This window comes from Primulina tabacum, chromosome 16 (assembly GCF_025594145.1).
Source record: "Primulina tabacum isolate GXHZ01 chromosome 16, ASM2559414v2, whole genome shotgun sequence".
Taxonomy (NCBI): domain Eukaryota; kingdom Viridiplantae; phylum Streptophyta; class Magnoliopsida; order Lamiales; family Gesneriaceae; genus Primulina; species Primulina tabacum.
Window position 1 is genome coordinate 8,932,369 of NC_134565.1, and position 67,817 is coordinate 9,000,185.

Sequence of the window (67,817 nt, forward strand, 5' to 3'; positions counted from 1 at the left end):
CGATTTTTCATCCCAGACCATAGCTATATTCACGACTGCTGCTAACTCGATATCATGCGTTGGATAATTTTACTCATGCGCCTTCAATTTTCTGGATGCATAAGATATGACTTGGTCGTGCTGCATGAGAACTACACCAAAATCTAGCTTCGAAGCATCAATATACAACACAAATTTCCCTTGTTAGGATGGCATAGCTAGAACTCGCGCCGTAGTGAGTGCTTGCGTCAACTAATCAAAACTGCTTTGACACTCTGGTCCCCATACCAATTTCGTATTCTTCTTCGTCAGAGATGTCAAGGGTACTGTAATGGACGAAAAACCCTTGATTAACTTGCGATAGTAGCCAACTAAGCCAAAGAAACTGCGGATTTCTGTTACACTTTTAGGCACCGAACATTCTTTTATTGTCTCGACCTTAGATAGGTCAACTTTTATTCCTTCTTCGAAACGATGTGGCCTAAGAACACCACCCTCTATAGCCAAAATTCTTACTTGATGAACCTTGCATATAATTTTCGGTATCGTAGTACCTATAAAGTCGTCCGCAAGTGTTGATCGTGCTCTTCTCTGCTCTTCGAATAGATCAATATGTCATCGATGAATACAATGATAAACTGATCTAAGTACGGCTAAAATATGCGATTCATGAGATCCATGAAGATCGCTGGGGCATTAGTCAGCCCGAAAGGCATAACTAAGAACTCGTAATGCACATAACACGTCGTTGTATGCACGTCTGCCTACTTCACTCTCAGCTGATGATATCTCGATCGAAGATCTATCTTTGAAAATACTAAAGCTCTTTGGAGCTGATCAAACAAATCCTCGATTCAGGGCAATGGATACTTTTTTTCACTGACACTCGATTCAGCTCTCGATAGTCAATGCAGAGTCTCATACTCCCATATTTTTTCTTCACAAATAGCACTGGAGCGCCCCATGGAGAGAAACTAGGGCGAATACATCATTTTTCCAACAACTCTTGAATTTGGTCCTTCAGCTCTTTCATCTCAGCAGGCGCTAAACGATATGTTGCCTTAGAGATCGGCACAGTACCCAGAATAAACTCAATAGCAAACTCCACCTTTCGCTTGGGTGGAATGCGAGAAACATCGTCATGGAACACATTCGGAAAGTCCTTGACAACTTCCACATCTTCCATCGAATGACTGCCAGCATCGGGTACGGATATAAGACTAGAAAGAAAGCCCTGGCAGCTTCTCCGGATAAGCTTCTTCGCACGAATACGGGAAATAATGTCCGACATCTGTTTTTTCTACACAGCCTCGAAGATGAATGATTTCTCGTTGGGCGGTCTAATAGATATGGAACTCTACTGGAAATCAATTGTAACCCCATTCAGTGTGAGCCAATCCATGCCAAAATAATATCGAACTCGGGCATCAGCAACACAATAAGATCTGCTCGAACGACATTCTTCTGTAACTTAAGCTCCATATCCTTCACTATGCTGTTAGACACCATTTGTTCGCCCGAAGGCACTATAACTGTGAATCCCGACTCCACATCCTCCGATAAGATTCACAATCTCTTTATGAATGATTCAGATACAAAAGAATGTGTAGCTCCAGAATATAGCAAGGCATAGGTGGCTACGCCTGCTATAAATATCCTCCTTATGTGAACAATCATACCAAATGCAAATCAAGCCATAAAAATTCAAAAATTCTCTATCATATAGGCCCTTCTAGTTTCAAAATTTCAATTCAGCCCCTCAAATTTGAATTTGCAAAAAGTCCCTTCATCTCACAAAAATTAAATTGAACCCCCATAAATTCTTAAAATTTACAATTTCGCCTCTAAATTCTAGGATTCAATTTCAGCCCTTAAAATTTCGAATTTATTGATATTAGGTCCCTAAACTTTCCAATTATAGCAATTATCCCCCAAATAATTTTCGAAAAATTACATTTTAGTCCCTAAGTTCATCAATTCTCTAAAATTCAACCCCTAACCATAAAATTCAAAACTTACCCTTCAAAATGATCTAAATTTGAGACATGCATCCCAAGACTATCAAATTCAATTCTCGTCATTTTAATCGTAGCATACATGCTTATTAATTCAGGAACAATGCAATATATAACGTTTAAATAGCATGATACCTGTAATGAGCGTCGAGTCTGGCTCTGCTTACTCAACATGCATCACGTAAGCCCTTGCAGTCACGGGCTGCTTCAGCTTCGAGCAATCAGTAGCCTTATGCTCGTCTCCTCCGCACTTGAAGCACGTGTAGGTGCCCCACATGCACTTGCCAAAGTGATGGTGATTGCATTCTTTACAGAGCGGCTTCTCGTCAGTCTTTGGGGCAACTGCTCTCTGTGGCTGCCCCTGTGGTTTCTGCTGTACTAGCCGCTTCGGTGGTCTCGAATACAACTTCTTGCTCTGTTGTTGCTGTTGCTGTGGAGGGGCTATTCCTATACATCTCCACTCAATATCTTTCAGTGATTGTGCAGATTTGAAGGCACTCGTAACATGATCATTATAATTCTTCAGGTCTCCCAACAGCACATCCTGACGTACAGTAGGCTTGAGACCGTCCAGAAAGTGTTTCAACTTCTTAGCAGCATCATTAGCGATTCGGGGCACAAAGTGACCAACCCTATCGAATTTCTTGACGAACTCCGCTTCTTGACGAACTCCGCAACAGACATGTCTCCCTGCCGGAGACTCATGAACTCCCGCTTCAGCCTTGATCTCAAATCAGCAGTGAAATACTTCTCGTAAAATATTCTTTTGAAATTCTCCCAGGTCAGGGTATTCAGATTAACCCCTCGTTCAACACCCTCCCACCATAGAGATGTGTCATCCTTTAGCAGGTAGATGGCGCATCGGACCCTGTCAGCGACCGCCATGTTTATAGAACAGAAGATCACCTCCAAAGATCTTATCCACCCTCAGCAATGAATGGATCAGTAATGCTAGAAAAATCTTTCGGATCCATTCTCTAAAACCCGAGCGGCATTCCCAGCATGCTGCTCCAATAAACGAGCCATCCCCTCGAGCACCCGTGTAGTAGCATCCGCAGGTGGTCGAGGCACCTCCTCATGCCTCTCCTCCTCAATATTCATGGGAATAAAACGTCTAGGAGGCACCACTGTACAAATTTTCCAAATCACGTAATCAGCATGCACTTAAATTTTAAAAAAAAATTTACGTCTAGCCTCCTAATTTCAATATCACAGAAGCATTTAAATTTCAGCATATAAAATCTAAAGCAGTAAAACTAAAAAACTTGAGGCTTGACTTCTTGAGCTTCTCGGAGTGGCAGTAACACAACCTTTTTGGGATTCTTGGCTCTGATATCAACTGAAACATCCTTTACTTTTAACTTTAAAATTTAAATAAACACTAGGAAATTTTTTTTTTAAAATTCGAAGCCATAACCACCTAAGTACTTTGACATTTAAAATATAACATGCATAAAAATCCTAAATCGTCAATCATAATACGTAACTCGACTTAAAATAATCCAACAATTTAAGCTTCAAAATTGACCATAAAATAATCCTCAAAATTTTCTTAAACTTTAAATACTAAGCTAATGCGGAAAAATAGATATTTGTCCCTCGGGAGTGTACTGCCTGGCCCGAGCCAGTCAAACGTCAGTGCCTCCCTCAATATCATCCTCACCTGCAACCATTCAAATCTAGTGAGTCTAATGACTCAGCATGTCCAAACCGTAAATAACAAATAATATGTATACATGCACATGCATTTACAAATCATACTTTTATTTAAAATAAACTGGCGTAAAACTTGTAAGCGTAAATAAATCATAAAATCTTTCATCATCGTATAATTTTGGGTGATGTTTGATCCTTGAAAGTGACTATATTTTATCTTTTATCTTTTATCATTCATCCTCTGGTCGAGTGATCAGTCTATATACACCAAGTACCTGGGGACGTGCGCGTCAGCAACTCTCGTCACCGGGCCGTGGACAAAAAATAATTTCACTGTTCCTTCTTAAAACGGATCCCCCCACATATCCTCTGTGCCACAGTCAATTCACATCTTTCAAAATATTTTTCCTTTTCCATTTAAAATATAATTTCTTCCAAAAATCGTTAAATAACACATTTCCAGGAAAATCATTCAGCCTTAGCATATATCATAAAAATATCATATCTCCATCAAAACATTTTAAAGTATCATTTTGCGTGTATTATGATTCTTTGGGACACTGTCAGACCTCTCGCACTACCCATGACGTAAAATGATCATTGTACCCCTAGACCTCGAACTTTATAATTTTGACTTTTTCATACTTTTATTGACTTGAACTTATCCCGAACCATCATATAAGCTTAAATTTGACTTCTAATATCTTTCTTGGACGTAAACCCAAGCCTTCCGATTTAATGACTTAATAGCTAAATCGTGAAGCGTTTTAAACTCGAATAGATTCTAAACTTAATATTTTCTTCTCAAATTTTAAAATTATAATTTTCATCTCTAAAATACCCCCGTGAACCACGATCCAACCCCTGTTGTCCACGGTTCTAGCCCCTTATCTTTTCCTAGCCACAACCGAACCCCCTTTTCCTTTTTCTCAAGCCACGCCTCGCTTCCTACCGAACCACCATCGGGCCATCATGGACCAGAGCCCCTCCGGCCCAAGCCTACCCTCCTGGACCCTCACCGGCCGACTTGGACCAGTCGCAGCAGCCTAACCAGCCACGCAATCGAGCCCTAAAATCCTTCCTAAGGTCGCGTCTACCTACTGTGTAACGCCTCGAAAATTTAAAAGTACACGCGAACCACATGCATGCTATTATTAAATTCCTTTGTATTTTTAATTAAATGTTTTAATTACATGAATTAATTATGTTGTGCTTATTGACATGTTTAAAATATATTTTTCTACATGATTGCATTAAAATGTATTTTTAAAGGTTATTCTAGTTGCGATCGAGGAACGGAGACCAAGGGCTGAAAAAAACGAAGAAATGTTTTTATTAAATAATTTTTTTAATTGTTTAAAATATGGTTGATGGTTTTTCATATTTTTGAAAATAAGGGGGTTTGAGGTGATTTTATACGCCGGGACGTAAATTTTATCGGTGTTGGTTTTTCAACAAAAATGCGAGCTTGTTGGCAACCCGGCTAATAAATTCACAAATTTATTTAAACAAAAACTTTGATAATAATTTATTAAATCCTAATTAAGACTAATGGGCCTAATTTAGTGGCTTAATAGGCCTAAGCCTAGTTAGTAATTTAATTAGCTATTTAAAATGTTAATCACCTAAAACCCTACTCATTATTCACGCCTCCCACTTTTAAAATTCAGAAACTCTCCCCAAAACTCACAGCACACACGGCAACACACACACCACAAAGTTGAAGGAATTTTCGAAGGGTCAAGGTAGAAGCTAGCCAAGGTTTTGCTCCGTTCTTCGACATCAACGTTTATTCGTGCGTTTAAAACGCAAAGGCATGCCATACATCTCATTTTCTCATCTATCACATCGTACTATCGTTTTTAATTACTTTGTATGAAAAACATGGGGTTCTTACTATTATTTTCGGATTTTTGCATGCACATGAGTTAAACTAATGGTTTTGTGTACCAAATCATGTTCTATATATGCTAAGGGCCTGCCATTACGTTAAGACATAATCGAGTTATGTTTTTACACGTTTTAAAGAGGTCCTAAACACCACAAAACTCTGCACACAAGCACACGTTGGAAAGCGTTTTTTTTGCTGTCATGGGTCTTCTGATCGGGTTTCTTGTTTAAGGGGCTGGGTGAGTCTTGGCTTGGGTCAGGGCTTAGCCAGGGTCTGTGAGGGGTCAAGGGTAGTGTAACGACCCATTACAGGCCCAGTGGATACGGGCTTTCCATAGGCGTCGTACGGGTTACTCATAGGACTCTCCACACAAGGATGGTGGAGTGATACCTCCCCAAGTCTCGAACCCATGACCTCCTCGCATAAGTACATAGTTCAAAGAGACTTGGTACCAGGTACCAAGTCTCTTTAAACTATGTACTTATGCCAGGAGGTCATGGGTTCGAGACTTGGGGAGGTATCACTCCACCATCCTGGTGTGGAGAGTCCTATGAGTAACCCGTACGACGCCTATGGAAATCCCGTGAGGGAAAAGGCCCCTTTGAGGGAGCCCAAGATCGGGATAGCCTTGGGTCGATCGGGGCAGTGGGTCGTATGGGCGGTCCAGTTGGCATGTAATGGGTCGTTACAATAAAAGGCAGCCCAACTGGTACCAAGTCTCTTTGAACTATGTACTTATGCCAGGAGGTCATGGGTTCGAGACTTGGGGAGATATCACTCCACCATCCTTGTGTGGAGAGTCCTATGAGTAACCGGTACGACGCTTATGGAAAGCCCGTGAGGGAAAAGGCCCCTTTGAGGGAGCCCAAGATCGGGATAGCCTTGGGTCGATCGGGGCAGTGGGTCGTATGGGCGGTCCAGTTGGCCTGTAATGTGTCGTTACAATAAAAGGCAGCCCAACTGGTACCAAGTCTCTTTGAACTATGTTCTTATGCCAGGAGGTCATGGGTTCGAGACTTGGGGAGGTATCACTCCACCATCCTGGTGTGGACAGTCCTATGAGTAACCCGTACGACGCCTAAGGAAAGCCCGTGAGGGAAAAGGCCCCTTTGAGGGAGCCCAAGATCGGGATAGCCTTGGGTCGATCGGGGCAGTGGGTCGTATGGGCGGTCCACTGGGCCTGTAATGGGTCGTTACAATAAAAGTACTAGCTCAACTGGTACCAAGTCTCTTTGAACTATGTACTTATGCCAGGAGGTCATGGGTTCGAGACTTGGGGAGGTATCACTCCACCATCCTGGTGTGGAGAGTCCTATGAGTAACCTGTACGACGCCTATGGAAAGCCCGTGAGGGAAAAGGCCCCTTTGAGGGAGCCCAAGATCGGGATAGCCTTGGGTCGATCGGGGCAGTGGGTCGTATGGGCGGTCCACTTGGCCTATAATGGGTCACTCTAAAATGTCACACCCTTACTCTATACTTAGCATAATTACCATAATCAAAATAAGGTTTGAATGTTATAACTATGGTATGAAGCAAATCAAACAAGAGGCATCACTTTGACGGTTTATAAAAATTTTGGCATGATGTCCCTACATTCTTGTAAAAGCCAAAAACTCAACTCAAGCAACAACATCAAGCAACAACATCAACACGTATATACAATCGTATTCTTACATACAAACATATTCTGTAGCATTATCCCCCTAGACATAAACTTTGTAAAACTTGTTTCAAACCCATACATTAAATTCATTATAATACATATGCGGAAGCTATATAATAAGAAGTCCCGGTTCTTGTCGAGGTGAGGCACGTCACTAGCATCCATTGGCGAACCGGCATCCTACATCTCTCCTGTACCTGATCCTGTAATACATGAGCTACATGAGTTTATAAAATTCAATAAGTTGGCACTTGTACGTATCAATATGTGTCGAAGGAACATACATATCAAGTCGTGACAGCAATGAATCTTTGAACAATGTCATACCATAGCATATATTCATGTTCATTTTTGTACTTGAGCCTCATTAGTTGACATGTACTACTGTGCTTGCTTTATTATATAGCTACTACTGTGTTGGACGTCAGGGAGCAACCTTTGGCAACCCCACGCCCCATGAACATATATTGGCCAATAGCTTTGGTGGACTTAAAACCACCCATGATGTCAACAAGCTCTATATCATGTAAAATCAGTCCTTTTCCTTTCATGTTCATGTTCATAACATAGCACCCATCATCAATATTCTTGAGTTTCTTACATATTTAATACATAACAATGGAATATGGTGCTATGTTTTCATCAATAAGATACTAACAATGTACATATAGCAATAATCAATGAGAAATATTTGAAATCATAATATTACTCATGTATTACTTCAAGAACATGCCAACTTACAGTCCAAGCGTACGAATACTTGTTTGAGACGATGTTTATCAGTCCTATGCTGTCAATAAACCAATAGTTCAGTTACTATTTCTATACAAGGTGAAAGTTACCCTTATACATGTAGAACAACTAAAGGAGAAGAAAACTTACACCCTTAGGAAGTTCTTGTGATGGAGAACTTAATTCTAACTTCAAAATGATGAAAGGAATGAAGAAGGAAGCTTTTGGGAGGAAGTTTTCTAGGTTTGCTTCGTGTTCTTGCTGAGGAAGAAGGTAAGAATGGTAAAATTGCTTACAAAAGTCGATCCTTATCTTTTTATAGACTGCTGGGTGCATATGCGCGACTTTCTGGGCGCATATGCGCGGCCTCTTCTGCCCCCTTGGCGCACATGCGCGAGTTCTGGCGCATATGCGCGCCACATTCTGCCACAAAACTCATTTTTAACTTCCGAATTAGCAAAAGTGGTCAACATGAAAGTTGTAGCCCTATGTGTTTTCTTGCATTTCCAATTGACCTCATGTCATTTGAAGGTCTGAATAAAAAGTTATGCTCATTCTCCCAACATGTGTCAGTGCAGGAACAACGATACACACGACACACTTCGGGCCACTTTTGGCTCGTCTTCCCTAATGATTTGAACAAAACCCAAAACGTGAAAGTTGTAGCATTATATCTTAGCTTTATAATGGTTATGGCTTTACTCAATTTGGATCAATATTCAAATCATTATGCTAAAACCCGTAACAACTACCACAATTTCATTTCATTTCCCACCACTTCTATTACACTCTTTCTACGTACACATCTTACTATCACTATTTAGACATATTATCAATCTCAAAACACCATGAACAATATAAAAATCATGTTCAATCTCAATATTGATACCTCAATCATCACATGAAATCTACTGAGCTAATTAACTACGTAATAAACGACATAAACGCATTATTATCATTTGTACGAGTAACCGGGCATTACAATTCTCCCCTCCTTCAAAGAATTTCGTCCTTGAAATTTGACGTACCATATAGTTCCGGATATCTCTGTTGAAACTCGTCTTCTCGCTCCCATGTTGCTTCTTCAATTGCATGATTGCGCCATAACAATTTTATTAAGGGTATTTCCTTGCCTAGTAACTCTTTTGATTTCCTATCGAGAATTTGGATTGGCCGTTCTTCATACGAGAGATTCGATGCAAGCTCCAATGGTTCGTAATGAAGAACGTGAGAAGGATTGGCCAAATACTTTTGTAGCAAGAAAACGTGAAAAACATTATGAACGTTTGACAAGTTCGGTGGTAAAGTAACTCGGTAGGCTCTATCTTCTATTCTTTCCAAGATTTCAAATGAACCGATAAATCTTGGATTCAATTTTCCCTTCTTACCAAAACGAAAAATGCCCTTCAATGGTGATATTTTTACAAATACATGCTCACCGACTTGGAATTCCAATCGACGACGTCGCACATCAGCATAGCTTTTCTGTCGACTCTGGGCAGTGTGCATTCTTTCTCTGATCTTAGTTACCAATTCAGCTGTCTGTTGTACCAACTCAGGGCCTAATAATTTTCTTTCTCCGACTTCATCCCAATGTACCGGAGAGCGACATTTCCTACCATATAATGCAGTATATGGTGCCATTCCAATGCTTGACTGATAACTATTGTTATATGTGAATTCAGCCAACGGCAGTTTACTGTCCCAACTACCTGGAAAGTCAATAGTACAAGCCCTCAACATATCTTCTAAGATCTGATTCACTCGTTCTGATTGTCCATCAGTTTGAGGATGGAACGCCGTACTAAATGACAATCGAGTTCCCATAGCATGATGTAAATTTTTCCAAAATGCAGACGTAAATTTGGGATCTCTATCAGATACAATGGACACGGGGATGCCATGAAGTCTCACTATCTCTTTGATGTATTCTTCAGTATATTGATTCATCGTGTATGTGGTCTTCATCGGAAGAAAGTGAGCTGATTTCGTAAGTCGATCCACAATGACCCATATAGCATTGAATCCTCTTTGTGTTCTTGGCAAACCAAGGATGAAATCCATTGTGATATGTTCCCATTTCCACTCAGGAATGGGTAGTGGTTTCAGGAGTCCTACTGGTCTTTGATGTTCAGTCTTGACCTGTTGACAAGTTAGACATTGTGGAACAAATTGAGCAATGTCCTTTTTCATACCTGGCCACCAAAATAATGGTTTCAAATCTTTGTACATTTTTGTGCCTCCTGGATGGATCGAATAGAGAGTAGCATGAGCATCAATAAGAATGTCATTTCTGATCGTTCCTTGCTTTGGCACACACAATCTCCCTCGATATGTCCATATTCTTTCCCCATTCAATTCAAAGTTCAAATTTCCTTTTTCTTCCTCTCGCTGTCTCAGTTGTTGTAATTCAGTATCTGTATTTTGTTCGGCCTTGATTCTGTCTGCAAGCGTTGGTCGAACCATAAGAGATGATAACTGAATTGCAGCTCCCTTTGGAATAACATCAAGCTTCAAGTTCTGCAAATCCCATAGGATTTGTTCTTGTACTTGCATTGCAGCAATAGAACTGGACTTTCGACTTAACGCATCTGCAACAACATTGGCTTTACCTGGATGATAGTTAATAACACAATCGTAATCCTTCACCAATTCCAACCAACGTCGTTGTCTCATATTCAGTTCCTTTTGCGTGAATAAATATTTCAGACTCTTGTGGTCCGTGTAAATTTATCACCGTTCACCATACAGATAATGGCGCCATATTTTCAATGCAAATACCACTGCTGCCAGTTCTAAATCATCTGTGGAATAATTCTTTTCATATTCCTTCAACTGTCTTGAGGCATAAGCAATCACCTTCCCGTGCTGCATTAAAACTGCTCCTAAACCTTGTTTCGAAGCATCACTGTATATCACAAAATCTCCTGGTCCTTCTGGTATAGCAAGGACTGGTGCTGATGTCAATTTTGCCTTTAACTCTTGAAAACTGTGATCACATGCTTCGTTCCATACAAATTTCACATTCTTTCGGGTTAACGCAGTCAAAGGCAATGCTATCTTAGAAAATCCCGCTATAAACCGACGGTAATAACCAGCTAGCCCAAGAAAACTACGTACCTCGGTAACAGTGGTAGGTCGTAGCCAGTTATTAACAGCTTCAATCTTCTTGGATCCACTGATATGCCTTCTTTTGAAATGATATGACCCAAGAATGCTACTTGTTCAAGTCAATCCAAAATTCACATTTCTTCCATTTGGCATATAAATGTTTATCCTTCAAAGTCTGCAAAACTAATTGCAAATGTTCTCTATGCTCCTCCACTGTTCGTGAGTAGATGAGAATATCATCTATAAACACAATCACGAACTTGTCTAAAAATAGCTTGAAAATTCTGTTCATCAAATCCATAAAAGCTGCTGGAGCATTTGTTAGTCCAAATGGCATTACAAGAAATTCATAATGCCCATACCTTGTTCGGAAGGCGTCTTTGAGATATCATCTGATTTCACTTTTAGTTGATGATAGCCTGATCGTAAATCAATCTTCGAAAAGATAGCAGCTCCTTGTAATTGATCAAACAAATCATCAATTCTGGGGAGTGGATATTTATTTTTGATTGTCACCTTGTTCAACTCCCTATAATCAATACAAAGACGAAGGGTACCGTCTTTCTTCTTCACAAATAAAACAGGTGCACCCCACGATGAAAAGCTCGGTCTAATAAACCCTTTATCAAGCAACTCCTGTAACTGTTGTTTCAATTCTTTCATTTCTGTAGGAGCTAATCGATAAGGAGCTTTTGAGATCGGATGAGTTCCTATCACAACATCGATTACAAATTCGATCTCTCTATTTGGGGGTAAGCCTGTGACATCATCGGGAAATACGTCTGGAAATTCACTAACAACATCTGTATCTTTTAATTCACGAACCGGTGGGTCAATAACTAAAACAGATGCTAAATATCCTTAACACCCCTTCTGTAATAATTTACTAGCCTTCATACAAGAGATTATTCGAAGAGGTAAGGATATACCTGCACTTACTACTGTGAATGGTTCAGCTCCTACTGGTGCAAATTTGATCATTTTTATGCCACAATCAATAGTAACTCTGTACTTCGAGAGCCAATCCATTCCCAATATCACATCAAAATCGGTCATTTTCAAAACTATTAATTCAGCATACATCTGATGGCCTTGGACATATATTGGACACCCTCGCACAATCTGATCTGTCTGTAATTCTTGCCCGGAAGGTAAGGCTATGGCGAGTTGTGTCTCTGTTATACTTGCTGTAGTGCCCAGTCTTCTTACAAACGATTCCGAAATAAAGGAAAGCGTGGCTCCTGAATCTAGTAAAACAATAGCAGTAATACCAGAAATCAAGAACATATCAGTGATCATCGATGTATCCGCATCCACTTCTTCTTTGGTCATGGAGAAAAGGCGTCCCTGTACTTTCTCAGAACTCCCTGGGCAATTCCTGGCGAGATGCCCTGGCTTTTTGCAATGATAACAAACATTGGAACCTTGCATACATTCCCCGCCATGAAGTTTGCCACATTTAGGACAAGGTGGCCTGTCCTGTTCTTTACGTGGAGGGGTACCCTTGCCACGGGGTTCCTCTGGTCGAGTACCTTTTCTATCGGTCTTTTTGCCTTGTCCTGTTCCTTGGCTCTTTTGAAAGTACTGCTGCCTTCGCTGTTGCCTATCTCTGTCAATGTCTTGTTCGTCTTGTTCAGCCATAAGTGCTCTTTCCACTATCTCCCCATACGTAGCAGCTTTCGACATTCGTACATCTCTTTTAATTTCAGAGCGAAGTCCCCTCATGAAGTGTTCGCCCTTACTTATGTCATCCTAGGCAATATATGGCACATATTGGACTCCGGCCTCGAATTGTTGTATGTATTCCCCCATTGACATGGTTCCTTGCTTCAGATTAAGGAAATCACTGGCTTTCTTGGCTCGTACATCTTTACTGAAATACTTGTTGTAAAACACGGTTTTGAAAGTTTCCCAAGTCAATGGTATTGTAGGTAATGCCACCCTTGCACTCTCCCACCATATTCTTGCATGCTTCGTTAATAAAAATATGGCACACGTTACTTTGTCTTCATCTTCCATATGAAGGTAGGAGAAGATGGACTCCAATGATTTAATCCATTCTTCTGCTACTGCTGGATCGGTGCTTCCCATGAATTTCGGAGGATTCAGACGTCGAAAACGATCATACACATTTGTTTGAACATGTCCTTGTCTAGGTAGCATGGCGTGTGCGTGTGCCTGCTCGTGAGTAGTCCGTTGCATCTCAAGTAATTGTTGTATCCGCTCCCCATGAACTTTCGCTTGTTGTTCGAGCAATTGAGCAAAGTCATCTACCGGTCGTGGTGTACTGCCTTCATCGGTTGTTGGGGCCTTGCCCTTAGATGACTCTCCTTCATGTACCTTACGTTTCGGTGGCATCGTCGCTTATCTTAACCTACATATAGGTCACATAGAAACACATAACTTAGCATAAACTATGGGATACAAAGATACTTACTTGCTGAGTTCCCCATGTATGGATGAAGTGCAGTGTCTTCCCTGTCGAAGAACCGCGGGCTCTGATACCACTCTAAAATATCACACCCTTACTCTATACTTAGCATAATTACCATAATCAAAATAAGGTTTGAATGATATAACTATGGTATGAAGCAAATCAAACAAGAGGCATCACTTTGACGGTTTATAAAAATTTTGGCATAATGTCCCTACATTCTTGTAAAAGCCAAAAACTCAACTCAAGCAACAACATCAAGCAACAACATCAACACGTATATACAATCGTATTCTTACATACAAACATATTCTGTAGCATTATCCCCCTAGACATAAACTTTGTAAAACTTGTTTCAAACCCATACATTAAATTCATTATAATACATATGCGGAAGCTATACAATAAGAAGTCCCAGTTCTTGTCGAGGTGAGGCACGTCACTAGCATCCATTGGCGAACCGGCATCCTACATCTCTCCTATACCTGATCATGTAATACATGAGCTACGTGAGTTTATAAAACTCAATAAGTTGGCACTTGTACGTATCAATATGCGTCGAAGGAACATACATATCAAGTCGTGACAACAATGAATCTTTTAACCATGTCATACCATAGCGTATATTCATGTTCATTTTTGTACTTGAGCCTCATTAGTTGACCTGTACTACTGTGACTTGCTTTATTATATAGCTACTACTGTGTTGGACGTCAGGGAGCAACCTTTGGCAACCCCACGCCCCATGAACATATATTGGCCAATAGCTTTGGTGGACTTAAAATCACCCATGATGTCAACAAGCTCTATATCATGTAAAATCAGTCCTTTTCCTTTCATGTTCATGTTCATATTCATAACATAGCATCCATCATCAATATTCATGAGTTTCTTACATATTTAATACATAACAATGGAATATGGTGCTATGTTTTCATCAATAAGATACTAACAATGTACATATGGCAATAATCAATGGGAAGTATTTGAAATCATAATATTACTCATGTATTACTTCAAGAACATGCCAACTTACAGTCCAAGCGTACGAATACTTGTTTGAGACGATGTTTATCAGTCCTATGCTGTCAATAAACCAATAGTTCAGTTACTATTTTTATACAAGGTGAAAGTTACCCTTATACATGTAGAACAACTAAAGGAGAAGAAAACTTACGCCCTTAGGAAGTTCTTGTGATGGAGAACTTAATTCTAACTTCAAAATGATGAAAGGAATGAAGAAGGAAGCTTTTGGGAGGAAGTTTTCTAGGTTTGCTTCGTGTTCTTGCTGAGGAAGAAGGTAAGAATGGTAAAATTGCTTAGAAAAGTCGATCCTTATCTTTTTATAGACTGCTGGGTGCATATGCACGACTTTCTACATATGCGCGGCCTCTTCTGCCCCCTTGGCGCACATGCTCGAGTTCTGGCGCATATGCGCGCCACATTCTGCCACAAAACTCATTTTTAACTTCCGAATTAGCAAAAGTGGTAAACATGAAAGTTGTAGCCCTATGTGTTTTCCTGCATCTCCAATTGACCTTATGTCATTTGAAGGTCTGAATAAAAAGTTATGCTCATTCTCCCAACATGTGACAGTGCAGGAACAACGATACACACGACACACTTCGGTCCACTTTTGGCTCGTCTTCCCTAATGATTTGAACAAAACCCAAAACGTGAAAGTTGTAGCATTATATCTTAGCTTTATAATGGTTATGGCTTTACTCAATTTGGATAAATATTCAAATCATTATGCTAAAACCCGTAACAACTACCACAATTTCATCTCATTTCCCACTACTTCTATTACATTATTTCTACGTACACATCTTACTATCACTATTTATACATATTATCAATCTCAAAACACCATAAACAATATAAAAATCATGTTCAATCTCAATATTGATACCTCAATCATCACATGAAATCTACTGAGCCAACTGGTATCGAGTCTCTTTGAACTATGTACTTATGCCAGGAGATCATGGGTTCGAGACTTGGGGAGGTATCACTCCACCATCCTGGTGTGGAGAGTCCTATGAGTAACCCGTACGACGCCTATGGAAAGCCCGTGAGGGAAAAGGCCCCTTTGAGGGAGCCCAAGATCGGGATAGCCTTGGGTTGATCGGGGCAGTGGGTCGTATGGGCGATCCACTGGGCCTGTAATGGGTCGCTACAATAAAAGGTAGCTCAACTGGTACCAAGTCTCTTTGAACTATGTACTTATATCAGGAGATCATGGGTTCGAGACTTTGGGGGTATCACTCCACCATCCTGGTGTGGAGAGTACTATAAGTAACCCGTACGACGCCTATGGAAAGCCCGTGAGGGAAAAGGCCCCTTTGAGGGAGCCCAAGATCGGGATAGCCTTGGGTCGATTGGGGCAGTGGGTCGTATGGGCGGTCCACTGGGCCTGTAATGGGTCGTTACAATAAAAGGCAGCCCAACTGGTACCAAGTCTCTTTGAACTATGTACTTATGCCAGGAGGTCATGGGTTCGAGACTTGGGGAGGTATCACTCCACCATCCTGGTATGGAGAGTCATATGAGTAACCCGTACGACGCCTATGGAAAGCCCGTGAGGGAAAAGGACTCCTTTGAGGGAGCCCAAGATCGGGATAGCCTTGGGTCGATCGGGGCAGTGGGTCGTATGGGCGGTCCACTGGGCCCGTAATGGGTCGTTACATGTAGAGTCCTAGCCATGCTAGGACTCGAATCTAGGGCTGGGGAAGGGGTCCTTGCTAGGACTCCCACCCGAGAATAGCAAGAGGCATGTGCAGGGTGCGCTGGCTTGCAGGGAAGTAAGGGCTCGGTCCAGGGCTCAAGGGCTATGCTAGGTTAGGTCCTTAAGGTCCTAGAAGGGTGCTAGAGGGGTTGTTTCAGGGCCTGGTTGGGTTGGCTAGGTCCTAGCAACAGAAACGTAGGGTCCATGGTAGGTGGGTTTCTCGGCCATATTACGCTTCTGCTGGTGGAGCTTCGGTTTTGGAGCTTGGGCTTGGTCTGGGCATGGTCTAGGGTGGTTAGGGTCAGGTTGGGTCGAGGGTTAACCAGCTGGGGGTGTCCTAGTTGGCTAGGAGTCTTGGTGAAGGGTAGAAGTCTCACCCACACACACGCACAGATTTGGGTGAGTTTCCAGGAAGATTTTGAGCGGGCTTGGGCTGGTTTTTCGGGTTGGGCTTGGTCAATAGGGTCCCTAGGTGGGTTGGCTAGATTTGGCTCAAGGTGGCTCAGATAAATTAGGAGATGGCTTGGTGTGTTCCTTAAGGGGTCAATTTCGAGATTTTAAGAACTAAAATTGAATTCATGGGTCCACGAGGGTGGCTCATTACTTGGAAGGGTATAATAAATCTTAAAAATGCTATGTTTAAAGTTTGGGATCAAAATAACGAGTTTTGGATTTATCCGGGACTTAATCGCCTCACGAAACGCTAATTAAGGAATTAATTGAAAAGCCTAGTTTTAAGATTAATAAAATTAGGAAAAATTATATTTAAGCTCAAATAATTATTAAAAGTCTAATTTTTTAATTTGGGAATTTTATATTAAGGTTTGGTTTAATTCGAGATTAAAACACAGTAATACGTCTTATTTAAAGATTAATTTAAAAATCCTCGTTTTAAGCTAAATAAAAATATGAAAAAATTCATGTAATCTTAAATAATTATTTGGGACATGTTAGAGTCAATGAAATTAAGAAAGAGTCAAAATCGAGGAACTTTTACTTCCAGTGGTAAAACGGTTTTTTTACACTAAAAATTAGTAAACGTCATGGCAGTGCTCTAAATGCTGTTTTTATGATATTGTGATTATTTTTAAATGTTTATGAAATGTTAATGATTAAATTATGATTTTTAAATGTATATGGGATTTTTATGATTTAAGGAAGACATTTAAAAAACATGTTGCATGCTTGGTTTCAAAAACAAAAATGTTATGTTATGTATGATTTTATAAAGTGATGTGAATGTAAAGCGTTGAAGGAAATGAAGTAATTGTGACTAATTCAATAATTTTGAAGATATCGTGAGGGCGACGGTCCCAGTGGGAGCCCGACGATCGTATTTGCATCATTACGAATATGAGGATATGAGGTAAAGGTAAGAATGAGAATATCGTGAGGGGAAAGGGCCCCAGAGAGATCCCATTTATGAAAAAAGGCTCCAGAGGAAGCCCCGACGATCGTATTCTATTCGAAAGAGGATAGGCCAGGGCCCAGTTGACCGGTGAGAGTGTTGTTGGTGTCCTCCGTCGCCCAGTACTGCGGTTTCATGTAAATGGATCCATCGACTTTTGAGGTTTAAGGAAAGCCACAACTAACGATCTGAATTCAATAAAGGAAAAGGAAAAGGAAAATGTTCATGATCATGTTAAAAGGTTTTATGTTATGTCATGTTGAGGAAAAAGGAAAAAGTTAAGTTTTATTTATGCATGTCATGAAATGTTATTTTTACGTAAAAGTATTTTCACTGTTGCATGTGATTTTATACATATTATTTGTTATAAAGATTATGATGTGTTGAGTCTTTAGACTTACTAGGTGTGATGGATGCAGGTGAATTTGAGGGAGGTCTTGATGGATGATTTTGCTGGACTGTCGGTGCACACAACCCGAGGACCAGCGCTTCTACTTCTTCTGCATTTACGATTTATGATTCATGACTTACGTTAAAGATTTTAAAACTATTTATTTATGCTTTTGAGAGATTTAGTATGTGCTATACTTTTCAAATTTATTGCTTTTTAGGTTTGGTAAAACATGCGTCGATTTCATTTTTATGACTATTTCACTTGATTTTTAAAATACTAGTTGGTTGATGTTTTATTTAAGGGGTAAAATATTTTATAAAAATATTTTCATGTGGGATATGTATATGGCCGAAAATTGAGTGTTTAAAAAAAAATTTCTAGTACTTTTAAAACAATAAAAAAGGCAGACGTTTCATCCTGCCCCTCGAGCTTTCCACCACATCCGCCTACTACCTTCTAGACATGACCATGATTGGTCCAGATCCGAGCCTGATCGAACCCTGGTGCGGCTGTGGTCAAGTCATTCCATGCTTCCTAAGAAAACACTTGAAAACCCTAGCCCCTTCGACCCTCACCTGTGCGCATCTCACATGCCAATGTCCAGCCCGCGTTCTTCGCTTAGATGACCATTTTCCTAGTCCTTTAACGTCTCCCTATGGCAGCGATCTCCTTAGAATTCATAACACGTTCTGTATATGCATAGAATCGTCAAAAATTTGAAAAATATATGTCTAAACGTTAAATAATTCGATCTAAACTTTTTTCATGCATAAAAACGTAAATCACGTATAATATGATTTGAGTGGTGCAAAAAGAAATATTCAACCTTCGGCGCGGGGTAGCGAGGAGGAGCGATCGGGGAACGTCTAGGCTTCGAATTCCTTCTCTGAATTTTTTTTTTAAAATCAGTGTGTGATGTGTGTGTAAGATTTCGGCTGTGCTAGGTTTCAAGAATCCTAGGTTAGGCTTTATAAATTTTGAAATTTAAGGTTTTAGAAATTATAGTTTTTAGGTTTTAAGTTTAGTAATAATTAGGCCACTAATCCTAGGTAAATTAGTCCTATTAAGGCCCATTTAATCATAAAATAAAATTTTACAAAAATCATTTTCAAAAATAACAACTTTCGGGTCCATAAAAATCATTCGTTTGGCAAAAATCGGCTTCTCGAATAATATGAGGCTCGACTCGTAAAATAATTTGGACTCCAGATTTTTTAGAAAAATTTTCATCCTATTTAATCATATTATCGAGCCTTAAAAATATTTATCGAAAAATATTTTCATCATGATCGTCCCTAGTCTCTTTTTCCCGTCCTAATATCAAATATCCGGAAAAAAAAACCCTTAATTTCATGAAATCATGCAAATTTAAGCTATTAAACATTTAATCCTACTAAAATATATTAATTAAGCATTTAAAATCAATTAAATAAAATAAATAAGTAATTTGAATGATTTTCATTCATGCTGTTTACGTGGTCTGATTCTTGAGCGTTACACTTACGAGTCAGTGTCTCAAGAACATCTTTCTGGTTTCATAATTCATTCAGATGATTATCTTCGTTAAAATGAAAGGTTGGTTGTTCCTTATATTTTTGAATTACGTACAACTATCCTTAAAGAGTTCATTGCAATCGTTAAAGTATCCACCCTGGAGGTAGAAAAATGTATCAAATTCTAATAGCACGGTTTTGGTGGAAGAATATGAAAAATGATCTGACTGAGTTCTTATCTTCTTGTATAGTCTGTCAGCAAGTCAACGAAGAACGTATGATACCAGGAAGATTACTGCACAGTTTTGAAGTTCCTCAGTGGAACTGGTCGCGCATCTACCACTTCTTGTCACTTTGATGCTATTTGGCTAGTGGTCGATAGATTGTCTAAATCGGCTTACTTCATTCCGTATGAAAGAACTTATTCGTACAAAAGGATTACTTGTTTTATATTGAGAATGTAGTGAGACTGCATGGAGTTCTATTTGCAAGAGTCTCATATCGTGACCGTCGATTCACAAAATTTTGGATTAATTTTCAAAAAGAAATGGGCTGCTTACTATCCTCAGACAGATGGTCAGACAGAGCGTATGATCCAGAAAATCGAGGATTTACTTCGAGCTATAATTATGGATTTCAAAGAAAGTTGGAAAGAAGTTTTACCATTAGTGGAATTTTCTTAAAATAACAATTTTTAAGTGACTATTGATATGACTCTTTTCGAGGATTTGTATGACCAAAGATGTCGATCACCTTTATGTTTGGATGAATTTGATGAAAAACAATTGATTGGATCTGAGATTGTTCAAGAAATGCATGATAAAGTTCAGTTGATTCGTCAAACAATGAAAGATGCTCATGATCGTCAAGCTAGCTATGCTAATAAAAGTCGCCGACCTTTGGAATTTCAAGTTTGAGATTTATGCCTATAAAAATCTCACCGTTTAGGGGTGTTGTTCATTTTTGTATGAGAGATAATTTGTCACCTCGATATGTTGGCATTTATGAGATTGTTGAGCGTATTAGGACTTGTGCTTATCATTTGGAGTTTCCACGATCATTGTTTGAAATTGACGATGTGTTTCATGTGTCGTCTATATTGCGCACATATGAGTTCGATTCATCTCATTTGATTCATCTTGATGAGGTTGAACTTGATCCTGCTCTATCGTCTACTGAGTGTCCTGTTTGTATTCTAGACTGTAAAGATAAAGTCCTTCACAATAAATTTATACCATTTGTTCGAGTTCAATGGTCGAGACATGGGATAGAAGAATCAACTTGGGAGGCCGAAGAGAATATAAAAGCATCACAAAATGGGGTTAAATGAGCATAAATTACTATTTTAATGACTATTTTATATTCAAATAAACGCAATACATAATACACACACTTTATTACCTTATTATAAAGAAAGAAAATAGAAACTCAAGCCGGGCTAATTAAAAAAATGGGATTACGTCATGAAGGATTTAAAAAACAAGGAGTCTGATTTTTTTTTAAAAAAAAAGGAGGAGTTGACTCTTGATTAGTATGTTAAACCTTAATTAAACTTGTAACTTCCTAAATTAATTATTCTCTTTTCTTTCTTCTCATTCCACGCACAAAATCCCCACAAAATTCCCCAATTATAAGCTTCCCAAATTTAAAGAATTCATCTACCCCATCTACCTCTTCCGCGTTACAATAAATCGAAATTAACCACTGTTGTTGCTCAGGTGTTGTTGCGCTCATTCCTCAGATCCAGATCTAAATCTACTCCCACATATGTTGCCCCCATTCTTCTGTATTTGAAGACCAATTCGTCTCTATTTGAAGAAAAATACAGTAAGTTTGCTCCATTTTCTTTGAACCAATTCATTGTTTTCTTCATTTCATGCAGCGATCGACCAAAATTAAGATCAATAATTTGTGTCGTTCATTGTTTTCTTCGTCGACCAAAATTAAAATGAAGAATTTTTTCCAACCAAAATTAAGTTGGTCGATCAAGAAGAATTCTTCCTGGTCGACCAAAGAAAAATTGTTCATGGTCGACCACACTCTTAATGGTCGACCAAGTTCTTGTTTTTGCCGAAATTAAGTCGGTCGACCGTGATCATCTTGGTCGACCGACATAATTTCTTGGTCGACCATGTGCGGATTTTTTTTTTGTTATTAAAACATTTTGCCCATTCTAATTATCATATTTGTTTGTGCACTTTGTAGATATGCCAACAGTTATTGTTGTTCATTTTGATGGGAAATGGGAAGTAATGGAGGGGCTGGTTTATAAATGGAATCCAGGGGCCAATGCAAAGTTTGTTTGCTATTCCAGTGGATGATGATATTTGTTATTTTGAAAATTTAAAAAGTGAACTATATAGAGCTGGGAAAGTAGAAGACACTGCCAACTTGAGGTTGAGTTATCTTCTAGATTTGCCGTGCAATATTCAACCAATTTATATAGAGAATGACCATGATTTGAAAACATATTTGTATCTTGGTTGTCCGAGAAGTAGGCCAGTGCTTCAAGTTGAAATTGAATGTGTTGCTTCTTTTGATTCTTTTGATAATGTGTACGGATATGGTATTGATGAAAACAATTGCAATATTAACGAACAGAGGCATTTTGATGATCATTTTTACTTGAATATTGTTTCTGTGGATCATAATAATAGCAGTGATTTTTTTGCCGAAGCTGCATAATGTGGATGCCATGCATGTGGATCGTAGTAACACAGACGAGTTATATGATGAAGCACGTAATGACGCAATTGAGGTCGAGGCAAATTTGGTTCAAAGCAATGACGCAAATTTGGATGCGGATTTGGATATTGATAATGACACATTTTCATTCACGGATGGTTCAAACTTGTTTATTGGTCAAGAGTTTCCAAACCGAGAAGCGGTGAAAAAAGAGCTAATTAGAATAATTTTGGAAGCTTGCTTTGAATTTGAGACGGTTAAAAGTAGCCAAAAGGTGTACGCCGTAAAATGTGTAGTGTCTGATTGTAAGTGGAGAATCTGAACTTCTTTGATTAAAAATGATTCACGTGCATTCTCCGTTCGAACATATTGCAATACACACACATGTGGTTTGACTGGGAGACGAAAGAGAATCCGTGGAGCGAGTTCTGCTGTTGTTCGTGATATGTTGGTGGATAATTTCCAAGGTCATCCATTGCCAATTGTACCAAAAGCGGTGATGGCAATGATGTGCAATAGTATGAATGCTGATATATCATACTACAAGGCTTGGAAAGAGAAAGAACTAGCAGACAATATGTTGAAAGGTGATCCTACGCAAAGTTTTACTAAATTGAGTTGTTATTTGCACATGGTTGAGCAGATGAATCGAGGAAGCATAACAGACATATTTGTCGACCATTAGCTTGATGGTCGATCATTATTTTTCTTTGGTCGACCATCAAGCTATCGGTCGACCATGAGGGTGATGGTCGACCATGAGCTGGATGGTCGACCATTAGTTTTCTTTGGTCGACCAGCATCAAGCTCATGGTCGACCATTAGCTTGATGGTCGACTATTAGTTTTGTTTTTTTTTTTAAATAGATATTAATAATTGTCGAAAATATGTAACATAATTGTGAAATTAGTATAGTTGTGAGATTATGATTCCGTTATTCCTATGTAAATTAAAACATGTAAGGTAATACAATTACAATTCATATTTTTTGTTGTGAGATCGTTGGCAGATCGTGACACGTGTCAATTATTAAAATACCGAGATTATGATCCAGTGATTCATATGTAAATTAAAATATATAACATAATCTTGAAATTACGATTTATATATTTTTTAAAATATAACAAAATAGTTTGATTGTGATTCCACGATTGACATTTAACTTAAAACATATAACATAATCCTGTTTTTTATAATGTAACAAAATACTGAGATTGTGATCTAGTGATTCATATGTAAATTAAAATATATAACATAATCTTGAAATTACGATTTATATTTTTTAAAAAATATAACAAAATAGTTCGATTGTGATTCCACGATTCATATTTAACTTAAAACATATAACATAATTATATTTTTTATAATGTAACAAAATACTGAGATTGTGATCCAGTGATTCATATGTAAATTAAAATATATAACATAATCTTGAAATTACGATTTATATTTTTTTTTAAAATATAACAAAATAGTTCGATTGTGATTCCACGATTCACATTTAACTTAAAACATATAACATAATCCTGTTTTTTATAATATAACAAAATACTGAGATTGTGATCCAGTGATTCATATGTAAATTAAAATATATAACATAATCTTGAAATTACGATTTAAATTTTTTTTAAAATATAACAAATAGTTCGATTGTGATTCTACGATTCACATTTAACTTAAAACATATAACATAATTATGTTTTTTATAATGTAACAAAATACTGAGATTGTGATCCAGTGATTCATATGTAAATTAAAATATATAACATAATCTTAAAATTACGATTTATATTTTTTTAAAATTTAACATAAGTGTGAGATTGTGATTCAGTGATTCATATGTTTTTATATGAGAATTATGAATTTACGGGTCTAAACCTTAAACCCTTAAAACCCTAAACCCTAAAACCTAAAGAACAATGGTCGACCAAAAGGACAGTGGTGGTCGACCAACAAAATCTAATGGTCGACCATAAAAGGTAATGGTCGACCATTCTAGCTTTTTGATCGACCAGACAAGCTATTAGTCGACCAAAAAGGAGAGTGGTCGACCAAGCTAAAAAATATCTAAACTCATATACTAATCTATCATCTAAAGTTAGTACTACTTGCGCACTCTTCCTAGACAAAGAGTATCCAGCAACAGCTAGCACAAATGTTCCCTAATCTTCACTGTGAAAAAAGAAAAAAATGAGAAGTTAATATTTATTGTAACATTAAAAAAAAGAATAATGAAGTTATTATATTTTAAATAGAAAGTTGATAACGTACTGTATAATCTTGGCACGGAATTCATCATGTAGTTTTATATTCCATGGTCTCTCGGGGTGTGGGTTGTTCCCAACAATGGATAGCAGACGAGCAGCGTTTATAAGTATAGGATCTATTTCTTCATTCAGATCTTTGAATTTGGGATCGTGCCTTCACTGAAAGTCATATATAATGCACTTATTCACCCCTGTCACGAGTTTTAGCAAAAACTAGCGTCGATCTGTGTAGACAGGGATGAGAATTCTTCGTGCCTTTTCCCACGAGAGACACGGCCATTCTGGATCACTACCTTTGACTTTGCTCACAATCCATGCCAGATTTATGTTGAAATCGATATCTTTGGCTTCGGCCAAAACTGAGATCGCACCGTAGAAATGTCTGTCCATCAACGAATCATCTGCAGACATCACTTCAGGATGTCGGATCTGCATCTCAAGCAATCCACGGAGAGCTTAGCCGATGTGCTGAATTCAACATAACAAAAGGTTTTCAATGTTTTAAAAGAAGTTCTCTACAAATTTAAACTTTATAAAAGATTTATTTAAAAGCTTACAGAGACAGTGACACGCGAGTTTGCGATCGCCATGGGCCCGTAGAACGACTTCTCATATTCGGCGTAAAAACCTCGAATCCTACTAGGTGAACGGTCGATCATCGATGCCCTAACTCGCGCAAGTGAGTTGTTTACCTTCAGTGTCACGGTCTTCCGCAAGTGGCCTCACAACGTCATATATAAAATGATCAATTGTAACAACTTTAATGCAAATATGAACAATAAACAAGGTATAGTTTAATAACCTCTCGACGTGGTCGCCTCGCCTCCTGACATACGCGCATCTGGAGTCACTTGAATATCTAAAAACATAAAGTATATTGTTTAATATACTATACATAAATATAAATATAAAAAATGTGCATTACCTCACCTCCTGCGGACTCCTCTGGAATGGCTTGAAGGTTTGGCTCAAATATCTGTTGGGTTTGGCTACTACTGCCAATTTCCCTACCCAAATTATCAGCCACACCTAACAGCGTACATTCAACAAATTAAAATAATAACAACTTTAATGCAAATATGAATAGACAAGGTTTAGTGCAATAACCTCTCGACGTGGTCGCCTCGCCACCTGACTTACGCGAATCCGGAGTCACTTGAATATCTAAAAATAAAAAGTTTGTTGTTTAATATACTATACATAAATATCAAATCAAAAAAGTGCATTAACTCACCTTCTGAGGACTCCTCTGTAATGACCGAAAGGTTAGGCTCAAATATATGTAGTGTTTGGCTAGTACTGCCAATTTTCCTGGCCAGATTATCATCCACACCTAAAAGCGCACATTAAACAAATTAAAATAATTATGAGAATTGTACTAAATCATTATATTACATAAACATAAATATAATTAATAAAATTAACTCACCAAAATCTGCCTCGGATGCTTTCCTCTTCCGCCCTCTGGTATAGGCTATGCTATTATCTCTGTCCTGCTGCACTGGCATGTTAGACCTCATCTCAGCAAAACCAGCTCTAATCTGTTCAGTCAAACTCAATCTCAACTCATCGAGACCAAGATTGAAACTCGATTTCAAGTCAACTAGAGCTTGATTTATACTCCTGATAGACGCTCTGGTCTCAATAAATTCTGCTGACATCTTAACATGCATGGACGTAACGGAATCCTCCAACGCAGTCAATCGCCGCTCGAAACGATGCTTCAAGGGTGATGGGCGGCAGGAAGGATTGAGTCCAAAGTGGACTCTAGGACCCGTACGCATATGAGAACTGGTGCTAGAGCTGGATCTATTGAGATCACCAGGACGGGTGCCGGAAACGTCAGGAGATTCATGTGCAGAAGGCGTGTGCTGGACAGAGGGAGTTGAATGTGCAGAATGCATGTGCTGGACAGAGGGAGACTCCAGAGGGTGCTCGCTACATATGACTGTCTGACCCTGCCTCCAGAGCTCGAGTACCCGAGTGGTGACCGCATCGGGCGCAGAATCAACAAAATCCCCGGTCGTATAATACGTTGAAATGAGCTCCTCGGGAGTAGGAGTCAAACATCCAAGACAATCCTACATTTAATTAATAACGTATCAGATTAATCAAAAATTAAGTACACATTTATTATATCAAATCAATTCATATTACTTACATCTATAGCACAATCACCAAAGGCTGTAGTGACATCAACAACAGTTGGGGCACGGTTTGACGGCCACGTGTTAGTCACCCACTGAAACATCCTGGGCAACATCAAACCGTCCACATCTCTTCTCCTTGCAAAATTTTGTGCCACGCTCGGATAATATTCATAAGCGAGGATCTGTAACGTAAATTTAGAACAATGTTATTAGTAGAAATAAAGATAACAAATCCAGTTTTATCATTCAAAAAATAATGTTAAACCTATCCAAATCATCTATATGCCTCAGGTATTTAGGGTCGATCTTATTCGTTTTTTTCCTAGTCCCCTCACCGAACACAAAACAACAGAAGTAAAGACTAGCCGTCTTTAACTTCTCCACATCTACATCATTCTCATTCTGCACTTGAACACTCATCTTTGCCTCCAATTCACTCAAAAAAATCTCAGACTTACTGCCAAAGTGTCTGGAGCCAAAGACACCTCCCTCTGGTACATATACAGGCTCTGTACCGCAATCGTGGTCGATTATTAAACAATACTCTAACAAAAAAAATATAACCAGCCTCTTGCGCAATTCATCCAAAACTCATCACTACCCGTGTCAACTATCTGATTACTCATCAAATACCACATAATTTGACTAGAAATATTTAAATCTCTATGATACCTAACCAAATTACCAAAAGGAGACTGCTCCAAAAAAAGGGCTCTCTCGTCGTTGTTGAGGTAGTGAAAAATCTTCTCCGAAACCTATTTATATCTTGATTCGAGTGTCAGCTTGCAGCGAAAAATTGCATCTCTACCTAGTTTTCTCGGCAAATATACCTGTCACAAATACAAATATATTAGAATAAAAATTAATGTTACACTCAACCAGCAAGCGTTGGTCGACCAACCCACACTTCGTCGACCAAGAAGCGTTGGTCGACCAAACCACGCTTGGTCTTGGTTTGGTCGACCAACGCTTCTTGGTCGACCAAACCACGCTTGGTCGACTAACGTAACGTTTGGTCGACCACAGCTTCTTCGTCGACCAACCCTCGCTTGGTCGACCAAGAAGCCATTTCTTCCTCAACATCTCAACACACGCACCCTTTTTTCCTCAACACACGCACGAAGAATCAAATAACAGAATAAAAGTGAACATTACATATTTTGGTCAGCCATTTCTCGGATGCGTTGCAAAAAAATAAATTGAAGAAGTGTTTCGTCAATTCACAAGCGCGGATTTAGTTGACGGGAAAACGAGTGAAGTCGACTGTGTAGGGTTGAAAGTAAAGTGAAAAAGTTTACAGGAGTGAAGAAAGGATTAAACAATTTTAAACTTAAAATACAGAGACATTTACGTAAATTGACATCTCAATCCTTTTTTTAAAATAAGTACCCCCCATGTTCCCATCACCATCTTCCTCACCTCGCCAGCCACCTCGCCGCGCAGCCACCGGATATCAGCGCCTTGAGCACAACAGCTGATAGCGCACCAGTCCCCGCGTCCCTTCCCTGCTCTGAATCGGAAGAAATCAAAGCACCCAAGCACGGTTCTGAGCTCTGTCTCTGTGCGTGCTTCTTGGTCCGATCTAGATGAGATTTTGTTGCGCTTTCTTGGTCATTTAGAGTGTTTTGAGTAAGGATTCGAAGTTTAAATCTTTCACCGTTGTTCCTGCTAATTTCATCCGATTTTCAGCAATTTTTAGAGCGATCCCGATGATATTTTTGTCGTGTTTCCGGCGGGAGACCACCTTATGACTGCCATCTGCTAGTTAGCTTCAATCATTGGTAAATATTTGACTCGATTCCAACCCTTGTTCGAGATTAGCAGGCAGCCAGCCAGTTTGGGATTTTACCTGGTCCGATTTAATTTGTTTTCGTTGATTAAAATGTATTATATTAACATATCATTGGGTTTTGTAGGTTTAAGTGTTTAATTTTCGATCCGAGAAATTAGTATCAAATTAAATTGTGTGGTTATTTGAGAATTATGATTATTATGTTGACTATTGGAGGAGTTGGTATTTATTGGAGCGATAATTAGTGGAATAAAATCGCATTGTTTGAAAGATAGAGATTTAAAAAATTTGTCGGACAATTCGATATTTTCAGTTGAATTTAGTCTTTGGACTTAATGCGTATTGGTGAATTATTGAGAATATCGGGACAAAGTTTTTACAATTCAATAGTTAAGTTGCATTTTTAGCAAATAAATTTAGCTTTAGTAATTGTAGAAATATGTTGAATTATTTTTGCTTTATTGGTGAATTGTGAAATTATTCGGTTTGGTATCTTATTTGTTAGACCGATGATATCAAAGTTGAATCTGTTTGTTGTTTAAAGTCAGTATAAGTATGTTACAGTTCGATAACATAAAACGGTAACACATAAATTATTTTTTAAGCTTATTTATGTGTTAATTATGAATGCTCATGTGATTTGTTGACTAATGTGAATTATTAAATACCTCGTTGACTTATATGTTTGTTCATATAACATATTATGACATTTAGCTTATGGCATGATATTATGATATACATGTTGAGTTCTATTGTTCTTGTTACCCGTTGTCATGTCGTATTGTATTCTTGGCACATGTGGTTGTTATTTCGGAATCAGATGATGGCTTTCGAGTCTAGTTATCTTTGAGACCGAAAATATGATTGTTTATTTCTTGATACATTTTTTGTGTGATTTGCTCTTGAAATCTTGACATCATATGTTTTTTGTTATGGTGTCTTCCTGTTGTATCGTTATCAGCTGTATGGAGACCGAGTCGTGGGTGTTTGATTGGACACAACACGACATACCGCGCATACTTGGCAAATCGATTTAGTTGCATGACGATGCAGCTCCGCTGTACGTTGTTGCTCGAGCAGTAATCCTGTTATTGTACCGTTTATTAGCCTCTGTTACCCCGTTGTTTTGAGCCTTATTCATTCATGCATATTTCATTTTATCATATGTTTATGCATGATTATGATCATTGATGTTATTATTTAACTATTTCATACCAGAATCATAATATCAGTGCTTTATACCTGAGTGGCTATTGTGGTTGCTATCGGGCACCATGGTAGATCACTCGAGTAGTTTTGCAGCACTAGACAGAGGGTCTGTCAATGGATCTCGTGAGTGAGATAGTATTGATTGATTGTCAGATCTTAGAATCTCCTAGTTAGTTTATATATATTATTTCGAGTTCTTGTCAGCTTTATGTCATTTTTTATTTACTGGGGAGATGCCTCGTTATTTGTATGATTATTTGGAGCTTTTGTGAGTTTTGATTTAGTTTATGTTGTTGTGATCTTTATCGGTTTTATTTCAACTGCTACTTGTGAATTGTTGATTTATGCATGGTCGGCACTTGTGTGAATGTTTATGAATACAACATCGTCTTTGAGTCATTTTCTTTTTACAGGTATTTTAAAATTTTGATATGTTTTATTTACGATAGGGTCGTGTCGAAATTTTTACAGACATGAGATCTATTTTAATTATTTTAAACAATTTTTTTGCTGCAGTTTTAAATTAATCAATATTGTTCGATAATTAACTATAATTATAAATAAATGAGACTCATTGCATAAGAGGATTTAATAATTTATCTTACTTCCATGTTGCGTTCTCACAATAAATGGGGATAGGGCGTTGGAAAATGCAAATCTTTAATTTTAATGTTGCGGACCACTATGTTCTTTGCAATTTGGTTACGTTTAGTCACATTCCTGAATGAAATTTCCCTTTCTTCTACATTTACTTCTTTTCCGTATTCGTATATTTTATCGGTATTCAATTAGTTAATTATTAGGAAATTCAAGCTTAATTCACTAGAAAATGAAAGCCACTCTCAAAGCTTCAACATATACATATTATGTTCTTTCTTTCTTTCAATTATAACAATGGGGTGCAATGTTTTATTTAACCTGAGATCAATTATACGTCTATCAGTCTTCTGTGGGAGATGTTTATGTCAATACAGCACTACGTGTTGTCAACCTATTATATTCTATTGTAACTACTCTAAGATTACAGCGTTTGGTGCAATAAATAAAACTTTAGGGGCACATATTTCGTATGTACTTTTATATTTTTGCATTACAACAGTTTATTTAATTGATTGAGTAAGATGTGCCTTATTTAAGCATGTGCTCAGCATAGTCAAGAAAGGGTTATATTGCAGTAATATGACCTATTACTCTAAACTTCTTTTGCACAAAGATAGATACCGAGTGTTAACAAAATTTATACTATTTAAATGATGCTGGATCATCGTGTCTCAAGCATTATTCTAGTCTAAACTAGCCCCAAAAAAACTCCCCATGGAGAAATTTGAAAAGAAAAAAAAAGACCCCGTCTATATTTTTTCTATACAAAGGTCTCCTCTCCCCCAATGTGAAGTTACCCGGTTAAGGAAAAAACGCACTCGATTATAAAAGAGTACCCATCCGGTTAATAACCAGATTTTTCGCCTCTTGTCATGGTTGGGTGACCCAAAACTCTTGACAATGTACCACTTTTAGGCCCTAAATTACTTTCTCCGTAGACCATACAATGCCTTCTAAATTATAAATTACTAGTTCTAGGCCACTATGTCCTTTTCATCTCCCTACAATTTTCACTTGTTTTAACTTCCCTCAAGTGGAACAAGAAATCCTATTCCTACCCTCATAAACAAATATTGGTACGTGGGATACCTAATGGCACACTTTTCTATTTCCATCTGTATAGTACCATACATAGGCTAGTGAAAAGGATGATGTAATTGGCCTAACTTCACACGTTCATCCGACTCATGTCTATCACAAATCTATCCATTTCACGCAGAAAATAACAACTTTCACTGAAACGATCGATTTAACATATTTGAGAAGTGAAAATTTATAAAAATACAATCCACCTCTAAGCACTACATGAGTTGCCTAAACTATTTGAACTTCAAACAAGTATACTCATGGTGAGATGCAATGGAAAGGCCTTGAATAATATCATAAGACAACACTCCGAAATTCCATACAAAAACAGGTTACGCACTAGAGTAAATATTCAAGATTTGACAGTCATCGAAAAGCAAAAACCAACAGTCAAGGGGGAACCATAGACAAGCCAAGAAAAAACAACACTTCATATGATCATATGAATCCTCAGTCACAAGCACCTACAATTTTCTCCTCCTACGTCATAGCTTTACACCTATCTTAAGTTGGGATTCTCTCAATAACTTGTGTTGGAGAGAAAGGTGTGTTTGGTCGGGAGGTATAAACTAAAATTGTCATGAAAATGTAAGACCAATCATGGAGTAATTACAAGACATAAAAGTTTTAACCAGAAGTATGACCTTCAACCAAGAAAATTTGCCTACTTTGTTCTCTAGCGGACCACCGTCACTAATCCCAGAAAATTCATGCTCTTTTCTTTTTGCAGTACATACTCTCTCATTTTAAGCATTCACTTCCATGGCAGTAAGCATTTTCCATCCATCTCCAATGAGAAGCCATCAAAGTTCAACACCGAGTATCCCGTCGAACAAAATTCTTTCCAATATTAACACTTTAATAGCATTCAAGTTTCGTATTTACAGCTTACTGTCGCAATTTTTAGTAGCACCAACTTATTTGAATTTTTTTTATGTATTTCCTCCCAAAACTCGCCTCAATTCATGTTTTTGTGCTTCGGAAAGCCTTTTAGGGTACTTCACATCAATTTGGATCCTCAAGGATCCCTTCTTCCTCGGATCCTTGGAAATAGGCATTCCTTCATTAGGGACAACAACCTCATGCCCTGGTTTAATAATCTCAGTTAAAGGGACCATTATATTCCTCCCATCTAGTGTGGTAAGCTCCAAAGTCTTTCCAGTGAGGGATTCGAGAAGATTTATTTCCTGCTTCACAATCAAATCATTACCATCCCTTGTATAAACTGGATGAGATCTTTCATCCAAAACAAAAATAAGATCCGCAGGAATGACGCCAGGTTCTTCATTGCCTTTCTCTGGGAAAGTTATTTTTGTGCCTTTCTTCCAGCCTGGTTTTATATCGATGGTAACAATCTCTTCCACCAAATGAGGCTTGCTGCAAGAAAACAAATAACACGTCAAGACAGACTCGAAATAAAATGTACACAAAAAAAAAAAAAGAAAAAAAAGAGCAACATATAAAGCAAATATTAAATTTCTAATTCACTTCATACTGTTAAACAATCTGTATTGAATAATATTTGGTTTCATGAAATATGAGGTCTGAAGAACCAAAAAATTAAAATTGGTGTAAAAATACTGCTTTGGCAGGTGTCATTTTTACAGGTCCATACGTGAAAGACAAAGTTAATTTCACATGATGTTTAACATGCAGAATAGTCCTTACCATCTCTTGATATACTTGAAGCAGTTTCAGCTCTCAGAAATTTTACAAAATAGCTAAGCAGTTCATGGAGGATATAATGGCCCTCAAACATATTGCCTCAAAATATTTTGATTGTGTCGAACACGAGATGATGCTTGTATCATAATATCATTCGCGGACACCATCTGAAAAATGGAGGTTTATGATTACAGAAATAACAAGTATCTCCAGTCTTCATACAATTTTCATGTTATCATATATATTTTGTCCAAAAGGTAAAAACTTCGGCCTTCAAGCATAAAAAACAAGCCATTGTAATTTACAATCTTTCTATGAGAGAACAAAGAGAAGAACACAAAGAGGTCAGAAAAGATAACATATCAGAGACACATCTGATCAAATAACAAAATTGTATAGAAACGTGTTTTTATGATAGCACCATTATTCTTCTATACACCATGAGAGTATTATGGTTGCGTATATATAATATCTGGGATCAATCCAATCATAGTTGTAAAAAGCGTGCGCCTAGGAGCAAGGCGCACAACTCCCTATGCGCCTGGGTGACCTAGCAAGGCTTGCTTGAGGCGAGCAAAAGCATGCTTCTGTGAAAATTGTTTGCGAGCAATAAGTGCTGGCCACAGATCACTATCTTTCTCCTAATTTTAATATGTGAAGCCTTAATTTTTTCCTTCTCTTAGCGATTTCAATTACACTACTATATTACTTCTTTAATTATTGCAGTGCTCTCTTTCTTTTGTTTTTTATTTTTCTTTATTTTATAGGCACTTAAATATATTCTGCGAAATCTATTTATACATGTATAAATTTTAGTTAAATTCACCTTAACTATGTGAATTCTAACAATTTATGTTAGTGAGCTTTATTTCGATAAGGCGCGCGTTTTGCCTTGCGTTTCAGGCTCCAAGGGACTTATGCGCCTTAGTGCCTTAAATAACCATGAATCCAATTACATAATCGGAAAGCACCAGCACTCATTAAGGTGGTTCAGAAGTTCTTTCTAGTCATAAACATAAAAAGAATCCTTTTATTACATAGTGTATGTTTTTAAGGTTGGCAACACCCAGGAAGCAACAGCTTGTTCTCATGATCACATTTGCATGGTATGTGAGCATATTTGAAAGAATGTGTCCAAAATATATAGGTTGGTTGGTAATTTATCGGCCCGCTAAAAAATCAGGCCGGCCCACCCTGCTATTCTGTTTTGTCATCCCTAGTTTTAAAGCGTTTTTGGGAACCGGGTGGACCTAGGCCTGAAATTTGTGAAAGCAAACTATAAATACGTGCCATTCACCATTGTAACGGATAATTACCCCAAATTCAACTAAATTCATGTGGTCTGTGAATCTTTATTTTTCACTTTCACCTATTACAAGGTTGATCTGCATGACTCATATAATGGAAATAGTTCCACTTAGATTGTTTCCTACAATGGATATGGGTGAGTATGTATTGCAACTGAAAGCAAACACTATACAGGCGGCAAGAAAGAAAGTAAAAGGTCATTAACTGAATCGTTTCGCTTATCCTTTCTATTTCACACTTTGTTTTTCATCCAAAGACAAAACTGCGTGGTTTCCCAACTCCTCTTAAGGTTCATGTGATAATCCAGTATTCAATTAACCTAATTCATACTTGTCAGAACTACATACATATATATACACATAGATTATAGAAAATAATGCAGCCACATGACAAAACAATGACAAGTATAAGGGTAAATAACTCATCTCATAAAATAAAAATACACACAGAATTGGGGGAGAATAAAAAGAGAGAAATAAATATTGCATAATGAGAGCTCAATTATCCACAATAATGACGTGATTCATGCCACAATTAGCCAAATTTAAAACTCCTATTAAATAAATTACGAACATGTTGGATCCACATAACGTAAAAGAAACGGAGAAAATCACAAATGGCGATATTAAAATGCACAAAAAAGAAAAATAATCAATCTTGCACTTAAAGAACAACATGAAAAATTCAATAGTTGCACGCAGAACAGCACCGCGCAAGAATTCTACTTCAAACTGAACAATAAAGATTGAAAACAAACAAAAATACAATCACCATTATTATAATAAAAGAAGACGAAGAAGAAGAAGCAGCGAGGCGCAAATACTCGATGATCGAGCAAAAAGAGAAGGTGCATACCCATGCCCATCAAAAACATTCCTCGAAATTTTCATTTTCCGGGTGGCACCACTGTACAACTCTTCTAAACTACATGCGAGCACGTTCTCCAAAGGCGGCGCCTTCCTGGCCCCCTCGCTGCTATTAATCGTCGTACTCCTGAAATACCCATCTCTCCTCACCCCACCGCCATTACTGCTACTACTTGCATTCCCATTACTATTCTCCCCAAAAATTTCCGCGTAAATATCATCCGGACTCCTCGGATCGAACCGGAAATTCGGGTTCGGGTGCTGCTGATGATTGTGGTGAAAACCCTGATGACGATTCCGCGCTGTGCGTGGAGCAGGGGGGAATTGACCCGATTTGAGGCCTTCCTCTCCATAAAGATCGTAGATCTGACGCTTCTGCGGGTCACTCAAGACATCGTAGGCCTCGGAAATTTGCTTGAATTTGGCCTCGGCTTCTTGCTTGTTGACATTCTTATCGGGATGCCAAATCATGGCGAGGCGTCGGTAGGCCTTCTTCAGGTCATCTCCGGTGGCGTTGCGGTTGACCTTGAGGATATTGTAGTAGTCCACCCCCATGAGAGAATCTTTTTGGAGATTTGAAATTTCAGTGGAATTTCGTGAATTCCTTTTGTCGACGAGAAGTGGGATTTGGGGCGAATGAGATGAGATGGATTGGATTCAGTGGGCTCCATTTCTATGTCCTTGCAATTCATATTTTAATATATGGGTAAATTGGGCTGGAAATCTATTTTTATACTTTCCTAATAATTATTTAGGTATGATAACTTTTCCGTGTTTAAAAAATTATTTAAGCAATTTTTTTATCCAATTACGAATAGGTTATAATTGAGTTTTAAACTCGATAAATCTAACATTTTAGTATCTCATAGGTGAAAATTTTATTTTACTCTTATATCAATATCTCGATCATATATCATCTGTTGTCTTGAACATGCATTCTTGTACGTGAGATCCGATAAAAAATAAAATAATCGTATATATTGAAGAACGTCTATCATCAAATAATATATTCTTAAGATAATGACTTAAAAATAAGATCTCATTAACTTGTAAAATTCGGTGTTGATGTCAAATTGACTATATGTTAATTATAATTGTGAAAACTAAATATTGCCGCCATCATTACTTTAAAGAACCCCATAATAATTAAAATATAATAATTATATTAGATAACTTAATATTTAAGACATGGTTACTCTTTTGGCTATAATTTTTGGAATAATTATAAACAATCGACCTTTTTTTTACCACTTATCATTTATATTAGAACAAGGAATTTCCAAACTACACAAGGACACTATATCAATAATACGTATAAAATGATTATTTAATGATATATGTGAGTTCTGTTGAAAAATTAATAAATATTATATGTATTGATAAATATGATTCAATTTGGATCATGACCACCGAAGTTGGGATCACGTGGAGTGCAAAATACTTGAGATTTAGTAGACTTATCACTTTATCAGACTGCTCAATATCATGATCTACCTTGTCTATTCTGGTTTAAAGAGGCCAGAGGGAGGCCATTTGGTTGGGGATTCAACCTTTCGTACCAATAAAAAGCCACCCTACCCTAGATGCCTTTTTAGGATAGTGTCTTGAATTTAAGATCTCATTTGTTAGAACGAAATCTTGTTTAAATATTATGAATTACAAGATATTGTAATTATTAAGAGGTTGTCCCATAAAACACATAGGTCAAAAAAACATGATATATATTACTCACAAAATTAGGGAAATAGTAGATGGGTAAAAAAAACATGATATTATCAACTCCAAAAAAAATTAATAAATTTGTGATATTATAATAATTGTGCTTCAAATAGACATACACGTTGAACAAACCACACCATCTTCAGAATTAACAATCGCCAACAAACGAATTCAACTGCTGTGTGCTCTATTGTCAAGGCACACATATATACAGTAAAACACCACCGAAAGCAAATTCCACAAGAATATACAACAAGAAACGACGCAAACAGGACATGGCTGTCTAGGCCTACACGTTGTATGAACATATAAATATCAATCAATCATCTTCGAAACAAGGTTCCTCGGCCAGACCACAAACAAGAACCGAGAATGTAGTAGCATAGTCTGCCACTCTACTTTCTTTAAGTTCCTCCATCTATAAGCCTTGGTTGTCGAGAAGAAAGGTAATGGTAACAGCAGGGTGGTTTTGCGGTCGTGAAAACTTTAAATGGTGACAGTTCTATCTTATATCAATGAATAAGATGATTTTGTGGTTGACAAAAAACTTTAAACCATGACAGTTTGACCTGTAAATCCATCCTGGAGCTGAAGAGAGCCATCTTTCATCAGATTGAGGCTCAAGCTTTTGAAACGTTCTCTCGAATACTGTCGGGACGCCTTTCTCCAATCCGTTCCAGTTTTCATCATTGCAACAAACTCGTCGTAACTAATTTGGCCATCCTGAAATAAGACGGGCTGTTAAAATAGGCTAAAAAGTTTCAAGAATGACTGGCTACTAGATAGATTAGAGAAAAGGATGGAAACTATTTTAGTCTAACCTTGTCTGTGTCAACCTCCCGCATAATGTCATTGATTACATCATTATCCGTTTCACCTGAGTCATCAACTAACGCTTCTTGTAGTTCATGGAGCTCGATATACCCACTACCATCTCTGTCAAAGAACATAAATGCTCTGCGGAAGTGCTCGTCATTCTCCATCCTCTGTAAGTGGATAGTAACTGCAACAAACTCGCCGTAGTCCAAAACTCCATTTCCATCAACATCAGCCTATCACACATTAGATCATTATCTTCTGTAATGACGATTTGCAGACTATCCTGGGTTGCGTTAACAAATTCACAACAGCCAATGTTTGGAGGTTGAGTCCCATGGCTAGACTATGTTTATCATCATAAAATTGAATATCTAATCGCTAACAAGACCCAGCTCGTAAGTTTAAACGCCCAAGATATGGTACAATTTAAATAGAATTTGGCAAGCACAATAATACTCAAATCTTACCGCCTCTCGATGACCAAGAAAAAGTAAAGAACAGGGAGAAAACAACAATTGTGAACATTAACTCTTAGCAACTACATTAAGCAAAAGACGACTTCAAGGTTTTCAGTGTTCCTCAAGTGATACTTACCACATCCATCATCAACTTTATCTCAGGCTCTGCTAGCTGAGAACCAACTTTTCGTAGACCAGCTTTTAGTTCCTCAGTATGATACTTTGCCATCTCTATCGGTATCCATCAATGCAAACATATCTCTCATAACTTCGACTTCTTCAACAGATAAATGTTCTGCAATTACCTACACATGTAGTTGTGGAAAACTAGAAATTAAACTATAGAGCAAAACACGATTTATCAACATGGGCAGTAAATGGTATTTCTCTACCATAGTTCTCTCAGTTCAACCTACTAACAGGTAAGATTGCAAACTTTATGCAATAATATTTGGCAACCCTCAAATACCAGTGACTCAGGTTGTGATACTAGCAAATTTTGTCCCAGAAACCATCTTGATGTGAAAGGGATATTGTTTTTTCCAATGGAAAATAAAGAGTTACAAATAGAGCTAAATTAATGCTCGAAGCTTACCCGTAGTGCTTTCTTCTTGAATCTATTCATAACAGAAAACTGCTTAAGTCTTGCCCGCACAATATCTCCCAACGGTACATTTGGAGCCTTTTTAGCATTTTGAATCCACGGGTGTTCTAACCAAGACAACAAATGAAAAGAAACACGTAAGAATAGTTGCATAAAAGGTCGTGTAAAAGTTCATCACCTCACCATCAGTATGATTACCAAGTTACAATAGTTAATAATAGAAAATTTGAAAAAACTATATCTCTTGCATCCCCTACACTCCCAAACTCTGTTATGCCTTTCTCAAACTAGCTGAAAGCAAAATATTTTTCTTAAAATGTGGCAATATTTGAGAACCAAAATGTTATTGAGCTGTAAAAATTAATCGAGTTACAAGTCATTAGCCATCAGGGATGAGGGAACCAAAACAGTGGAAGTTCTATGATCAGAGAAGCTACTAAACCTCCTGGGTTTAATGTTAATTCTTAATCAAACAGTTAAGTACATGAATGCATTTCTGGGTGACCCAGATCGAAAACTGCACAACCCAGTAGTGCCTTGGTCTTTAATCATGGATTTTATTGATTTATTAAATAATATCAAATCGTTTCACAAGCCCAACCGGTTAATATCGATACGATCCCTACACAGCAGAACCTTTTTCTACTTAAGTCAATGAAACCATCCGGGAATCTCAAACAAAGCCCAGTATATAGACTTTGCGTCTTAGCTGCATATCGCATATTTAACACTGTTTACACACAAAATCTTTTTCCTGGGAATGTTCTGCATTTATTTATTACCAAAGCAAACACTAGTTTTCCTGACGAAGATCCATTTGCTAAGCATATAGTAAATAAAAATTCTTGTGTGCCGGGGTCATCCATTCCTTTATCAGCATGCTGCCCATCATCATTTTCAAGAAAAGCGGTCACATGCAGCAAAAATAAAATAAAGGCACTGCCACTCTAACTTTATTAATACTTTTCAAGAATCTGCTACAGAAGAGTACTTTACAAACATACCAAGTACTTGTTGTGCAGTCAAACGCTTTTGGGGGTCAGGTTCCAACATCTGCCTAACGAGGTTTTTGGCACTTTCAGAAACCTGAGACCATGGCTCCCTCTTGAAATCGATCACTCCTCTTAGGATTGCAAGTGCAACCCCCTGTTCAGTTTCTATGGCAGGTTGTAAAATAAAATAGCTCAATTCATGAACTAAACATAAAAAGAACATCAATGACGGTAACGGAATGAGTGAAAGTACCAGCCCAAAATGGAGGAACGCCACACAACAAAATATACAGAATAACACCAGCACTCCAAATATCAACTTCAGGTCCATAATTTCGCTTCAAAACCTCCGGTGCCATGTAGTATGGACTTCCCACAATTTCATTGAACCTTTCACCTGATTATCGAATTATCAATACATTTAAACAAATCAATATATTAACGTAAGAAAATAAAACAAAACAAATTAACAAGTATGTATATTTCATCTTCATAACAGTATATTATGCTAGATCGAACGCAGTAAAACGTGAGATATAAAAAATCAAAAGAAAATTTTTAACTCTTGAATTTCAAGCAAATTAAGTAACTTAAATCAGATCAAACGTTGTAAGATGGCCAAAATCAGATTCAACAAACCAACCTTGGCAAGCAAGGAATAACAAATTTAAAAAAGGAAAATAAAACTCAGAATTTAATGGCATAATCGAAGAAGAACAAGAATTATACCAAACAATCAAACCCCAGTAAAGAAAAGCTAAAAAAGATTCAAAGCCCACCAGAAATATCAAAAACCGTTTTTTCATTATACCAAAAAAAAAAAAAAACAAACAAACAAACAAACAAACTTACCAGGCTTGAAAAACACAGACAACCCAAAATCAATGGCCTTCAGCGCCGAATTCTCCTTCTTATTCGCAAACAAAAAGTTCTCGGGCTTCAAATCTCTATGCACGACACCATTCTGATGACACATCCTCACAACCTCCGCAACCGTCTTCGCCACTCCCGCTGCAGCTCTCTCGCTGTAATGCCCACGCGCCACTATTCTATCAAAAAGCTCCCCACCCTCACACAACTCCATCACCAAATGCACCGCCTCGTTATCCTCGTATGTAGCGCGTAGCTTCACGACGCTCGGGTGCTCCGGCAAGCTAGACATGATCTCAACCTCACGGCGGACGTCCTCGATATCCACCGCGGTTCGCAGCTTCTTCTTGGATATCGATTTGCACGCGAGCGCCTCGCGCGTTTCGCGGTCGGTGCAGAGATAGGTGACCCCGAATTCGCCGCGGCCCAGCTCACGGCCGAGGATATACTTGTCGGAGATTTTAGTACGGGGAATGAAGTCTTTGAGCACGCGGATCGGGGTAGGGGATTGGGCGTACGGATTCGGGTAGCGCCCGTTGGCTTTCTGGCGTTGTTTCTGAGCATGGGATTTGGGAGTCTGATGCTCCGATTCCGAAGGTCTTATGCACGCGTTGCAGTTGCCCATGATGGGTTCTATAAAGATTTAAATGGAGCCACAGTTCGAAGAGAAGTAGGTATCGCCGCCGTCGGTGGTGGAGATGGTTGGCGGTAATGGTGTGAATGAAGGTGACGGGATGAGTTGGGGTCAGCTGGAGGAATACACTGCTATTTGAATAATAAAAAAACAGTCATTTAATTATCATTCTATTGTTAATTGTTTAATTTTTTTGCTATTATTAATTTATTTTTGTGGCTAATTACTTTATGTGTGTGCGTGAGAGGTGACACTTTAGAGTACTGAGACGAATGCACGAATCTTCATCTGTGAGACGGATCAATCATATCAATATTCACAATAAAAATAATAGTTTTTCATGATTGACCCAAATAAGAGATTCGTCTCACAAAATACGACTCGTGAGAGTGTCTTACACAAGTTTTTGCCGAGGCTTTATATATAATATTTTTGCTTATTAGAATGGTTCTGTTTGTGAACAGATTAAGAAGTGGGTAAAAAATCCATAGCTAATATTACATATAGAAATTGTAGAATTTCATGAATTTCAAATATTGTTTTCCATATAAATGTCGTCAATACAATAACACACCTCTTCGTCTCAAAGTTTTTAAAAAAATTCGAAACGTGCGCAAGCAAAACCATGAATGAAAGAAGACCAAATTATTTGTAAACTTCATTTATGGTTATTTTTCTTCAATTATTAAGCATGAGTAGTTTACCAAGTCGTCTTCTTGATGAAGACAGACACCAAAGGATGATTAGTTCAAAGACTTGGTAAAAGATACATAAGCGCAGACCGCTAAACTGGTCGCATCATTAAACTATATATAGGCACAAGACATCCAACAAATTAGCGCACAATAACCTATTTTTTTAACTAATTTGATACTTAAATCTAAATTATTCCAACTCGCAAGACCAATTTTACTTTCTTTTTTTTTTTAATAGGATAACTAGAAATCAAAAATGTGGTTCAGAAATTAAAGAATGTTTTAGAGGGTTGCATTTTTAACAAAATTAGGTTGTGTAGGTGAACTACATTATCAAGAAGATGAAGGGGAGAATCATAGTAGAGTGGTTACCATCCCACTTATTAATATTGCGAGGTCAGATTTGCAGACTGCTATTTGTATAATAATAATAATATCACAGTGAACCCCATGAATGCATTTAATGAAATGTGACAAAAGCACAAGGATGTTAAACCCTGAATGCATTTAATGCAACGTGACAAAAGCAGAAGGATGAGTTATTAAAACCATCTCCAGCCCAAATCTCTATCTAAAAGCAATTCTACTTTAAAATAGTGCAGTTTCTGCATCAAATACAATATTCATCTCCAACCCATCTACTTCAAATCTTACTCTAAAAAAGAATATTCTCGGAATATTTTTTTTATTTTATTTTTTTATAAGTTATTAAATATATATTTTTTAAATTTAGTGATATAATTATAATTACATTTTATATTGAATATATTTAATATTATATTTTTAATAAATGTGACAATATTACAAAAATGATTAATTTAATTATTTTAAATATATTATTGAAATCTATATTATAAAAATAATTTCAATTGGTGAAATAAAATTAATACATGACATTAAATTAAATAACATATTACAAATACAACTTCAAATATTTGAACGACCATATTCATCTCATAAATGATCAATTAAAGCATTTCGTAATGCATAATGAGCGTCTTTGTCTTTTATTTTTTTTATATCGAACGAAGAAATTCTCGAAATCTGATATATAATAAATATTATCTAATTATTAAAATAATATATTAAATATTATACTATTGTTTAAATATATCTAATTATTAAATTAATATAATAATATCATATTATCATCTAAAAAATATTTATAATTCTTAATATAAATATTTGTAATTAAAAAAACAAAAAAAAAATAAAAAAAAAAAAAGAGAAAACAACTCTGCGCCTGCGCCACAGAGAAGAATGGAGCTGCAAATAGCGCAGCTCCATTGGAGAAACCCAAGCAGCAAAACAGCGTGAACCCTAAAGTGCTTTTTTGTTTATTTTAAAGTAATAGATTTATATAAAAGGACGAGCCGTCATTTGCTTATTGGTTTCCATTCAAAAGCAACTTTTTCACAGCTAAGACTCAAGCCCACAGAGTTTTGATAAATTCAACAAAGATGGCAAACTTTTTCTTTAGACTTTCTGCAGTTTGTCTGCGTTTAATTTACTTTTTTGGAAGCATTTTGACATTATCTAGCATATAATAGTGATTCCGAATATTAGCAAAGAGAGAATAAATGCGGCTCAAAATTCGAGCTTTGCGCAACGCAGAGAGCTCTACAATTGTTGCTATTACTTTTACACTACCAATGGCTTCAGTCGATGGCGGAGAAACTGTATCTAAAGGTATGTCAAGTAGAAAAGTCACATGCGATTGGTACTGATTTCGGAAAATGTAAGCTACAAGAAAAATCGTCTGCGGCTTGTATCCATCTCGGGCTGCCATCAATAACACGTGAAAAACAAATATAAGCAACCTGGGATCGTGCATATCCAAGGAAAATACAAAGAGTAGCTTCTGATGCTAAGAATTTTAGCAATTTGGAAAGTACCTTGTGAACCCATTCATATTCACCGTCTTTAGTATCGAAGGTTCCATGCTGAAGACTAGTTAGTTTCAGAGTGAAACGAGGACCGCATTCCTAAAAGTGTGAAATTAGAGGAATAAACAGATTAATAATTGTTTGTCATCATCCAGTTTGTAAGCACATTCAAAAGACGAGCACATAGATTAAGCATATTATATATATAACGTTTAAACTGCTAACAAATACAAGACTGACGAATAATCAGTGGATAAATTGAAATTTCGTTTGGAATGAAATAACAGCTGAAAAGTGCTGATGAACTAACTTCTCCAAATTATGCACAGCACACAAGTCAACTGGTACATTGTTTCAATATACCAACCCATGATAAACATGGGACGTCAAACAATGAGTTCTTAAAAAGGCCAAGATTTTATACCATAAACAATTTAACCGTACACTCCATTTTAAAAATTTACTCCCTCGGCATATATTTTTTTCAATCTGAGTACTGATGGAAAACAATTAGTGATTTATGTACAGGGGTTACATTATTCTTCCTCTTAAATTTATGGCTTTTTCCAATCATGATAAAACTGCACAAAGATGTTAGATGCTGAATAAAAAACGTATCACTTAAGGCATTTTTAATTAGTATACGCTAGATTGCTGAAACATATGAAATTTGATAATTGCCACAATATCCAATATTGTTAATTCATGATTATAAAAGGTGTTGTATGTTCCAACAAAATGCTCCTTTGATAAATTAGATAATTGCTATTACATGGAATAATGTGGTGTAATCGATATTGAACAGCTGAAGTGACTTGAGGGCAGTTAATCTTAGTATCATATAAATCAATAGCCAAAAATAGAGTATAAGAGATCAGAACAAAAATAACGCCAATAGACATGTAATAGACTTATGTTTTGACACCAGCCAGAGATCAGAAGCATAAACCTGAAGCCGGGCAATAGCTTTTTTCTGGGCGTTTGATTCCTCATTGTCTTTGCTATCTTTACTTTTTGATTCCACCTGTTTGCTTTCTTTGGTTTCAAATATGTAACTTTCAAACAGAAGAACGGATTAGTTCAGATAAGGTCATAATTCGGTGATATGAAAATGGAACATACATGGAGAATCTTACGTACCGGTGATGACGGAAGAATATAAAATCACGTTGATTGTGGAAGGTAACAACTCTCCGACCACGAAAATTAGGGTCTTGTGGAAATAAAGATTGTATTAACCTAAGGAGAAAAGCGTTATTAACATCTGTTAACACAGTACCAAAACCACCTGCCAATGCCAAACAGTCCAGAAGAGGACGGAAAGAAAGAAAAAAAGATGGTTCTATTAGGAAGATTGAGCCAACTTCAAAACACCTTCAACATAAACTAAGGCTAGCTTAATGAGCTCTTATAAACACCGACTTTTTAAATCCATTAACATCGTATCATGACAACTCTTGAACATATTTCAAATCAAGAATTAACCCTAAACAGAAACTCTGTAACAAGAAAAAACAATACCATAGAGCTTGTGCTTTAGCCCTACAACTTAACTTTCATGACTCAGTTACTTTCAATTATGATAAGAAGCAGTAAAAAGAATTACCTGCCCACACGATACCCCAAGCGTGTTGTGAAGTTAGTCAAAACTAACTCAGGCTTATGGCTGGTTGGGTTGCCATGATTCTGCAGTAATGGAAAGACAGACAGTTAATAGCGCATAATATCTAGCATACCAGATAATCCAAGGACTGTCAAAGCAAGATAAAACCTTGTTTCCAGCACGACAGACAACCGATAACCATATTGAGTGCATCAAATGACCAAAAAATAATAATGAAAGGGTCGAGATTTGGTGAAATAAATTCCACTTAATGTTAATTCACTTTCTTGAGGTTTTAAATAAAGACAGATACGTTATGAGAATAACTGAATGAAAATAATCAAACCTTAAGGTCTTTGTGCAAAACAAGATTTGAAAGTTTGAAGTGGGCGGTAGGACCATCAGGCAACCCAATTATTAAAACAGCATCTGCAGCAACTCACAAGAATTAAGAGTCAATTTTCTACGATGAATCATAAAAGCAACCTGACATATCCTTAAAAGGCATTAAAGACCCTCCGCTCCCCTCTCAATTTTACAGCAACCAAACAGTTAGAGATTTGCTTACAAACAAGCTAAACAGCGTCTGAATAAGATAATTACTAATCAGCTAAATATATTAAAACCAATAGCATGTTCTGTAATTTTTAAAGTCCAGAAAATAATTCCCAAATCTGCATTAATCCCACATATAACTTAAAACCCACAACATAAAATCACATTTATTGAGAAAGAATTGTTAAATCGACAAACATTATCAGGTTTATTAAGAAAGAATTGTTAAAGCCACAAAGACTATCAGGTTAGGCATAGAGTAAAAATGACCAGGTTCTCGGCGGCTTGTGTGGATGACCATGACTGAAGTGAAATCCCTATTTCTTGCATACTCAACAATCTGCAGGAGTGATGACAATTTATAGAACAAAATAAAATCGTGTCCCATGGACAACAATCATACAAGTTAACAAAGGATCATCTTTTTAAAACAGGGTGGGGGGTTGAGAGGAGGAGGTTGAAAACTTAACCTTTTTCAAGTCATAAGTTCCTCGCTTGTAGTAATGAGAATTGGGGATTATAGAAAGAAGATCCGAAGCTAAACCAGGTCCCCTCTGCATTATAAATAATCAACCAGAAACTGAACAGACCACAAGACACTCATTGATGCAGAATGAATGAAATCTAAGTAAAACTCACTGCAGAACACAAATCGGGTAGGCCAGACCCACCACCCACCAAAAATAAAAATAATCACCCCAGCGCCTCCTGCCCCGCAATTATATACCAAGATCCTCCCCCACACTATGAAATTGGTTGAGTTATCTCCCAACAAAAACATGTTCAATACTTTAATGTTCCTAAAAAGTATGTTATGCATCCAGAAACATCAAACCAGCCCCCCATCAAACTAATCATGTCTCCATCCTAAATTACGAAACACTTACAGTCGAATTGAAGCGGCATGTGGTTATCAAGACCTTCGGAATCCGTTCTTGCTTCAAAATATCATTAAATTCATCAGCATCATTGCCAGCAAAGAGCTCATCATCATCGGGCTTGCATATTGTCTCATCCAGTTCACGTGTGTTCTCTATTGTGCGAGGGGTTTTCTTAGGCGGAGGTTCCTCACCAAGCTCCAGAGCCCTCCTCTCAGCTGCTTCACGAGCCTTGACCTTCTTCCGTTTGTCCACCTTCTTCTGTTGCTTCAATTTTGCATGAATGGCAGACCTCTTCTCCTTGTTCTTGATCATCGATGGGCGCAAGGCCTCCTTTTCCTGCTTCATCTTCTTGGTTTTCCTTTCTTCTATTCCCTCTCCCCCACTTTCACTACCATCCTCGCCACTCTTCTTCCGCTTCCCCGCCATATAACTAACTCCAACTAGGGTTTACTGGCGGCCGGTAATTCGTATCGGCCTTTCGGGTGGAGAAACCCCCGCCTTCACCTCTCTCTCACGTCTGATTTGGTCGGTAGGGTTTTTGTGTTAAAACTGTATAATTGGACAATTTTAGAACACGCTTTAGCGTTTTCAATGTTAACTGTAGGGTTTTTCTCTAAAATTATCTATGAAAACAAAAGTCGCTAGAGAAAAGCAATGCGACTCTAACTAGATTTGTCCAGACCAATTTTAGTTAAACTCCACTGCAGAGTTGTTTACTAAACATTTACAATGTTATCCTTAATCAATCTTGCAAAATTCCTCAATAGTCTCGTCAGTTTCTAAAATAAATTATCTAAAACTTTAAGGGCAAACTTATATTCACTCCCCATTTTCATTCTCAATTTTGTCCTTACTTCTCGTCCCTTTATTTCTTTGTTTTAACTCTCCAATTTTCTAAAATTTTCAAAAACATCATTTTTTTCTTTGATTTTGGTACGTAGCATTGTTATACCTATTGAGCATGTTCTTGAAGGCATATAGCCCCAAGACATGCAGCTACGCAAGGTTTTCAGCCTATATACCATTATCAAATGATCGATTTTTTTTTTTATAAAAGGCCCATCGTGCTTCCGTATAATAAATTGAACTATTTACCTCTTTGACATGAATGTCGTTGGGTTATATCAACCGGGTTTTACAGACTGCTCCTCACAGCCTAACCACGCAGTCGCAACAGATGGTTCCTGACGTAAATTCCGTCAACAGCACCTAGCACAACCCTATTTCGTTTCCTACCTTAAGGTGTAGTAAAATAGTTTAATTTGAAACTAATACATGAGAGGGGCAAAAGCTTTGATTTTTTTATTCAAACATACAAAATATTATTGCATAGTAACCTCCTGTAGAGGAGGAGAAACATGTTTAGCTACTAATTGTAGCTGAACTTACAGCACATATAAACTTGAAAGAGAAAATATTACAAATATTTTGAAGAAAAAAGAAGAGGTTGAGTGATGCCTCCATCTTCCTTCTGCCTTCTTATTTATAGAAGCCATTCGAATTTGATTTTCGGACTTCAAATTCTTGTCATAGCTTTTCTTTATTGCCATCCAACTGTGTTTGACATTATTTCTTGAGTTGGTGGTTGAACGGTCCCTCCACTTTTTCTTGATTTGTCTCTTTTCTAGATCATTAATCTAGAAATAGCTCGTTCTTCTAATCTTATCTCCTGGCATAACCAGTAGATATATGTTTGTATTATATCAGCTGAGATCTTGTTCCCTTCTTCTTTTAATAGTTTTTAGAGATCTTTAAAAGTCATCACCTGCTTTCTTATTGCTTTAATATGTCTTTTAGAAACTTTAAGATATGTAGCATACATTTTCCTTCGGTTCTAAATTTCGGTTTAAATATTGTGATTTTCTTGTTCCCATTTATTCTTTATTTATAGTTGTTTTGGTCCAAGTTTTCTAGGTCATTTAGTGGGTTTATCACATGCCCACTATCTCATGTCGGGGAATCTTTTAGCTTTTATAATCCCCCAGGAAAAGTGATGGTATTCAAATGTCCACTTATTTTTGTCGAAGAATCTTAAACTTTTGATGTCCCCGAGGAAAACGTGGTTGTGGTCCTTCACCACTTGGTCATGTTTCTGCAAGATGCTTTCTGTCTGACCGATGTCTGAAACCCTTGCCGAATTCTGGCTCTTTTTGATTTGGGCATTCTGGGCAGATCTGTTCTGACGATCTTCCCACATTAGCCATATTGCAGAATTTTCGACGAGTTTCTTTACTCCCCGGCGGCTTGCTATTCCACAAAATATTTCTTTTCTTTTCGAATAGATCTTCTGCAAAACTTGTGATTTTTCCTGTCAAAGTATTTAACAGGAATGATCCGTTTATCGAATTATGATAAAAATTTAAATGAAAAATTGACTTTGTCCATCTCAGTTAGACAGACCCATAAACCCCATGTTCTTCTGGTAAAAATATCGTCTTTGGTAATTGAAGCAACAAGGGGTGTTTCTTCTGACGGAGGATCCTTGATAAATTTCTGAACATTTTTATCTGGCCTGCTTAACTTGATAAAATGAAAGGCTTCGTGAGAGCCTTTTCCTGCTGGTTTTGGTGCTGTACTGAAAAAGTATAGCTTCAGAATATCTCATCTGGACAAATAATCATTATTTACCCAAGTTTCATGAACAGCTTTCTGGATCCATTTTGGTAGACCTGAGATTTCTGGGAAGCTTGGTGATGTGGTATAAACTGAGGCAAGAGCCTCGAATTCATACCAAGCTTTGACCTCCTTTGTATATGAATTTGGTTGCATCCATACCTTAGGATATTTTCCTACAACATCAACCCTGATGGTAGCTAAGTTAATGCCTACTCTGTTTTTCAATTTCTCCCAATTTTGTTGGTACACCTGTAATGGAGAAATTGTAGCTTTATTATTATCAACATTAGATTTACCCTTATCAGTATTAGGTCTAAAGTTGATCTTTCTCTTTTCAATCCCCGAGGTGAAGGGTATAGAGTCATGTACTCGATTTTTGTTTCAGCCGACTCATCTGGAGATGATCATGACTTAACACTTGTGCTATGGGTATTTGAATCCCCTGCTCCAGGTATAGAGTCATGTACTCGAAAACTCTCCATTTGAAAAACCAGTGGCTTCTCAATGACTTGGAAGATAGTCCTTTGCATTACAGACCATAACTGAGTATAAGCCTGTAAACATCATGTGATTCTGTAATGCCTGAGATTTTGATTCTGTTAATTTGAGATTATTGATTTTGAATTGATGTGATTATAGACGGGCCATTCCGAGACCAGATTGGGCAAAGCATATGAATTATGCATTTTTTTGGACAGAACTATTGGCACCCGAGCGGTAGTTTTGACCGCCCGAGCGCCAATGTTCAGCAAGGATGGTTCATGGACAGAGAGTCTGGCGCCCGAGCGGTAGTTTTGACCGCCCGAGCGCCATTGTTCAACAAAAATATGTTTCGGGCAGAAGGTGCGGCGCCCGAGCGGTAGTTTGTGATCGCCTGAGCACCAACGTGCAATAAGAAAATATTTGGACAGAACATTCCGCGCCCGAGCGATACTTCTTGACCGCCCGAGCGCCGACAGAAATGTTGGAAGAAAGAGACACGTATCATGATATATATATATATATATATGTTCCTATCGACGAGAGCTTCAACTGGACGTAAGTTTTATTATGTTTTGATATGTTTTGAAATTATGATATGGAGGAAATCGGATATGATTCATATATGGTGTTTCTGATATGTTAGACATCGTATAATCGAAATCAGATTGAAGAAAGGATACCGTGCGAAATTGTTATGAATTTCAAAGTTGATTTGATTGAGATGTGATATAAAACTTGTATCGTTATTCATTATGAGTTGTTGGAATTGATATATGACTGATATGTATTGCTGGGTATATTGAGATTGTACAGTTATGCTGTTGAAACTGAATTTGATTTAGTTCTGATTATATCCAGTATTGATCTGAGCTGTATATTGATACAATACCTCGATATTGTCCTTGCCAGATTGAGTATTGACAGGCATTGAATCAGCGACGTCGACAGAGCCAGACTAATCGAAAGAAAGGTATAAACCAATGTTGATCCGGGATTGCACAACTCGAGTTAGATTCAACTTAAGTTTTCCAAAATCACATACTGAATGATTATTACATTGATATTTGCAATTCTTGATATTGATATGCTTATTCTATTGAATTATAGCAAAGCATGAGTTAGAGTCTTGGGCAGATATGCCTAGTCTTTGGCAGAACCGCCAAGTCACTGGACTTTTGGGTATATATCGATGTGCTTAGGAGTAGGTCGACTTCTATTGCAGATATTCGATATAGATAGCCAAAGTCTGGGAATAAGAACGTACCACAATCTGGCTGGGGAAAGTAGGTGGGAGAACGTTGCGTTCTTATTCAACCGGGATCCCTAGATTAGAAATGAGTTGAGTCTGAAATGACGAGTCCAGAGTTCTATTGATAGCTTTATATCGATACATGTCTTTCTGAGTTGATACATGCTATTGATATGTGTTTCATGCTTTTATATGACTGCATGTTTACATTGTTTATACTGGGATTATATTCTCACCGGAGATATCCGGCTGTTGTCTTGTTTGTATGTGTGCATGACAACAGGTGGGGCAGGATCAGGATAAGGAAGAGGATGAGAGATTCAGAATTAGCGTGGAGATCCAGACTTAGAGTAGAATGATTTTCAGTACTTGATATAGTGACTGAACTTTAGTTTAAGATAAATAAATGTTGTACAAGACTTGTACTTTTATATTGACATGTATATCAGATCGAGTACATTACGTTTCCGCATTTGCATTTAAGAAAAAAATTTATGTCCCACAATCCTTAATTGTTATATTGATTCTTAATAATGATTAAGAAGACGAATTAGATTCGGGTTCCCACAGATTCGATCAGAGACAATTCTCTTATCGGCTTGTTGTAGTCTTCCCACAACTTCTACGTTTAAGACCAGCTTGTTAAACTCGTTTTGAAGCATTTCAAGGTGTTCCCTCAAATGCCTCTGCATCTTGATGATGGCATCGATATCACTGTTGTCCATCTCTTGTTAAAAAATCTGCAAGAATATTTTCATGAGATTTAATTACCACAATATCAAAAATATAATTCTGACATAGTGATTGCCATCTTAATAATCTGGTCTTCTCAGGTTTAGACTCAATTCTATTCTTTAAGAAAGCTTTCACATGTGTATTATCAACTTTTAAAATGAATTTCTTTGCGAGTTAAAATAATGGCCATTTTTCAAAAGCTCTTTTTGTGGGGACTCGGACGCTAATTCATTTCTTAATCGTCTGTGGGAATAATTAAATCAATTATAATAAACATGGTCTAATTTTTTTTTAATACAAGTGTCAAGTGCGGAACGTAATGGAATTCATTCGAATATATACATCGAAACAAAGTACGAGTCTTGTACCATATACAGTCATTTACATCTAAGGTTTAACAATTACATATCAAGTGTTCAAACCCTATCTAGAATCCAAGTCCGTAGTCTCCACTCTACTCACGATCTCTCTTCATCTCCTCAACCTTAATCCTGTCCCACCTGTTGTCATGCACACATACAAATAGGACAACAGTCGGATAACTCCGGTGAGAAATATATCCCAGTATAAATCAACGATACATGCAATCATATAATCAATATAAAGCATGAGACAGATATCAGTAATATGAATCAAAGAAGTAAATCCACCTCTAATCAAACATCGATATAAACCAAACATCCAGTGTCTTGACCTATCCGTCACAGACTTTGGCAACCTCCGCCAATCTCTATTCGGTGACAATATGCAATGGGTCGGTTACGATTCCATCACCATCAGGCCCGTCTGTCACAAGACCAATCATCTAATACATGCTTTCTATAAATCAATAGAACAAGCAAATCAATCCAATCAATGCACACATTAACAATAAGTATGTGGTTTAGGGAAACTCAAGTATTTCACTCGAGTCATTCTCCCGGTTTGACATTGACTTATACCTTTCTTTAGTTGCTGTTCTGACAACGTTCAAGTCTGGAATTCGAAGTCTGTCAATACTCAATCTGGCAATGACAATATCAAGAATTACCATATCAATATACTGCTCAAATCAATACCGAATCTGATCAATCTGAATCTAACTCAAAATCAACGGCATAACGGAACAATCTGAATATCCCCGTCAATACAATATCAACAGATATCAATTGCCACAACTCATAATCGATACAACACAAATCTGATATCAATCTCAATCAAATCAACTATAAAAATAATAACAATTCCATACTGTATCTGTTATTCAATCCGGTTTCGATTACACGATGTCTAACATGTCGAGAACACCATATATGAATCATATCCGATTCTGACAGTATCATAATTTCACAACATATCAAAACAAAAAAAAACTTATGTCCAGTTGAAGCTCTTGTCGATAGGAACACGGTAGTGAAGTCGGATTGAAAATCAGACGGACGGATCGAAATATAAAGGCGTAAGGATTTCACAAGCCTTTCTCGTTCCTTTTCTTCGTTTCTTTGCCAAGGAATGAAGTATATATGTATATATATATATCTTACTTGCATGTCAAAGCAACATATCTATTTTTCTTGAACTTCGGTCGGCGCTCGGGCGGTTGCAATCTATCGCTCGGGCGCGGAGTGTTCTGTCCAACTCTTTTCTTATTGCACATTGGCGCTCAGGCGATAGTTTGCGTCGCATCTTCTGCCCGAAACATGTTCCTATTGAACATTGGCGCTCGGGCGGCCCTTTTCTACCGCTCAGGCGCCAACAGTTCTGTACAAAATATACATAAATCACATGCTTCACCCAATCCGGTCTCGGAATAGTCCGTCTATAATCATATCAATTCAAAATCAATAATCTCATATTAAGAGAATCAAAATCTCGGGCATTACATTTCTCCCCCCCCCAAGATACGATTTCGTCCCCGAAATCACAGGCAATCAAATCATATCAGAAAGAAATGTAACAGAAGCTAAATAGAAACTCACATCAGTGAAATAACTTTGGGAATCTCTGTCTCATATCAGACTCAGTCTCCCAGGTAGCTTCTTCGATGCCATGACGACTCCACTGAACTTTCACAAGCAGAATAGTTTTCGTTCTGAGCTGCTTTTCCTTCCGATCGAGAATCTGAATCGGCTTCTCGAAGTAACTTAGTGTCTCGTCAAGTTCTGCCTCGTCTGGCTGAATGATATGTGAAGCATCGGAAAGATATTTCCTCAATAACGATACATTAAAGACGTCATGTATCCCAGATAAAGAAGGCGGTAGGACGAGTCGATAGGCACGATCTCCTATCTTCTCGAGAATCTCATACGGCCCAATATATCGTGGAGACAGTTTCCCTTTCTTGCCAAATCTGACAACTCCTCGGAAGGTGAAATCTTCAAGAATACTCGGTCTCCTGCCTCAAATATCAATGGTCTACGTCGAACATTGGCATATTCGGCCTGTCTGTCTTGAGCTGCCTTCATTCTTTTCTGTATTAGCTTCACTTTCTAAGTCATATATCTGATCATATCAGGTCCAATTTTAGGAACCTCAGAGATATCGTCCCAATAAAGTGGGGATCTACATTTCTTTCCGTACAATGCTTCAAATGGTGCCATTTCAATATTCGTCTGATAGCTGTTGTTGTACGAAAACTCACAAAGTGGCAATGCATCCTGCCAACTAGTGCTAAAATCAAGCACTACATCTCTAAGCATATCTTCCAGTGTCTGGATAGTCCGTTCTGACTGTCCGTCGGTCTGTGGATGATATGCGGTACTAAGATGTAACTTCGTACCTAGAGCCTGCTGTAAACTCTGCCAGATGTGCGAAGTAAACCGAGGATCACGGTCTGAAACAATCGACTTCGGCACTCCGTGCAATCTGACCACCTCTCTGACATAAATCTCTGCCATCTGGTCATGTCTGTACGGAATAAAAAATGCAGATTTGGTCAATCTGTCAATCAGAACCCAAATCGCATCACAACCTCTGGAAGAACGTGGTAACTGCGTCACAAAATCCATGGAAATGTGATCCCATTTCCATTCAGGAATAGATAAACTGTGCAGTAGACCTCCGGGTTTCTTCCTCTCAGCTTTCACCTGTTGGCAATTCAGACATTTGGATACAAATGTAGCAATATCAGCTTTCATCTATTTCCACCAGTATTGTGTCTTCAAATCATTATACATCTTCCTGCCACCAGGATGAATACTAAACCGACTGCTGTGTGCTTCGACCAGTATCTGCTGTCTCAAATCTGAAACATTCGGCACAACAATACGGTTATTCACATACAAAACACTGTCATGAACCTGATATTCCGATTGATGTACAGCTCTGACCATAGCAATCGAATTCTGTACATTCTGATCAACTTTCTGTGCTTCTTTGATTCTCCATATCAGTTCTGGTTCGACCCGAATAGCACATAACCTCAGAAGCTGACAATCTGTTTCAAAGGCTAATCCAGACAAACAACAGTCTTCTATCAAATTTGAAACACCAATCGTCGATAAGGAAAAAGAACATACATTTCGACTCAGTGCATCAGCTGCTGCATTCAACTTTCTCGGATAGTACTTGATTTCACAATCAAAATCTTTCAGTAAATCGAGCCATCTTCGTTGTCTCATATTCAACTCTGACTGTGAAAACAGATACTTCAAGCTCTTCTGATCAGAATAAATTTCAAACTTTTCACCATAAAGGTAGTGTCGCCATATCTTCAAAGCAAATACAATGGCAGCCAATTGAAGATCATGAATTGGGTAACGAGTCTCATGTGGCTTCAGCTGTCTCGAGGCATAAGCAATAACATGTCCTCACTGCATCAGAATACAACCCAATCCTTGGTGAGATGCATCACAATAAACCATAAAATCACCAGTACCTGATGGAATAGTCAATATCGGTGCACTGGTCAATCTTTTCTTCAGCTCAAGAAAACTGGACTCACAATCTTCAGTACAAACGGAGCATTCTTCTGAGTCAACTGAGTAATAGGCTTGGCAATACTCGAGAAATCTTTAATAAATCGACGATAATATCATGCCAAACCCATAAAACTACGAATCTCGGGTACAGATGTCGGTCTCGGCCAAGAAATCACGGTTTCAACCTTGCTGGGATCAACTAATATACCATCTCCGGATATGATGTGACCCAGAAATACAACCTGTCTCAACCAAAACTCGCATTTTGACAGTTTAGCATATAATTTCTCAGCCCTCAGAATTTTTAATACAGTTCTCAGATGCTCAGCATGCTCAATCATATTTTTCGAATAAATCAAAATGTCATCAATGAATATAATAACAAAATCATCAAGATATCTCTGGAATATGCGGTTCATCAGACCCATAAACACAGCTGGAGCATTAGTCAAACCGAACGGTATGACAATAAACTCATAATGTCCATACCTAGTTCTGAATGCTGTCTTCGAGATATCAGAATCCCTGACTCTCAGCTGATGATATCCAGATCTCAGATCGATCTTGGAATATACTGAAGAACCCTGCAACTGATCAAACAAATCATCAATGCGAGGCAAGGGATATTTATTCTTTACTGTTGCTTTGTTTAGTTGCCGGTAGTCGATACAGAGTCTCATAGAACCGTCTTTCTTTCGAACAAACATGTTGGAAACTAAATTCCGGCGTTTGACAAAATATGAACCAACTGATACGCGCAATTATATTCAGCAACTGGACTTAACAACTGAAATCAGCTGATCTAATAAATAAAACTGATCAGTTGGAAACCGATCAGTTGATACATTCAGCCGTATGCTTTTAAGCTAAGCATCCTTCAACTGAACATGTCTCGGGAAAGAACATTCAACCGACAAAGAGACATAGAAGACTGCAACTGAATATGAAACGCCGCACTTCAATCAATACAGCTTAGAACAATGCATTTCGGCTAAAGCAGTTAAGACGCTGCATTACAATAAATGAAGCAAACAATGCCCAAGAAATAATGAAGTGGCAATCAACGGATACAAAGATTCAAATATATCTCAAGTTATCGATGGAAGGGAAGCTTATAAATATGACAGAAGAACAGCTAAAGAAAAAAGGAGATCACTCTATTCAAAGCTTGCTGTTACTCTGCCAAAATCTTAGCTCACTCTTACTTGGTTTATTCATAGCAGTCAAGGCTACAATTTGAGCTCACTAGCACTTTGTAATAATCGTTAAATTTGATAGTGCTAAGATCAGTTATGCACTGAGAACATTTTGTAATACTAAGAGTTTCAGCTTTTGGCAGTAATAAGTCCAAATGAAGTGGGTCAGTACAAATCTTGTATTTGATCCAAGTCTTTTAGTGAAAATCCTATCCTTGAGATAGAAGGGGTGACGTAGGAGTAATTGAAATCTCCGAACATCCAGAAATAATCCTTGTGTATTTTATTTCAGTTTTGTATTCTATCTTTCAGTCAGTTACTTTCCGCAACTACTTTAGCTTAACTGATTGTCATTGACCAGCAAGATTCCGAGAATCAGTTTGTCACCAAACTGAACTCAAAATTCGAAAAGATCAGTTTTAATTGTGAGTGTTTATTCAATCCCCTTCTAAACACTCTTGATACGTTAATCGATCCTATCAAGTGGTATCAGAGCGGTTGAATCTTGTTCTTGAATACTTTTGATCTATAAACTTGCTAGCATGACTTCATTCAACAAAATTCCTATGTTCTCCAGAGAAGAATTTGATGAATGGAAAATCAGAATGCAGGCTCATTTAGCTGCACAAGATGATGACATGTGGTATGTCATAACTGATGGACCCATGAAGATACTAAAAACAAATACAGCAGTTGCCATAACAGAAGGGGCACCACAAAGAATAGAAAAGCCCAGAGATGAATGGATAACTGAAGATAAAAGAAAAGCAAATCTTGATAATGTGGCTAAAAACATTCTGTACAAAACGCTGGACAAAGTAACCTTCAGCAAAATAAAGATGTGTAAGTCACCAAAGAAATTTGGGAAAAGCTGATCCAGCTGTGTGAATGAAATGATCAAACCAAAGAAAATAAACTTTCTGTTGCTGTTCAAAAGTTTGATAACATTAAAATGAAAGCAGGAGAATCAATGCACGAGTATGATGAAAGAGTAAGCAGTATCATCAATGAGTTAAATGCACTTGAAAAAGTGTATACCAACAAAGAGATTGCACTGAAGGTAATGAGAGGTCTTCCCAAGGAATGAGATGTCAAGACCATGGCAATGAGGGAGTCCAAAGATCTGAACCAGATTGAACTTCATGATCTATTTGCTGATTTAAAGGCTTATGAATTTGAGCTGCAGACCAGAGAAGGAGAACCATCTACCCCTGCAGCCACAACTGTTCTAGCTGCTGTCAGAACAGAACCAATCAATTCAGTCGAGAAATCTAATGATCATTTGAGCAGTGATGCTATGTCATTGTTCATCAAAAAATTTGGAAGGTTCATGAGAAAGAATCAAGGAAACTTTCAGAAGCCATACCAAAGGAACAGCTCCAAAGATGAATCAAATGCCTGCTACAACTGTGGCAAATCAGGTCACTTTATTGCTGATTGTCCTAAAACCAAGAAGGACAGTCAAGGTTCAACTGATAGAAGAAAGAAATCATATGAACACAAAAGAAGACCCTAGGAAGATAAGAAGTCCTTCAGAAAGAAACATAAGGTACTCTTAGCTGAAGAAAACAAATCTAAATGGGCAGAAACTTACAGTGAGGAGTCAGAACCAGAAAGCTCATGCAGCTCTAGTGATGATGAGGAAGTCAAGTGCTTGATGGCTAATGATGTAGAAGAAGAATCATCTAGCCAACATGTATTGATTTCAGCTCAACTGATTTCACACGAGAAGAACTCATTCTAACACTACATGACATGGTAAATGAGTATCAAAAGCTTGCATCATCATTTGAAAAAATCAAAGGAAAGCAAACTGATCCCACAGACAATAAAACCAAAACTGATGAATCAGTTGATGGGTTGAGTCTAAAAAGGGAAATTGCTGAGTTAAAAGCAGAGAGAAACAAAAATCAGTCATTAATCCAGATGTTGATTCTTGAAAACTCAAAACAGACTGAGCTCATTCAGTCTTGGAACAAGTCATCTAGTGCACTGAATGAGATGCAGAATTCACAAAAATCAGTTTCTGATAAAACTGGTTTAGGGTTCAACACTCAAGGAGAAATATATCCAAATGATACTCAACCAAAGCTAAAAACAGACAAAGGGAAATACATTCACTTTGTCAAAACAGCAGAGGTACAAGAATAAATTGAGCCCAGTAAACTGATTGAGCAACCTACTGAGAATATGAACAAGGCTATAAGATATGGGATTGGTTATAGTCAAAAATTCTCAACTGATTCACAAAGTCAGTCATCAAAGAGGTTTCACAAGAACTATTCGAATAGCTATTTCAATTACTATAACTGCAAGCCAGTTCAGAAGAGATATAGACTGAGCAATCCGTTGAATAAAGCTAAAACACATATTGTATCATCTGTACACTACACACCAAGCACACAAAAGCTGAGAAAAACCATTTGGAATACAGCTACTGGAAAGTCTGTTAGACTAATCCAAGTGTGGGTTCCTAAGGGACTAATCAGTTCAGGACCCAAATAGATATGGGTACCAAGTTATATTATGTGTGTGATTGCAGGTAACAGGTTAAAACAGGAACTCAATATGATATTTGAACAGTGGATGTTCGGGACATATGACAGGAGATGCAAGTGCGTTATCTCAACTGATCAAATACAGTGGTCCAAACATCAGTTTCGGGGACAATTCCAAAGATAGAACTGTGGGTAATGGTAAGCTTATCCATGGTAACTTTACTTTTAAAGATGTTCTATTAGTAGAAAACCTGATGTATAACTTGATTAGCATCAGTCAGTTATGCGACAGTGGATTCTCAGTACAACTTGACAAAAACTCATGTTCAGTCAAAACTTTAACTAATGAAATCATACTAACTGGCAAATGTTGTGGAAACACATATAAAGTCAGTTGGAATGATCAAACTTATGCACCAGTTTGTTTTATTGCTTCCAAATCGTCTAAAAACTGGTTGTGGCATAAGAGACTAAATCATTTAAACTTTAAAACCATTGCCTATCTGAGTAAACATGAACTTGTAACTGATTTGCCCAAAATAGACTTTTCAAAAGAAAAACTTTGCTCAGCATGTCAGTATGGTAAACAAGTACGATCCTCTTTTAAAAACAAGGGCTGTAAATCTTCATCCCGATGCTTAGAACTGTTGCACATGGATCTCTTTGGTCCTATACCAGTCATGAGCTTAGGAGGAATGAAATACACCTTGGTAGTCGTAGATGATTTTTCAAGATTTACTTGGGTTATTTTTCTCAAATCTAAAGACCATACTGCTTCGCAACTAATAAAGCTCTTCAAAAGACTTTTAAATGAAAAATCAGTTGGGATTGATCGAATCAGATCTGATCGAGGAACTGAATTCATCAATCAAACTCTTTCAAATTTCCTAGAAAATGCTGGAATTAAGCATGAGCTCTCAGCAGCCAGAACTCCTCAGCAAAATGGTGTAGCTGAGAGGAGAAATCGGACCCTTAAAGAAGCTGCTAGAACGATGCTTGCTGATTCTGGTATTTCTCAAAGATTTTGGGCAGAGGCAGTAAACATTGCGTGTTACACTCAGAACAGATCAATGATTAATAAAAATCATATGAAAACACCATATGAGATCTGGTATGGAAGAAAAAGTATAATTACTTATTTCAAAATATTCGGCTGCAGATGTTTTATTCTTGATAATGGTAAAAATTATTTAAAAGCGTTTGATGCTAAATCTGCAGAAGGAATATTTCTTGGATACTCATCAGTTATTATAGCTTATAGAGTCTTCAACAAGAAAACCCTAAATGTTGAAGAATCTGCTCATGTTGATTTCGTTGAAACTGAACTAATTGATAAGACAACTGATCAAGTTGAGCTAGTTGATCGATTTACAGATATCAATGTGGAAGATGATGACAAAAATGAAAGTCATGGCAATCAAAACATAATTCAAACACCTGAACCAGAAGTACTGGACCAATCAGATGTGCAGGAAGTCGTTGCTGATGATCAGTTGATAGAGCATAATGATAACATTCAAATACCATGTTGACGAAGCACCAACTGAGACTGAAAACTGTGTTCAGTTACCAACTGAAGAAATTGCTGATACAACAAATACTGAGTACAGATGGAGAAAATCACATCCACCTGAAATGGTAATAGGAAATCCATCTGATCCAGTAAGAACTCGCAATCAAAGGCTAAATTTATTTATCTATTCAGCTTTTGTTTCACAAATAGAACCGAAGAAAACTGATAAAGCTCTTGCTGATCCTAACTGGGTAAATGCAATGCAAGAAGAGCTAAATCAGTTCACTTATAACAATGTCTGGAACTTAGTTCCAAGACCAATTTCAAAAACTATTATAGGTACAAAATGGGTATACAGAAATAAACTGAACGATGATGGTTCAGTTGGACGCAACAAAGCAAGATTAGTGGCACAAGGATATAGGCAAGAAGAAGGAATTGACTATGATGAGACGTATGCTCCAGTTGCAAGACTGGAAGCAATCAGAATTTTTTTTGCTTATGCATCACACAAGAACTTCAAGGTCTATCAGATGGATGTAAAGAGTGCATTCCTGAACGGTCAACTACAAGAGGAAGTATATGTTGAACAACCCTCAGATTTTGTAAATCACAACTTTCCTGATCATGTATATCATTTGAACAAAGCCTTATATGGTCTTAAACAAGCTCTCAGAGCTTGGTACGAAACTCTTTCAAAATTTCTAACTGATCATGATTTTTCTTTTGGATCAGTTGATAAGACATTGTTCAAGTTTGCTAAGAATGATCACATTTTATAGTTCAAATTTATGTTGATGATATCATATTTGGGTCAACTAATCCCAAATTATGCGAAAAGTTTGCTAAGCTAATGCAGGAGAAGTTTGAAATGAGCATGATGGGTGAACTGACATTCTTTCTTGGACTGCAAGTGAAGCGACTGGAGACTGGTATATTCATCAGTCAAACTAAATATACAAAGGAGCCGCTGAAGAAATTTGGCATGGAATCATGTTCAGCTGCAAATACTCCCATGAGCTCATCAGTAAAATTGGACACTGATCAAGGGGGAATATCAGTTGAGGCGACATTATATCGAGGTTTAATAGGTTCATTGTTGTACTTAACTGCCAGTCGTCCTGATATTGTATTTGCTGTCTGTATGTGTGCTAGATTTCAAGCAAATCCTAAGCAATCACATTTCTCAGCTGCTAAAAGAATTTTGAAATATCTTAAGGGTACACAAAATATTGGGTTATGGTATTCTAAAGACTCTAATTTCAATTTAGTTGGATATTCAGATGCAGATTATGCAGGATGTAAGTTTGATCGTAAAAGTACAAGTGGATCTTGTCAGTTTTTAGGAGACAGACTGATCTCTTGGTTCAGCAAAAAGCAGACATCCATAGCTACCTCAACAACTGAAGCAGAATACCTTGCTGCTGGTAGTTGTTGTGCACAACTGATCTGGATCCAGCACAACTGAGGATTATGGAGTAATTACAAATGAATCGCCCATATTTTGTGACAATACGAGCACAATTGCCATCACCTATAATCCAGTTCTCCACTCAAGGACCAAGCATATAGATGTCAGGCACCACTTCATTAGAGATCATGCTTTGAAGAAGAACATTAGACTGGAGTATATTTCAACTGAGCAACAAGCAGCTGACATCTTCCCCAAACCATTACCCGAGATTAAGTTTTCTTACTTTCGCAATATTCTTGGTTTAATTGACTTGTCTTAAAATTATTATTGATGTTGTTTTACTAATAAAATTCTTTGCAGAAAATAAGAACACAACAACAAATTGGAAATGATACTTTATTAAGAATAAAATCGATTCCATCTTACAGAAGATAACTTAGGACCAACTGAATCTTGCCATTCTGTAATCCAATTATTCAACTCATAAATTCGGATTCTAGAAAATGATTCAGTTGTAGAAATCTTCTCAATCACATGTCATTCCTTCCATAGCATTGCTTGTAACGGAACATTGTCATCAACCAGGTCTGTAACATGCCTGACTTCAAAATGATCAATGTATTTTCTTGATGTTGCTTCTTGAGCACGAGAAGGAGTAGCACCACTACTACTTATCCTCTGCAAATCATGAATTTTGAACCATGTTGACATCACTTTCGTCAAGACATATTCCTCCATCGTTTTCTTCAACTCTTCTAAATAAGGACTTAATTGTTCAGTAACTTGAATATGCGTACTGCTGCATGTATCAGAATTACTTGAATCCGACATATTGAACTGTTATTGTCTCACATTTTATCTCTCTCGTCTTATTTATAGAGAGATGACATTAAATGTTGAAGAAACCGAAGAGTCTCAAGTCAACCGAAGCGTTTTTCTCATTTACCCAGGCTTTTTATTTATCAGTTGTCCATTATCAACTGATATCAGTTTGTCATTTATTACTTAATGCTTAACTGATTTCAGTTCATAGTCAACTTATATAAGTTAGTCTTTCAGGAGTGAACCGTCGAAAATGGGGCGAGAATATCCATAATAATGGTTCCGTTGAAGAAGTGAATGGTGAAGGTATTTTATAGTCGGAGAGATCGTCGAAGAAGTAGACGTTGAACCCGAAGACCTAGTACTATGGTTTATAGATTGATCAATCGACTGAATGTTATCACTATTAAGGATCAAATTCACTTAAAAATGATATTTTAAATGGAAAAGTTCATAATTTAAGCATGATTTCAAAAGTCGCATGTTTTGAAGGTTTCGTGTTTGCATGACAAATCTAGTTTAAGTAAACGTAATTTTTATGTATGTGAGTGTATATTTACGTACTTGCTATATGAGGTTTGAGTATGATGAGTCATTAGACTCACTAGGTTTGAGTTATTACAGATGACCATGTTGAGTCGTGGGTGTGGACTGTTGAGTGATCTGAGAGGTGCAGTGCATACACGAAGACCTATAAATTCCTCATATGCTAAAGACTTTGTTAGGATCAGTTGGGTGATTGAAAGTGTTTAGAAGGTGGGGACGTCAAATAAAAACTTTGCGATTTTCAAATCATTTCGAAAAGGGTGAATTAGTTTAGTGATAAACTGAGTTCGATAATCTTGTTGTCAATTTCGGACAGTTAACTTTAAAGTACGGAAACAAACTGAAAGACATATTGAATACATGAAATATAAACAACACAAAGATTTAGGGAGGTTCGGAGTCTTCAAATGCTTCTACGTCACCCCTTCTATCTCAATGATATGATATTCACTAAAAGACTTTGATTAATTAAAGAATCTGTAATAACCCACTTCAGTTTGGTCTTAAACACTGCCAAATTGAAACTCTTAGTATCTTTAAAACTTTTATCAGCAACTGATATGTTTGCTTAGCACAACTGATCTAAAAAGATCGAATAAGAAAACAATGAGTGCTTGTGTTGGTGCTCAAAATATAGCCTTAAAGCTATGAATATATCTGATAAGCGTGAGTTTCTTGTAACTGATCTTTAAAAGCTTTTAACTCAAGAATGAATGTACGCGCTAAAGTTCTTTTCTCAGCTGATCTTCTCGGCTATTTATAGTCTTTGCTTCCCAATGGTAATATTGAATGCGTTCAAATAATTTTATCCGTTGATTTGTCCTTAGTAGACACGCATTCTTCCGACAATCATACAATGTGGCGTTCTGATATGAGGCGTTCCCACTACAATTTGCTGTCTGCTCTTGTACAAATTGTCGCTTGATAGATACGCTCCTTAACTGATGAATTTTCAAGCTGATTTATCAGTTGACTTTCATAACTGATTGATGAACTGACTGTGTAACTGATCAGTCTTAACTGATCGTCTAGTTAACTACATAGTTTCAGTTAGCTTTTATCAGCTCAGTTGCCTTCGATTTTTAGATCATTAATAATCAGTTCGGGAAACTTCAGTTACATAATTTCAGTTACAATATGTTCAGTTGAGTTGATCAGTTACGTAGTCTTTAATCGATCAATTTTTCAAACTCCAAAATTCTGATTCCAACAATTTCCCTCTTTTTGGTGTTTGACAAAACTTAGAATTCCAAAACTGATAACAACTGAACTTTGTAGATAAAATAATCTTTCATTGAAAATAATATTTCACTGTACAGATTCATACAAAGAATGAAAGAATGAAATAATAGTCTTTTTTATTCTAATTGGTACTGTGCCAAATCAAATAATTATCGAATAGAGACTTCATTCCAACTGATCTTCATTTCTTAGCTCTTTTATCAGCCGATTGTTGAACAGTTGGTTGACTTGGTCTCTTCTTTGATTGATGCTGTTGCTATTATTTCCCCTTTTTGTCAATACCACCAATTATAACGTACCGTACTTTTAAACTACTTAAAATTTGCGAAAAAAAAAATTTTCTTAAATATGAAATAAACTTTCAAATTGCGATCATCCACAATCCGTTCTAAAAAAAATACTGCAACCAAACGTTCGAAATTAAAAATTTGCTAAAGCATTTTACTAGGCACCATGACAGTAACATAAAATCAAAGTATTTGAAACTTTCATAAATTCTTAAAAATATGGCGGTCCTCGGGTTTAACCTCCCGCTCAGTCCAAGCCAGCTCACTGGTCCTCACCCCTCGTCTCCTCAAATGTATCCTCACCTGCATCAATCAAGTCTAGTGAGTCTAAAGACTCAACATGTATAAACTGGGACTAACGAGTAATACGTAATAAAATCACATGCAACTTTAAAATAGAGCGAACGTACTTGAAACTTGAACTTGCATACTTAAATCCTGAAAGTAACATCCTTGAAACTTGTACATACGTACATAAATATAGACGTGCCATCATCATAAGATTTTTCTTAAACATGCTTGCATACTTGTACATACTTGAACATACATAAACTTCATCATTTTGCGTAGAGGCATGTTTCAAAGCAAGTGACCCATACATAAATTCGCCTAATCAGACTAAACCACAGTACTGGGCTGACAGGGAAAATCCACTGCCACATACATGAGATCCCTGTTCATGCTTTAACGGGTGGATTGGTCCCCGGTCATGCTTTACCGCTTTCCAATCCTGATCAAAACCCGTTCATGCTTTAACGGGGTGGAGAGGTCCTCGGCCATGTTCACCGACTTCCAAACCCATTCATAAATTTGGTCACAAGACAGTTAGCATACCTCAAAAACTTGAAATATTTTCTTCTGCACGTCGAACATACTTACTTGGCGTTTAGTGATTCTTTGGATCTCGCTTTGGGCCACTACTGCACATACTATTATGAGTTCAAACACTTATCTTGCATAACTTATACGTAGGTAACTCGTGCTCGCCACAGAAATAAATAAATAGCTTATGACATTCTAGATCACTCGGGACTTGACCTCGTTTAATAATCGTACTAAGCCATGATATAAAACCCCCAAACAAATCCTATATTTTTACATAAATAAATTTTAACCATCGTACTAAACCATGATATAGAACCGCGAAGCAAATCTTAAAAAAAAATTTTATTTTTTTTAAGAGGGGTTACACGGACCCCGTGTAGGGGTCCAGATAGGCACGAAAATTTCGTATTTTTCAAGGAAAAAGGACACGAACTCCGTGTCGGGGTCCGGGAAGGGGTCCGGGTACCCTCTGTAATTGGAAATTCACGAAAATTCACTAAGTTAATCATTCCCCTTTCAATCCAAGCCTAAAGACCATGAACCAACACCTCGAGACTCATCCTATGATGCTATTACATTGATTCAAACCCGTACAAACACCCCAAACGTCCCCAAGCATCGACAAGTAACTTCAATACAACAATAACCCGTAATTCAACATCGTTTCTCTTCCTACGACTTCTATTACATCCGAACCACCAAATAACATCTAAACACATCCCATAACATATCTAAATCCAGTAACACAAGCTCGGCGATGCCCAACGAAGCCTGCAACAAATAACTTCAAGAACATGTCAAGAACACATTTTCATAAAAGTCGCAGTTTGAGCAGTCCCACAAAACCAATCATAACTCACTCATTTCTTATCCAAATATTTCGAATTTTATATCAAATCGAAGGTATCAAAAATTTCTACGTTTCATATGTTGCAAGATTTTCCAGAAAACCGACCGAAAAATCGCAGTAATTAAAAAGACAGCAAATTTGAGTTTTCAGATCCAAAAATCGTTTCAAAAGTGATCCAACCATATTTGCTCAAACTCTTACATAACATACACATGATTTTCATACAATAAATATCAAAATATTTACTATGACAAGATCGATGCAGAAACGAAAGAATATACATGCCTTTGATCTTTAAAACTCACTATACGGTGAATATCAAAGCGACACGGTGCGGGAAATGATCCGGGTGACTTGAGGCACGATTTTTGCTTCTAAATGAACGAAGGATTGCTGAAGAAAATTTGGAGAGGGAGATGGTGATATGGAGGCTGCTGAAAGATAGTTTCAAGAAAACTTTTCTTCTCCTCCTACCATAATATAATAAAGGAATTGACCAAGTAATTTTTTATGTGTGTGGTGTGTGCATACGTGAATATATGTGTGTGGTGTGTGGGGTGTTTGCATCCACATAATTGGTAAATATAAGGGGTGTGTGTGTTTTAATTAAGGGAAAATTTGTTTAATTAATTAGGTAATCATGCCAATTAAAATGTTAAATCAATTATCAATTTAATAAAATTCTAATCCCATTATAAATTTACTAAAATCTCCTAATTAAAATAAAATCCACAATTGATAAACTTTAATAGTTTAAAAATCTTAAAATCACATAATATTTAAATTAGGCTTT

General features: G+C 37.3%; 4 protein-coding genes across 5 annotated transcripts; all 4 read right to left on the reverse strand.

The window, feature by feature from the left end:
* Positions 1–24,097: 24,097 nt before the first annotated feature.
* LOC142530209 (uncharacterized) lies at positions 24,098–29,840 on the reverse strand. 2 transcript variants are annotated; one of them, XR_012816065.1, is made up of 10 exons: positions 28,027–29,840; positions 27,293–27,437; positions 26,619–26,789; positions 25,887–26,538; positions 25,692–25,790; positions 25,565–25,621; positions 25,388–25,486; positions 25,015–25,316; positions 24,462–24,925; positions 24,098–24,362 (listed from the first exon to the last, which is right to left on the reverse strand). XR_012816065.1 is itself a non-coding variant. In XM_075636008.1 (8 exons), exons 3-8 carry the CDS (start codon positions 26,718–26,720, stop codon positions 25,252–25,254), a joined length of 1,074 nt encoding a protein of 357 aa, XP_075492123.1. In that variant the 5' UTR covers positions 26,721–26,789; positions 27,293–27,437; positions 28,027–29,840; the 3' UTR covers positions 24,944–25,251. The 2 variants fall into 2 exon arrangements, 1 of the variants encoding a protein (XP_075492123.1); XM_075636008.1 differs by lacking the exons at positions 24,098–24,362; positions 24,462–24,925 and having other exon boundaries at positions 24,944–25,316.
* Positions 29,841–31,712: 1,872 nt separating this feature from the next.
* Positions 31,713–35,789, reverse strand: LOC142529502 (uncharacterized). The gene is made up of 2 exons (XM_075635055.1): positions 35,123–35,789; positions 31,713–32,671 (listed from the first exon to the last, which is right to left on the reverse strand). Exons 1-2 carry the CDS (start codon positions 35,686–35,688, stop codon positions 32,227–32,229), a joined length of 1,011 nt encoding a protein of 336 aa, XP_075491170.1. The 5' UTR covers positions 35,689–35,789; the 3' UTR covers positions 31,713–32,226.
* A 1,132-nt stretch (positions 35,790–36,921) lies between these two features.
* LOC142528844 (calcium-dependent protein kinase 10-like) lies at positions 36,922–41,378 on the reverse strand. The gene is given in 8 exon segments (XM_075634065.1): positions 36,922–37,575; positions 37,674–37,904; positions 38,266–38,340; positions 38,342–38,434; positions 38,725–38,840; positions 39,738–39,890; positions 39,979–40,122; positions 40,578–41,378. Coding segments are annotated over 8 exon segments (1,629 nt in total). The 5' UTR covers positions 41,221–41,378; the 3' UTR covers positions 36,922–37,401.
* Positions 41,379–43,484: 2,106 nt separating this feature from the next.
* LOC142529406 (uncharacterized) lies at positions 43,485–47,414 on the reverse strand. The gene is made up of 9 exons (XM_075634940.1): positions 46,856–47,414; positions 46,439–46,522; positions 46,239–46,308; positions 45,760–45,842; positions 45,417–45,496; positions 44,951–45,049; positions 44,760–44,865; positions 43,820–43,909; positions 43,485–43,706 (listed from the first exon to the last, which is right to left on the reverse strand). The coding sequence occupies exons 1-9, from the start codon at positions 47,273–47,275 to the stop codon at positions 43,668–43,670; spliced, it is 1,071 nt and encodes a 356-aa protein (XP_075491055.1). The 5' UTR covers positions 47,276–47,414; the 3' UTR covers positions 43,485–43,667.
* Positions 47,415–67,817: the final 20,403 nt, after the last annotated feature.

Bases quoted from the DNA above. Each gene is read 5' to 3' on its own strand.
- LOC142530209 (XM_075636008.1), bottom strand. From the start codon at position 26,720: ATGTTGCCCAGGATGTTTCAGTGGGTGACTAACACGTGGCCGTCAAAC. The intron at 26,539-26,618 runs GTAAGTAATATG...AATTAAATGTAG, and splicing joins TTGGTGATTGTGCTATAGAT to GATTGTCTTGGATGTTTGAC. The intron at 25,622-25,691 runs GTGAGTTAATGC...TTTTATTTTTAG, and splicing joins TACAGAGGAGTCCTCAGAAG to ATATTCAAGTGACTCCGGAT.
- LOC142529406 (XM_075634940.1), bottom strand. From the start codon at position 47,275: ATGGCGGGGAAGCGGAAGAAGAGTGGCGAGGATGGTAGTGAAAGTGGG. The intron at 45,050-45,416 runs GTAATTCTTTTT...TTTTCTCCTTAG, and splicing joins TTGGGGTATCGTGTGGGCAG to GTTAATACAATCTTTATTTC. The intron at 43,910-44,759 runs GTTTATGCTTCT...TCACACTTTTAG, and splicing joins AAGCTATTGCCCGGCTTCAG to GAATGCGGTCCTCGTTTCAC.
- LOC142529502 (XM_075635055.1), bottom strand. From the start codon at position 35,688: ATGGGGGTGGACTACTACAATATCCTCAAGGTCAACCGCAACGCCACC. The intron at 32,672-35,122 runs GTATGCACCTTC...GTTTTCTTGCAG, and splicing joins AATGTTTTTGATGGGCATGG to CAAGCCTCATTTGGTGGAAG.